Source organism: Triplophysa dalaica, chromosome 2, assembly GCF_015846415.1.
Source record: "Triplophysa dalaica isolate WHDGS20190420 chromosome 2, ASM1584641v1, whole genome shotgun sequence".
NCBI lineage: Eukaryota > Metazoa > Chordata > Actinopteri > Cypriniformes > Nemacheilidae > Triplophysa > Triplophysa dalaica.
Genome location: NC_079543.1, coordinates 10015261 through 10086739, shown reverse-complemented (window position 1 = coordinate 10086739; position 71479 = coordinate 10015261). Strand labels below are relative to the sequence as shown.

At 38.1% G+C, this 71479-nt stretch overlaps 9 protein-coding genes and 1 long non-coding RNA gene across 11 annotated transcripts; all 10 read right to left on the bottom strand.

Annotated features, from left to right (window-relative positions):
* Positions 1 to 3194: 3194 nt before the first annotated feature.
* On the bottom strand, positions 3195 to 6025 carry adra2c (adrenoceptor alpha 2C). The gene has a single exon (XM_056732429.1). The coding sequence runs from the start codon at positions 5661 to 5663 to the stop codon at positions 4365 to 4367; it is 1299 nt and encodes a 432-aa protein (XP_056588407.1). The 5' UTR covers positions 5664 to 6025; the 3' UTR covers positions 3195 to 4364.
* Positions 6026 to 10565: 4540 nt separating this feature from the next.
* Positions 10566 to 11106, bottom strand: LOC130412972 (uncharacterized). Its single transcript, XR_008905430.1, has 2 exons — positions 10817 to 11106; positions 10566 to 10645 (listed from the first exon to the last, which is right to left on the bottom strand). It is a non-coding gene; the product is annotated as an uncharacterized LOC130412972 (long non-coding RNA).
* Positions 11107 to 27098: 15992 nt separating this feature from the next.
* Positions 27099 to 28468, bottom strand: LOC130438504 (uncharacterized). Its single transcript, XM_056770443.1, has 2 exons — positions 27993 to 28468; positions 27099 to 27884 (listed from the first exon to the last, which is right to left on the bottom strand). Exons 1-2 carry the CDS (start codon positions 27996 to 27998, stop codon positions 27099 to 27101), a joined length of 792 nt encoding a protein of 263 aa, XP_056626421.1. The 5' UTR covers positions 27999 to 28468.
* A 1101-nt stretch (positions 28469 to 29569) lies between these two features.
* LOC130411317 (uncharacterized) lies at positions 29570 to 30979 on the bottom strand. The gene is made up of 2 exons (XM_056735843.1): positions 30524 to 30979; positions 29570 to 30415 (listed from the first exon to the last, which is right to left on the bottom strand). The coding sequence occupies exons 1-2, from the start codon at positions 30527 to 30529 to the stop codon at positions 29630 to 29632; spliced, it is 792 nt and encodes a 263-aa protein (XP_056591821.1). The 5' UTR covers positions 30530 to 30979; the 3' UTR covers positions 29570 to 29629.
* Positions 30980 to 34277: 3298 nt separating this feature from the next.
* Positions 34278 to 35542, bottom strand: LOC130410770 (uncharacterized). Its single transcript, XM_056735632.1, has 2 exons — positions 35230 to 35542; positions 34278 to 35121 (listed from the first exon to the last, which is right to left on the bottom strand). Exons 1-2 carry the CDS (start codon positions 35233 to 35235, stop codon positions 34336 to 34338), a joined length of 792 nt encoding a protein of 263 aa, XP_056591610.1. The 5' UTR covers positions 35236 to 35542; the 3' UTR covers positions 34278 to 34335.
* Positions 35543 to 39881: 4339 nt separating this feature from the next.
* On the bottom strand, positions 39882 to 41251 carry LOC130438498 (uncharacterized). The gene is made up of 2 exons (XM_056770436.1): positions 40776 to 41251; positions 39882 to 40667 (listed from the first exon to the last, which is right to left on the bottom strand). The coding sequence occupies exons 1-2, from the start codon at positions 40779 to 40781 to the stop codon at positions 39882 to 39884; spliced, it is 792 nt and encodes a 263-aa protein (XP_056626414.1). The 5' UTR covers positions 40782 to 41251.
* A 1101-nt stretch (positions 41252 to 42352) lies between these two features.
* LOC130410760 (uncharacterized) lies at positions 42353 to 44252 on the bottom strand. Its single transcript, XM_056735621.1, has 2 exons — positions 43305 to 44252; positions 42353 to 43196 (listed from the first exon to the last, which is right to left on the bottom strand). Exons 1-2 carry the CDS (start codon positions 43308 to 43310, stop codon positions 42411 to 42413), a joined length of 792 nt encoding a protein of 263 aa, XP_056591599.1. The 5' UTR covers positions 43311 to 44252; the 3' UTR covers positions 42353 to 42410.
* Positions 44253 to 47957: 3705 nt separating this feature from the next.
* LOC130438493 (uncharacterized) lies at positions 47958 to 49327 on the bottom strand. Its single transcript, XM_056770426.1, has 2 exons — positions 48852 to 49327; positions 47958 to 48743 (listed from the first exon to the last, which is right to left on the bottom strand). The coding sequence occupies exons 1-2, from the start codon at positions 48855 to 48857 to the stop codon at positions 47958 to 47960; spliced, it is 792 nt and encodes a 263-aa protein (XP_056626404.1). The 5' UTR covers positions 48858 to 49327.
* Positions 49328 to 50476: 1149 nt separating this feature from the next.
* LOC130409788 (uncharacterized) lies at positions 50477 to 54374 on the bottom strand. 2 transcript variants are annotated; one of them, XM_056734006.1, is made up of 2 exons: positions 54032 to 54374; positions 50477 to 51272 (listed from the first exon to the last, which is right to left on the bottom strand). In XM_056734006.1, the coding sequence occupies exons 1-2, from the start codon at positions 54035 to 54037 to the stop codon at positions 50487 to 50489; spliced, it is 792 nt and encodes a 263-aa protein (XP_056589984.1). In that variant the 5' UTR covers positions 54038 to 54374; the 3' UTR covers positions 50477 to 50486. The 2 variants fall into 2 exon arrangements, with proteins under 2 accessions (XP_056589984.1, XP_056589974.1); XM_056733996.1 differs by lacking the exon at positions 54032 to 54374 and adding an exon at positions 51381 to 51928.
* A 1261-nt stretch (positions 54375 to 55635) lies between these two features.
* On the bottom strand, positions 55636 to 57458 carry LOC130410804 (uncharacterized). Its single transcript, XM_056735689.1, has 2 exons — positions 56562 to 57458; positions 55636 to 56453 (listed from the first exon to the last, which is right to left on the bottom strand). The coding sequence occupies exons 1-2, from the start codon at positions 56565 to 56567 to the stop codon at positions 55668 to 55670; spliced, it is 792 nt and encodes a 263-aa protein (XP_056591667.1). The 5' UTR covers positions 56568 to 57458; the 3' UTR covers positions 55636 to 55667.
* Between the last annotated feature and the right edge of the window lie 14021 nt (positions 57459 to 71479).

The window sequence follows — 71479 nt, the reverse complement described above, 5'->3', positions numbered from 1 at the left end:
TCACCCCAGAATGAATGAATGAGTCTATTTAAAGTTAATCCTTTTAGACTCTGACATATGGCAGTTCTTATCAGCAAGCAGGAAGGCAGAAATGCTTTGGGGTTTGTGTACTCATTGCCAGCACAGGCACAGGTAGAAGCAGAGTCACATCAGTCACATCGGTCAAGGGCTTTTCCCTCTGTAGCTCCTTTTGACAAAAGTTCAGCAGCATTAGCAGAACACCAAAGGCAATGCAATTATTTATTACTTTCGTTTCCCCTCTCTATTGTTTTTCTTTCCTTTGCTTTCTGTCCGTTTCCTGCCCTGTCATTCCTTTATTTCAATAAAATAAAAGAATCATAGTGCAGTACAAACAATTATAATTCATTTACAATGCTTTGCCCACATGGTAAATTTGGTAAGATTTTCTGCACGAAAAGCCTTTAGATGTTATATTTGTTGTAATCTGTTTGTAGTGTAATATGAGGCATTCAACATGCAAAACTTTAACAAGCATGCACACAACTTCTTCTCATGACAGCTTGTAGAGGTGTCAAGGTAATTAAATCTGTTTGATACTGATGGTGAAACAAGTTATCAGACATTTCTTCTGGAATCACATTATCTCCTCGTCTTAAGGTATTAATGCATAAAATGCTCACAGAATATGGTGAGGGAATTTATGTCAATGCAAGCATGAAGAAATTAGATTAATTTTTCACATGGCTCTGGTTCAAGAGGGACCAGTAAGATCAAAACAAATTTGAGAGGTGACTGCTTCAAATACATTACTTATGATCTGAAGGACAGTGCTTTTTTGCATTTTCTGTATCACACAGATATGAATATAACGGTGTTAACTATCTTTGATTTAAGGTGAAAAGAAACCTTTCTGAACAAATGTATTTTACTGTGGGTATAACTTTTTATGAGTAAATTATAGACTAGAATTGAGATTTGAATATACATAAAGATTTGTGTGTCACTAAATGTATTCAATCCGCGACTATTACTATTATATACAAAAACATAAACATCATATTCGGAACTTTCAAAAATACACTTTTTAACTTCCGAAAATAATCATCATGTTGTTTAATAGCATAAAAAACACTATGCATTTTTATTTGTATGGTCTATGCAAGTAAATAGACATCTTCCCTCAGGGCTTACATAACCTAGTTTAAAACAATACAAGCCACACCCCCTTTCCTAAAACAAGGCAGCTGTTTCTGTCCGACTTTATTAGAAATGTACAGGCAGGGTCACTAAGAATTGAATGTCACAACTCTTTTAAATTCTATTTAACATCTTTGACCGAATGTTAAAGGTACAATGTGTAGGATTTTGAAGGATTTATTCACCTAAATGTAATATATAATACAAAACTATGTTGTGAGTGGAGAAGAAATACCTTACAAAATGAAACGAAATGTTTATATTACCTTACAATGAGCCATTTTATGTATATACACCGCGGGCACACCCTTACATGCAATTTATTAATGTGCACAGCCATGTTTCTATAGTAGCACTACACGGACAAACTGAGCGCGTTTCGTAAAACGAAGGATGCGCGAGAATATGTTCTTCTTCTTCGGCTGTTTTTTGGGGCAGCTTCAAAGCGACTACATAGAAGGATTAGCAGAAGAAGAGGAAGAACAATAACAGCATTTACTTGTCGTGTTTTTTTGTAGAAATATAAACGGTTCTTTGTTGCAGTAAGAAGCAAAATTTGCGCTAATGGCGGACCACACATACTCCGCACAAGAGCCGTTAGAGCGTCAATCTGTTCGTTCAAAAAAGAGAAAATACGACGCAGCAAGGCGAAGTCGAGACAAAAAACGGCAGAAAACCCGAATAAACATCGGCATGGCTTTTCCCAAATGGAGGGCACTGAAGCAGGAAAAGGGTTTGCTAAGCGACGCCGAAGTTGCAAGCTTTCTGCTGGACCGGTAAGTTTGTCTAATTTCCGCTATATAAGTGAAGTGTTTGTTTGATAGCTTTAGCTAATAGATGAGCATGAGCATCAAGTGAGTTTTTCTTGTTTTTAGCACTTTGTTATTGTACTATAATTCCTTTTTGCATGGCCGTGTGCAAATCAAGTTAGAAATCAGTTTTACAATCATAATTTGCATACATCGGGGTAAACTATATTATAATACTGCTTAGCTTCTGTGCATACAAATGTGTAATTTAATAATTGATAGGATAAAATCCAAACTTCCACGTTGCATAGTTTATCAGTAATACAGTGTCAACGAAGATTTGAGAAGATACAATTGATCAATTGGGGTGATGCCTTACTTTAGCATTAGCAAGCGGTTTAAATAGGCTGTATGTTACGAACCAAGTTACCGTGCCAAAAAATGCTATGCAAAATAAGAGAATACATCACTGACACAATGTTATACAAGTAACAATAATTTTCACTATAACGATTAGAGTAAATAATGAATTAAGTCAATTTAATTCATTTGTTTTTCTTTGTAAATAAACCTCGTCACTTGATTTGCAAAGGTTACTCTCTGCTGTCTCAGACGACGACATCTCTGTCCTGTGTCCGTAACTTCAGTGTGTTGTTCGCCTGTGAGATGTAGATTGCAATTATCAACACCACCGATAGTGGCCGCTATCATTTATTGAACCCTTTTGTCCTGTGACGGCAACCGTAGCTACTCTAATAGAAGGGAGAGGATGGTGGCGGAGCTTTAGGTTGCAATTTCAAACTACGCCAATAGTGGTCTCTGTTACTTACACAGTTCACCTTTAACTGCCACTCCAAGGAATGAGAAAATTGTATCTCTAGACTTATTTACAGCATCAAGTGTTCATTGTTGTTTAAATATCAAATATTATCAGATATAGATCGTATGTGAGATTAAGAGACAATGATTAATCAGACTCCTCAGCATATCAATATGAGCATTAAGAGTTTGGAAGAGAGTTATAACTTGTATGCATATTGTGTATTTGAATAGTTTATAACTACATTTAAAGAATAATTTTCCTCCATTATCAATTCATCATAGAAACCTTTTAACATATGCAGTGATTTAAATTCCTCCTTGAAATAAGTCAGGCTGAGGCGTATCAACTACTGTACGATTAGTTTATATTTTGTCTTTATTGTGTCGGGTCTGAGCTGTTGTCGCTGCAAAATGGCAAAACCTCAAACCTCGTTGTTTATGAATAAGCTGCCATGTCTAATTATGATAAGCCCACTAGAGACACAAGGGGTTGCCTGGTTGTCTTAGAATACTCCATTCACACTATAAAGTGAATAACAATCCATTTATTTGTTCAGTTTGTTTGATCATCAGCTGTGCTTATAGTGACCTGCCAGTCATTTTGGAGATATCACAAGTTTATGAAAAGGAGAGAAGCCCAATGTCCATCAAGGCAGATGTTTCTACAACAACAAACAAATAAAGTAAGAAAAACGCAAAAGTTTCGCCCTCATAAATTTACAACAGATATATATCATACTGAATTGTATAAGCTATGATCTTTTGAACAAATGGGAGACATTGTACAAGCATAGCCACAAAGCTTATTTAGTTTAGAATCTGATAAATAAATCATGTACTGTATATAAATAAATCATCATCATTTATCATCATTGAAAACAACAACAGTTTATTTTGATTCTTATCCAGTAAATAGCTCTTATTTGTATCTTTTTATGGCATTTCTAATACGTGAGAGAGCAGCGGTGCAGTGATTAATTTCACTGAAGGACAGTTAAGAACAGTTTGTAACAAAGCTCTGCTCAGTCAGGAAGCTGCACCCTCGAGAAGTACTATGCAATACCCAAGCACATTAGGGCAACAATCTTCTTTTTTCTGTCATTTGCTGACAACTTCTGAGGGGGTTAAGCTCTACCTAACCAAGAGTGTCCGTTGTGCCCTGCTCAGCTGGAAAGAACGAGTACATTTTCTGCTAATTCACTTTTCCCTTTTTCTCCTGTCTCACCCAAGAAAAGGAAGCAGATTTCATGTTACATAGCTCTCCAGTCACGATGAGACAACCCATATGTGCAAAGAAATCATAAAAATGTATCTTGATATCTTAGAGTGCCTGCAGCCATCATAAAGATAAGCTTGTTTCCTCTAATGCAGTGCAGTCTCACCAAGTTTAGGTGGGTCTTTTTGAAGGATCTTTAGCTTGAGGTACCACCCATCTTCTGTTGTCCTCAAAGCATTACACAACAAAACAGGAAAAATATCATTGTCATTGTTGTGTACAGATTGTCAATGCAACGATACAAATGCAGTGCTATTACTGAAAAATGTCTCTTGGGAATATCCAAAAGCTTTTCTGACACGTCAACCACCTGTACATGGCACTGAATGCTGAGTTTGGCACCTAGATGCCATTGTGCTCTAAAAAGACCGTTTCCACGACTTGCAAAGGATCTTCTGAAAAGCACGCCGGAAGTCCTGGTTGAAGATGGTGTAGATGACAGGGTTGAGCGAGCTGTTGCAGTAACCAATCCAGAAGAAAAACTTAAAAAGGGGATCGGGGATGGCGCATGCTTCCCGGCAGATCCCGTACAGACTGTAGCTGAAGAAGAATGGGAACCAGCACACCACAAACACGCCCATCACAACGGCCAGTACAAAGGTGAATCGTTTTTCTCGGGCCTGCGAGATCTTTTTTCGGGAAATGGTGTTCCTCCGCTTTCTACGAGAGGAGAACAAGTCCAGGGACTTGTTGCTGGCACGGGACTTTCGGCTGGAATGCTTGGAACACGAGCTGTTCTTGCGGCTAGAACGCCTGTCTTTTCGGGCGGGCACCATCTCGTTCTGCGACCGCTTTGCTTTTTCATCAGAAGAGCTGCTGTCTTCTAGGTCGCCGTCTGGGTAGTCGTCTCCTGGTTTGCATTCGCCGGGTGGCGGCGAGGCACAGTGCCCGTTTTCCCGCCTGGAATCCTCCCGACTCAGCCCGTTCTCCAGCCGTGGCGTTCCCGACTCCCCGTCTGTATCCCTGCGCTTTTCAGACATGTTTCGGGTTCTCGTCTTAGCCACCTGGTAGATTCGGATATAAACGAGGATCATGATGACACACGGGGCAAAGAATGATCCGATGCTGGAGTAGAGAATGTACCACGTGACGTTGTTCAGTTCGCACTTCGGTTCGCTGTTGTCCCCTTCATTATTCCTGTCCATGGAGATGAGCGGTGGGAAGGAGATGACAGCTGCGATCAACCAGACCACCACGATCATGCACTTCACCCTGCGAGGTGTCCGTTTTAGGTTATACTCAACAGCCTGTGTCACAGACCAGTACCTGTCCAGACTTATGGCACACAGGTGAACAATAGACGATGTGCAAAAAAGAACATCGAGCGCTAAATAGATATCACACCAAACTTTCCCAAAAAACCAGTAGCCCATTAATTCATTGGCCAGAGAAAAGGGCATTATCAGTGTGGCCACCAGAATGTCCGCACTGGCCAGAGACACCAGAAATAAATTTTGTGGCGGCTTGAGCGCTCTGCTTGTCAAAACGGCGATCACAACCAGCACATTCCCCACTATAATAAACAAAATGAGAAAGCTCACCAGCCCTGCGAGCCCTATAATGGTCGCCTGAGAATACGTACTTGTAGAATTCCCACTGGATATATTTCCAGTGTGATTGTAGCTGTCCATTTGGTATGAAAAGCTTAAGTTATCCATATTGATTTCAAAGGAAAATCTTCAATCGATCCTCCGAGCGCGTCTTCGCGGCGATGTCATATTAATTATTTTCACGTTGCTAATAGTAGCAGCAGTTTCTTCTCCGCTCCGTATTACCTTTTATAACCGTTTTAAACCCGTTCGTGTCTTTTCGTTTACTGCGAGATCCCACTTACGAATCATTTGACTGTGACATGACTTTGTAAAGACGGACCCATCCCGTTATGAGTTTGTAGTAACCATCACCTCCGATCGCTGTCTCTTACTGTCTCGTAAGAGCTGCTTGTTCTTTACGGGCGTCTCTCTCAGCATCCTCTTGCTTTCTCCGCCCGAGCGAAACACCGCGCGCCTTGCCCGCCCGGGACTCAACTATCCACGTGCTGACAACATTAAACTGATGGAGCGCCGCCCCGCCCATGAGAGAATCAGACGGAGAGGAAGGACCACTGAACTACCCAACACCGTCTTTTTGTATGTTTACCTTTTACATCAGATCGCTTTGCATTAAATGCACTTTGACATCTTGCGGTCGATGAAAATAGTTTTCAAACGATGCGCATAAGACTAAACATGGGGAAAAAATGTTTTCTTTGTATAAGAGTGATGATCTGAAAGGAAAAGGCTCTCTTTATGTGGAAATATGATTGGGAAGTATGAATAAACTATCGCTTGCGGCGTATTTGCTCGCTGGATGTCACTGTCGTAACACCCCTGGAAAATGTACCGTGGCTTTCTAATGGTGAAAGGAAACATGTTTTTGGCAGACTGATTGCCATTTGTGTTGCCATTGTTTTATACAAATACAACGTTGTGGTTATTGCGGTAAGACCATAGCAAATTCGTTGCTTTTTCTATAAATAACATTTAAAACCAGTGGTTACTATAGCATAACATTTACATTCATATTCTTGGCAGTCGCTTCTATCCATAGATATTTACATTGCATGATGCTATACGTTTGTATTTGAGTATGTGCAATCCCTACTAACGAACCCATGAACCTGGCGTTGGTGCGATGCTCAACCACTGAGCTACTCTGAAACTATGAATATTCTGCGTCAATATAAACATATACATTCCGTGTTATCTTTCAATGTCAACTACACAAATCCATAATCTTGAAAAAATTGGATCATGACAAATGTGGGACAGAAATTATTGATGTTCTCTGACCCTGACCCTTGACTGTTCCTCAGTTAAATGCTCATCTTGACATTCAGGTTTTAAACTTGGCATTCTTCGTGAGCAGACGGCACTCGGAAAGAGAAAGGGACATATTATTCCCAATATTAGAGTTAAGCAATATGGTAATGAGGTTTGCATTTATGTTTGTGCTCAGCTCAAAGCGAGAATTGATAGCAGACTTCCTGTTCCCCTAGCTCAATGCAATACGTGACCAACACAAAGGTCATGAGCTCAGTTTCCAACATAATTTATGCAATAAATGCATTGTTAGTTGCTTGGATAAAAGCATATGCCAATTGCACAAATGTAGTAAGAAAACAAGTTTTTACTCGTAAACATACTGGTGATTGGTCAGAAAGCAGTCTGCGTGAGTCTATAGTGGCTGTCAGGCCTGCGATTTTAAGCTCATCCACGTGCACTAGACAGTTTCCATTAATCATAAAATTTTATGCTGAATTATAAACAGCAATCAGGGGCAAAATAACAAACATGTTACACAACAATTATGCTAGCACAGAAATGTGAAAGACAGATTTCAAAAGCCGAGTTCATTATTAAAGTAAACGGATGCCTTTTGTAAACGGTTTTAATAACCGCAGAGTTAGTGGTGTCATCTAATTACGTTTTAAGTGCTGTGTGCTTTTATCTTTCGTTTTAGTACAGAAACTACATAAATAGAGAATAGAAAATGCAGTTTCAACACAATATCATGGCAGACACACTAATATTTTATGATGTGGCAAATTCTTATGAATTCGTACAATCAATTTTAGAAAGTTTTGCTATCGCTCCAGTGACGTTACACCGTGTCTACGACAGAGGTGGGGCGATGCGATGCGACAAAGGACAATAGAACGCTTTAGAACCTATTATAATTTTTTGCTTAGTCCACACCTCATGCGTCGTGGTGTGATGCGTCAGTCCCATCAGAACGGTCGCGTCCGGTGCGGCGTAACTGTGTGTTCAGACCAAAGAGTGATTTACATGTTAAATCAATGCAAATACGCGAAATACCTACTTGCGCGCGATTCGCGCGAGTTAAAAAATTGAACTTTGGCGAAAATTCGCGCCGCGTTAACCAATCAGGAGCTTGCTCTAGTAGTGAGGTGATTATGGTCTTGCGAGCGGAGGCAGAAATCCCAAACAACGATTGAGGACAAAATCATCTTTGCTATGTGGATACCTGGAGATGTACAAAACATCTTACTTTTATCGAAACAGAAATAAAAATCATCTTGCTTGGAACAAAGTGAGTGAGGAGGTCGGACAATCTCGGACAATTTACACAATTTGAGCAATATATATATATATATTTGCGAGACTGGAGCCGCCTGGAAGAAGCCCCTCCCATGACGCGAATTCGCGTCTGTAGTGAAGTGAATTTGATGCGCGAATGAAGCGAATTTGTCGCGCGAATGAAGCGAGTAAACTCAAAATATTCAAGCGTCCATCTACGCGCTAATAGCGCGATTCATTCGCGCAAGTCGCGTTTGGTCTGAACAGGGTCGGGTTTCAGAATTGCTTTTTTAGTAATCACATGTTTTTGTACGATTTGCAATGTACAAACTCATACGAATAAGTCACTTAAGTCAGTAAAATAGTCTCGAATTCTCGTGATATCAGGTTGGCAGTTTTGTTTTGCAGCCGCAGACTAAAAATCATTAATGATTGTCTGGGAAATGTTGAGCTCTTAGTTGTATAACATACTTAAATGTTCATAAATGTTTTTCTCTCTTCGCTCTATAGCCGCTCTTCGTTCATGTGTGTAGGTGGGATGGTGGGTGAGCCTACAATTCATGACAATACTGTTAAGAACAGCAGAAGTTGACCCCCAGGCTCTGCTCTTCTCAAAGCTGATTTGTATTGAGTCTTCCTTGGTTGTGATCATTAAAGGTCCCCCTTAGGCCGCACTTGTGTCTGTATAATTGAAGTGTGTATGTGAGTGATCCGCATCATTACCTTGAATCGAGCTCCGTTCTGTCCTTTCCACCCTCGTCCTGCGTTTATTTCGCACTCTCATCTCAAGCTAATTCAAATTCTCAATGATGTCAAGTAAACAAGCGCAACAAAAGCTTAACATCATACAGGTTTACTTCCCATTCAAAACAAGATCATACTGTATATGGTAATATACTGGAAAATATAATTCCTTATATTAAATAATACATTTCCATTTATTGGAATTAAGTGCTTATTTTTTCTATATATCTAGTCAGTCTAGAATCTGGGAAAGACATACAGAAAAAAACCTAATACTGCAGAAATCTGTACGAACTTTGGCAACCTCTTCAAGGTGCTTAGAACAAATCTTCCTTGCCATGGTCACCTTTAGACATTTGCTGGTGTTCTAAAGCTGCATTGTCACAATAAATCAAAACAGGCAGTGTCGACTGCCTGTTACTTCAGATTTGACAGTGAACAGTAATTCAAGAAGGGAATAGAAAAAGGAACAGTGAGCATGGTAAATTAAAAACATATCCTGGGGAAGACTGACATTGGATTGATTGAAGGGTTGTGGGCAACCATTCTAGCAACGCTATGATTGACTGTCACAATAAGTGATGACAGCTACAGATGCCATGTGTGTCTGTCCACACATGTGTACAAGGATTTGTATGCGTGTTTGTCTATCCCGACCAAAGGCTCGGACAGCTAGGTTTAATTTTAATTCCCAATAGTCATCGGCATCACGGTGTGACTTGTAATTGGCTCCAACAGCAGGATTTTTTTTAGCAAATGATGTTCATTTCAGAACGACAATCTTAGTCATTTATTTGCTTGTAATAGATATTTTTTTTGTAAAGCAGGCTGTGTGTGTAAGGGTGCTTTGTTTTATTATAGTGTTTTACGAAATAAAAAACACATAACTTAAAAAAATCCCAAAGATACACTTTTTAAATGCGTAAAAACGTAACTGAAGTACAGATTTAATATAAAACCTGCCCCTAATCCACACTTTAATAATAACAGTTATGGCTAATTCTGATTTGACCTTTGTGCATCTTTATCTACTGACCTAGAGGAACCATTACATTTATACAGATAGAAATAATGCACATTTGAATGTACAATTGCTATAAAATCAGGACCACATATGTAACCTGAAGGAGAGATAACTGTCTAAAAATAATTTACATGCCTTTTTTAAGTTGGGAAGAGTGGGTTATTATAACTTTTCACCAAAACACTATATGAAAATCTGTTATCCTGGTAGAGCTACTGTAGATATTTACATCTAAACTTGCTTTAGCGTATTTAAAGAAGTCAAACTTCCACCTGAAGTCATTTGTGACTCAATGGCAAAACGATAAACTGAACAATCATTTTAGAAAGTCTAGTTAGGATGTCATGTAACTTTGTCTGGGTCTGAAAATCTGTCTCCCGTGACAATGCGAAAGAGGGTAGATCTAATAACATAAGTTGTCCTCTGATCCACTGTTCCACAGATTTTAATACAGGTGAGACTGGTGGTAGTGAGGCAAGAGATCTTACCACAGATGGCTGTGGTGAGTAAGAGATGGAGAGAAGAAGAGAGAAAGAGAAGGGGAGGGAGGAAGTGTTGTTTATGTCTTGGAAGAGGACAGGAGGTCATGATGTCCTCTTGCTGCACAGTCACTGAAATGCCTTTTTGTGCACAAAGTGCCCTTAGAATCATAACTTAACTACAAGACTTGTAACTGCACTGATCCAATAAATCACGGCCACGAATCATACAGATGTCTTTTAGACTTTTATTTTGCTCTCTCTTTCCTGTGTCGATCCGAAGATGTCACGGTCTAAGAAAGACACCGTGAAAACTACAAATAAAAGACATATACAACTTAAACACACCTCTTTTACAACAGAATCCCATAACAAATAGTCCAATTTGCCTCATTGTTACAATACAGAACACGTTACATTACACACATTAAAGCACATAAACTCAAACATAAAAATTATAACATGCAACAAATATAAACAAATACCGTGTGCGCCTTTAGGACCATATGCAGAGATTATACGTTTTGAAGGAGCCGCACGTGTTACGACCTGTTCGCATCCATTGCTCTCTGACCCACAGTTCTTCACTCCCTCTCTTAGTCATGTGACGCATTACGCATTATTAAAGTAACATTACATACAGAAAAGCTTTTCATTTTTAAACACAATATAAACAATTTATAATCAACAATTTTCTCTAAACATTGTATTTTAACCATGTTTCAAAAAACCTCAATGAACTTTACAAATCATATCAATAAGCATTACAATATGTCATCGGACATTTACAAGACTACTTATGATATTTTCCAGACGTTGTACAGGAACACTGCAGGGCACTTTAAGATTTTCATCTCCATTTCTATCTGCAAAATAACGGACATCGTTTGTAGGGCTAGAATTCATTCTAGTTGTCGATTTTACATTTAGGTGTTTGGCACATATGCAAGGGTTGAATTTTTATTATGTCCATTCCCTCTGTGAAACATTCTGTAAAAAACCTGACATTTTTGGCAGCTGGGACACATAGACTTGCATTGATTTTTTGTCCGTATGAAAGAGACGTGAATGCCGCTGCTGTTTGGTTACCAACATTCCTCAAAATTCCTTCTTTTGTGTTCTGCAGAAGAAAGAAAGTCACACAGGTTTGAAATGACAAGAACATTTATAAATGATAACTAAAGCTAGTTCAGATGTAAAGAATTTTCCTTTTTTTGAACTATCACTTTAAGGGTACAGAGTTAAAAATAAAACACAACTCAATGAAACACAACCAATTATTACAAAGAGATGGTCAATGTCATTTGGCAATTTGAGGGGTCTTTAAAAGAGTTTCCAGCCCTAGAAGAGTCATAAAAATTAATATAATTTGAATCATGGAGTAGATTTGAAAAATCCGGGAAATTGTTGTCTCGAACAACAACCTTGTCATGCTTAGCTGTAGTATATTGTGAATATTGTGTAATGATCAAAAATAACCTATAATCTTTCATTGTATGAATATTGTTTAGTAAGGTGTGTGCAATATTGATACAGTATGTCTTCAAAGCATACTGACTTGGACCTTTGGGAAATAAAAACTGCATTTGCCTGTTTTCCCCCACAAACAAAAGGACACATTTGAGTTTTCAAATGCCTAAATTATGGATGTTTGTGCTCTCTTCAGGTCCTGGCTCCCATCACTTTACAGCTTTTTAGATGGCCACTCACAGATGAAGCTCAAGAGGATACACAACTTGAAGTTAATGAATATTTCCCCACTGAGACTTCTTCCTACTTTAATATATACTGCACACACATAAACTCCAACCTGGACACTCACTTAAAATGTTCTGCTGTTTTTCAATGTTATACGTATAATCTGACTATTCACTGCGTCAACAGGTCTAGTGCTTTATGAAATACAGTATATACTTTGAATGCACACAATTTTGCTTTGGATTAAAGCCTCTGTCAAATGTAAATGTAATATATGAATAGTGGCGTAGTTATCAGAGAGGTACAATAACAGAAATATTTTAAGCTGAGGTAGAGCAGTAGATATGAATTATGGTGCAGGAATTTCTGGAGGCGAAGCTTGCCGGGGTAAATTTTCATGCTCTGGAGGACCGGTGTGGAAGGACAGTGTGTGAATAAGAAATGTTTTTCTTCTTTTAATGAGGGAGAGTGCCAGTATAGAGAATAAGACTCATATGCCACTTTGCCATATCTTCTCTGTCTTACAGGTTAATGGTCGATGACAGTATTGAGGATAAAAGAATAGGACGGAGAGATAGGAATAGAAAAGGAATGTGCAAGGCTAGGGAAAAATACTAAATAGTGAATGAGATCAGGTGTTTCATTTAATATGCATTGTGATGGTATGTACTGCATTTAATTTTCCTAAAAGTTGCAGACGGTGGAAACTGTAATAACTTTTGCCTCAAGACATTTTCTAAAATGTTCGAGTGAATCTCTGTTTTTATTGGAGCGTTGCGCCACATTTAAAGGCTAAGGCAATATTATGTCGATATTTTACATTTATGAGACACAAAATTTGCCAATTGCTGTTGACTTTTAAGACAGTCTGTTTAATCTGTTCAATTGCTTATGACTGGAGTAAGTCACAGAGAGTATGAGAAGCTTTTACCGGTTATTAAATCTTCACCAGAGTCATTGTTTGCTTCCTTCTAAAACGACTTGTTTCTCAATGTTGACTTTATTGCAGCAACACTATTTAGTGGCATATTCATGAGCCTGGTGGGCAGAGTTATTCTGCCATGCTATACTTCGACAGTAAAGATTCAAATTCAATTAATCTAGACTGTTGTTTATAGTTTATGTTTGCACCCTGAAATGTTGATGGCATTGCATTGACAGTTGCCAAGGCACATTTTGTACAGGCCAGATAACAATAGCATGAGATCTAACCAGAGGTGTTAAGTACTTGAGTAATTTTACTTGATCTGTACTTTACTTGAGTACAATTAAAAATGAATACTTGTACTTTTACTTATTTTTTGAAGTCTTACCTTGCTCTAACTTCTCTTACTACTGTGACACTGTCCCAGCAAAGCCTCCAGGAGAGTAATTAATATGGGTAAAGTTGTGAAAGATTAATTATATATGATTGTCTCACAAGCTAAAATGTTTGTTAATTATTTTCATTAACAAGATATGTTGGCTGTTAAACATTCTTTTTGGCATTGTGGGCAAGATAAAATATGAAGACTTTTGTGGGCTGCCAAGGACTTTTATTATATCGGGCCTGCCCAAAAGAGGGGTAAGGCGGCCATTTTGGGGAGAAAGGGTCTTCTTGTTTGGTGAGGTGGCATGTTTTGGGGAGCATCAGCTCTGGATCAATTGGCGCACTTCTGAGGATCATGAGCTGGGGAATAACTTGGTTTTGAATGGCCGTAACCCAGTGGGTTCTACATTTTCACCTTTGGGGACATTGGAACTATTTTTGTCTTCATTTGGATTTTTGTTACCTGCTTTCCATATCTCATCAGAAAAGGACTGAGACGACCTACTGATGAGTACTTTGATTATTTTTTCCTTTCCTTTTACTTGCCTGTGGATTAATTTACTGGAAGCTACATCAAACGTTTCAATTGAAGAACTGTCATGCATGGGACTATGTTTGTTTGGGTATTTAAATGTCAATAACCTTGTTGATGTTTGATATTATTGTAAGACCAACAAGTAAAAGGCAACAATTTGGTCAAACGTTTCCCGTGATAGTAATTAAACCCTTCTGAAAAAAGTTGTGTTGGTTACAGATGGTGGCCCGTACGGGGAAGCAAACATTTTAAAAAACTGTTTGAAGTTCGATATTGTGCCTTTTATATTTAAAACTAGCTTTGTTGGTTTTTGACTGTGAAGCATGGATGACCCCTCTGGTAATGTTGTTGAGCAGGCTGTGGCTGAGCATGTCGAGTGTTCAGAGTCCCTTCCTTATCAACCTTCCCCTGACTTATCATACAGAGAACCAGTGCCAGTCATTGAATTAAGTTCCTTGATGAGTGACATGTATATTGACAGTCATAGTCAGGTGGGAGGAAGTGAAGAGGATGAACCTCCTGTGATAAATCCTAGTAGGGAAATGCTGGAATCGTTTGAAACTAAAATAACTATACTCTCTTCAACTCTTCAGACTCTGCAGACGGAGGTGCAAACAATTAGAAATGATTTCATAGCCTGCAACGATAGTATGGTTAACCGGGAAGCCTGTTTCAGGGATGCACTTGACAAAAGGATCGATGCATTGAAAGATGGAATGAACCGATCATTGGCCCATTTAGAGAATGAGATGGTGAATTGTTTCAAGCGCCGAGACGAGCAATGGAGGAAAGAAATGGCACGCATAAAGACAACTAGTACCCCAGTTTCGCTCCACCATTTCAGCCATAGTCTTTCAGAGGCAGGGCCCCTTTCCTCTGTAATTTCATCTCCAACAGCTCCTAAGCCACCTATCAATTTGGAATTTCCCTCCTTTGGAGAACATCGTGAAACTTGCGATGTCTTGGAGTTCATTGAGAAGTGTGAAAACTTCCTCTCCCTTAGACCCCTCACAGATGTGGAACTGCTAGCTACCATTAATGCAGTACTAACTGGCCCGGCGAGGAGTTGGTGGGTGGCTGAAAAGTTAAAGATACACAACTGGGATGAGTTCAAGGTCTCTTTTATGACTGCTTTCCTTTCTACTGATTACCAGGCTGAGTTGGAAGACAAGGTCAAGGCTATGGTTCAAGACCCAAACCAGAGTATCCGCGACTTTGCATACGATTATAGGGCCCTGTGCTTGAGATGGAAGGACGACTTGCCAGAAGAGGAGGTGGTGAGGCGAGTTCTCAATAGTTGTAACCCTTCCCTGGCAAGTAGTCTAAGAGGGGCTGTGCACACCGTGGAGCAGCTGGTAAAAGTGGGATCTTTAGTGGAGAGGGATTTGAATTCAAAGAAGGATTATTGGGCTCGAGTCAACCAGCTCAAGGGAACAAATGAAGGAAAGAAGAGTGCGGCATTCCGGCGTGATCAACTACCCAAGTCGCCAAGTACCTCCGTTCAACATGTTTCATTGATTCAAACAACTACACCACCTCTGCTAAAAGTTGTTATCGGTGTGGGGAATTACCACATCGAAGCCATTGTTGACACTGGTTCAACCTATTCCTTAATGAAAAAACAGCTATGGGAAGTGGTGAAAAAAACAGAAGATCGCCTGCTGCAGGGTTCAAGTAAGACTTTCATTGTGGCCGATGGAAAGGCTCATGTGTCAGAGGGTAGAACCCTTGTGGATTACGATTGGCATGGAATGGTCTGGTCCATCGACACCTATATAATGTCAAATGAGCAGCTGGCATTTCCCCTGATCCTTGGACTTGACTTCCTGAGACAAACCAGGGTACAATTGAATGTTGCCACTATGAGCTATGAGTTGATGGTTAAAGGGCAAGTTAGAATATACCCTTTTCTCCAGCAGCCTCAGTGGGAGCAGTCATGCGTTCTAAAGAGGGAACAGGTTACCTCTTTGTTCATGGCTGTACCAACCGCGAAGGACGGAGAGATTGAGATGGCATCAGCAACTAGCATAAAGGACGTCATGTCAAGACACCAACCAGAAATCCAACCCCTTTTAAATAAATGGGCTACGGTCTGTTCGGGTCTAGGGAGAACTAAACAAGCTACTCATCGGATTATAACAACGGATGACCTGCCAATACGGTCGAAAGCGTATAGAGCTTCTCCCTTAAAGAAAGAGGTGATGGAAGGCGAGATTGATAGGATGATGCGGGAAGGCATTATCGAGCCTTCTCAATCCCCTTGGGCATCTCCGGTAGTACTTGTTCCAAAGAAGGATGGAAGTCTAAGGTTCTGTGTTGATTATCGCCGTCTTAACTCCAAAACCCCCCAAGATGCTTACCCGATGCCGCTCATCCATGAAATACTAGAGTCATTACATGGTGCCAGTTATTTTAGTACGCTTGACTTAAAATCGGGATATTGGCAGGTCGAAATGGAAGAAAGCAGCAGGGAGAAGACAGCTTTCATAACCCCCTTTGGGTTGTTTAATTTCTTGACCATGCCCTTCGGGCTAAAAAATGCAGGGGCTACGTTCCAGAGGTTGATGGAGAGAGTGTTGGGTAAACTTAGAGGAAATGTATGCTTTGTCTACATAGATGACATAATTGTCTATTCCCCAAGTAAGCAGCAACACTTAAAGGATCTTGAAGCTATCTTCCAAAAACTGAAGGAGGCAAATCTTACCTTAAATCTTAAGAAATGCCACTTCATGAAAGCAGAGCTTAAGTTTTTGGGACATGTGGTGTCTGAGCAGGGAGTAAAAGTTGACTCTGACAAGGTCGCTGCCATCAGTGAGTACCCAATCCCGCAAAACCTGTTGGAACTTCAGAGATTCTTGGGGTTAGTTGGGTGGTACCACAAATTTATTCCCCACTTTGCTGAACTGGCTGTCCCATTGAATCAACTCAAGCGGAAAGGTGTGAAGTGGGCATGGACTGACGAAACCCAGTTAAGCTTTGAGAATCTCAAATATGCTTTGCAACACGCCCCTGTATTAGATCAACCTGACCTGTCGCAACCATTCCAGGTCCAGACAGATGCTAGTTCATTTGGCCTGGGGGCAGTTCTAACTCAGAACATCAAAGGAGAGGAAAACGTGATTGCATATGCCTCGAGGGGTCTGAGAGGAGCAGAGGTGAATTATTCAACCTCAGAAAAAGAATGTCTTGCAGTGATATGGGCTGTCGAAAAGTGGCATCACTACCTGGAAGGAGTTCCCTTTGTGGTGTGTACAGACCATGCTGCTTTGACCTGGGCTTTTAACTCTCCTAAAACTACGTCTCGGCTGACGAGATGGACCTTGAGGCTTCAGCGTTTTCATTTCCAGGTACAGTATCGCAAGGGAAGGATGAATGTAGTGCCTGATGCCTTGTCTAGAGCTCAGAGTTGCAATGTCTCCTTAGCAGTGTTTGTGGGCAACCAATCCTCACATTGGAATTTGGATATTCCATCAACTATTGCAGAAATACTAAAAGCTCAAGCTTTGGATGTTGGGGTGAGTGAATTGAAGGGGAAAATTGGAATCACAGATGAGGGTGACCGCATCAGATGGGAAGACCAGCATGGAGTGTTGTACAGAGTGTTACCCTGTGCTGCCGGCATAAAATACCAGCTTGTAGTGCCCGAGAGTCTAGTCGCAACCTTTTTGGATTATTTTCACAACAGCCCCCTGGGGGCACATCTTGGGCGAATGAAGACTCTTCGGAAAATCTTAGAAGTTGCCTGGTGGCCCGAGGTTCGCAAAGACGTATGGAAGCACGTGAAGGAATGCACGGTCTGCCAGAAATATAAACCTGGTAACACCAAGCCCTTTGGCTTCCTCCAATCCACAGAAGTAGAGGAGCCTGGCTACATGTTAGGAGTGGACCTTATGGGGCCCCTTCCTAAAAGCAAAAAAGGGAATGTGTATCTTCTGGTAGTGGTCGACTATTTTACCAAATGGGTAGAGCTCTTCCCTATCAGAGACAGCAAGACTCACCGAATCTGCAAGATTTTGCAAGAAGAGGTGCTAACAAGGTGGGGAGTTCCAAAGTTTTTACTGTCTGACCGTGGACCCCAGTTTCTAAGCCAACTGATGGAGGATCTATGTAAGAGATGGGGAATAACAAGGAAGCTCACCACCAGCTATCACCCTCAAACAAATCTCACAGAGCGATTCAACAGAACCGTTAAGACCATGATCGCATCCTTTGTAGGTGGAAGCCATCGCGACTGGGATAGGTGGCTCGCTGAGTTTCGTTTCGCTATTAACACTGCCTTCAGCGAAACCACAGGACACTCTCCTGCCGAACTAGCACTGGGCAGACAGTTGAAAGGTCCCCTCGAACGACTTGTTGCTCATCCGCCAAACCCAGAGCATTCAGGATATTCCCTTGTAGAACGACAACAGCAACTTAAGCAGGATGTTCTTACGGCTATGAGAAGTGCGCACTCCAAACAGGCCAGGTATTACAACGCCAGGCGGAAGTTTGTTCAGTTCCAAATGGGAGACCTGGTTTGGGTCCGTGCTCATCCTGTGTCAAAGGCCGATGCTTACTTTTCATCTAAACTAGCCCCTAAATGGGAGGGACCTGTGAAGATAAAGAAGAAATTAGGGCCAGTGAACTATCTTGTTGAATGGGGTTCGGGGGAAAAGGTGGACAATGTAAATGTTGTGAACCTTAAACAATACTTTGGGGAAGGATTAACCTCCGGCAAGGGGGGGGGACTCTGTGACACTGTCCCAGCAAAGCCTCCAGGAGAGTAATTAATATGGGTAAAGTTGTGAAAGATTAATTATATATGATTGTCTCACAAGCTAAAATGTTTGTTAATTATTTTCATTAACAAGATATGTTGGCTGTTAAACATTCTTTTTGGCATTGTGGGCAAGATAAAATATGAAGACTTTTGTGGGCTGCCAAGGACTTTTATTATATCGGGCCTGCCCATAAGAGGGGTAAGGCGGCCATTTTGGGGAGAAAGGGTCTTCTTGTTTGGTGAGGTGGCATGTTTTGGGGAGCATCAGCTCTGGATCAATTGGCGCACTTCTGAGGATCATGAGCTGGGGAATAACTTGGTTTTGAATGGCCGTAACCCAGTGGGTTCTACATTTTCACCTTTGGGGACATTGGAACTATTTTTGTCTTCATTTGGATTTTTGTTACCTGCTTTCCATATCTCATCAGAAAAGGACTGAGACGACCTACTGATGAGTACTTTGATTATTTTTTCCTTTCCTTTTACTTGCCTGTGGATTAATTTACTGGAAGCTACATCAAACGTTTCAATTGAAGAACTGTCATGCATGGGACTATGTTTGTTTGGGTATTTAAATGTCAATAACCTTGTTGATGTTTGATATTATTGTAAGACCAACAAGTAAAAGGCAACAATTTGGTCAAACGTTTCCCGTGATAGTAATTAAACCCTTCTGAAAAAAGTTGTGTTGGTTACACTACTAATGAACCAACTGAATCGCGCTGATAACCAGTTTAATTTAGATTCGTTTTAACATTCAATGAAATTGGTCAGACATGTTCATTGGTCCTTTTGAAGTGACGTCATGTCACATCAAGCACCACAATGCACAGCACCTTGCTTGACAAGGACCTGAGAGAAATAATCAGTGAAAGAAAATGTAGGCACACGATTCAGCTGCTAATACAGTTTTAAAATCTGCCACAGAATCAAGAGCACCCGTGGCCTACTTGTAGTGGAATGAATAAGGATTTGTATAAGATAAACTGTGTTCTTTGTCTCCCACTCATCAAGGAAATATCTGCCTATCTTGACTGTAACACCTTGAGTAGTATGTTGCATATTAGAATATAGGCATGTCTTGTAGTTTGATAAAACTGCAAGAGTTAAATACAATTAAATAAAATCAGTTCTAAAGCAAGTTAAAACATTGCAAGTGGTTCATTTACTTGATATTGTGAACGATTAAATGCTTGAACAAGAATCTTTATAGTTGTATAGTTACATTTACTTTTACTCGAGTATGTTTCTGGACAGATACTTGTAGTTTTACTTGAGTAACATTTTTGAGTACTTTTTACACCTCTGGATCTAACATGCAGCAATGTCCAATGTAATATTAAATGGTTATGTAATGTGGTTGCATTTTTTTATGTATAGTTCACCCATGAATTCTGAATGAAATTTGGTCACTATTTACTCACCCTTGTGTCATTTCAAACTTGTATGACATTACTCATTTACTTTCGCATCGGTTTTGTATCCATAAAATAGAAGTCAATGGTGACCAATATCTTCTTGTGTGTTCTGCTATAGAAAGAAATTCATACAGGTTTGAAATGACACAAGGGTGAGTAATTGATCAAAGAATTTTCAATTTTGCATGAACTATTCCTTTAAGAGATTTGTAAATAATCATGTCATATGCATGAGCTGTTCTGTGGTGAAGTTCATCATGTCACTCGCAGTTCTTCTCTACATTTTCCAAATCAATTTTCATCATTCTCCGTCACATTCAGCTAATCCTAACTCGATTCAAACTCGATTCAAGCTGATGCTTGTATCACATGTGCTTGTCTCTGAAATTGCAGAGCTTTTCCTGCAGGGCACAAGCACCTACTTGAATCAGCTTGATCTGAGATGAGTGTTTGTTACTGTTGCACGACAAACCTCTTATGCAGCCTGTTGTTTTTTCCCTGAAAGGTTAAAGCATATCATTGAAGTTTGTGGTATTTGTTTCTCCAAGAACGGCCCCATTATGCTTATGGGATACTTACAAAGCTGTCCAGCTGAATTTGTTGTGTTGCTAGCCTAAAAAAGATTTCAAATATGTTTTTTTTTTTAGAAAAAACCTGCCACAACATGGTACCACACACCTGCTCACATTCCTTCAGACACACACCCCAGGTGGTATGAGTTCAGAATGTAAAATATAGAAAATAGGGTCAAGGATATGTCATTTTACTCCTCCCCTTGCTGTCATTTTTGACAGAACCAGGCAACCAATCTGAACATATGCTGTCCTCTCTGTGTGTGTGTGTGTGTGTGTGTGTGTGTTTGTGTGGACTTGGTTTTTATATGTATGTGGGGACCTAAACCTAAATGCACATCAACTCATGGGGACCCGTGTCACTATGGGGACCAAAATTGAGGTCCCCACGGGCACAAAAGCGTATAAATTGTACAGAACGATAATTTTTGAAAATCTAACTATACAAAAGGTTTTGTACGATCTTTAGGTTTAGATGTTGGGTTAGGGGTAGGGAATGAAATATACAGTTTGTACAGTATACAACTGATTAGTCCTATGGACTGTCCACAGGGAGATAATAAAACATACATGTGTGTGTGTGTGTACGTGCATGCGAGCTTGAGATGTAGATCTTCCAACTTGAAGGTTTTTAATTGTTCTGATTACCTGAATTTGAGATGAAAACATTAGCATCATCGATTCCTAACATTGCGCTTAGACATCATTAGGTCTATTTTGATCTTACAATCTCTCATATGCTCTTATATTCTTGGTTTCTTAGCTCCCCTTGAATGGGGATAAACAGCTCAATGGCGCTGTCCTTGGTACTGACATTCATTTCACTTGGTACTTTCAGCTTAGTGTGAGAACGTCTTTCCATCAGCAGGGATCTGCTTTCCTAATTTAAAGTGATGTGATGTTCAGCATGTATTTTGGGAATACAAGTGTTAATTCTGAGGAGTTTAGAGATATGATTTCAAGGATGAAATATATACTTTTTAAAAATCCCCCATTCAGTGAGTTTCTTGCGACGTTTGGATGGCCTACTTTCTTGTTAATGAGTTCTCATATATAGGCCATTTTACTCTATAATGAATACATTTCCCTGCCTGTGTATGGGTGACATTATTGAATCATTATTTAAAATACACCAAAGAGAGGAATATACAGTAATATCATACTAGAAAAGCCGATCACTGATAAATCAGTAAATGGTAAACTATAGTATATTAGATGGCAATGTGACCTGTAATTCCGTAACTCTGCTATAAACATTATTAATGTTGAAAGAGAATATACAAATGCATTTTTATTGAATTGCATTAAATCTTCATCAACGCACTACTGAAAGAATCTGTAGAATTTCAAATATTGGTTCTTGATTCCATGTGTGAATTCACAATCGTCTGGTGAAGCTGTTTCGGGTCTCAAATGGAGAGTATTTTTCAGATTGCATGGTTTATCTGGCCTATACAGGGTTAAATGTCTTGTTTACAGTGAATTATTGGATTCGGCTGCTCTCCAGACCTCAGTTAGAATTTGTTCAAATTCCCTTGAAGACTTGATCCAATAAACCTCTGGTGTCCAAGGAAAATGGTTCTCAGGACTACAGACATGAAAGGACAAAAAAGGGAAAAATGTTTTGCTTTTTTTTGCAAATTGTTTCACAGAATCAGTTTGTCTATTAAACAAGCTATCTTTCATTATTTTGATCTGCTTCCTGAAAGACAAGTCTCTCAGGCTTTTAACTTACAGCAGATTGTTTGTGATAATATAATATATATTTTATGTTCACCCATTTTGTTTTAAAAATAGCTTATGTGGTTGATGTTTGGTTTTACTGTGGGTTGAAACATGTTAGAGAGCAGAGTTGGAAATCCGATAGCTACTTTTTTTTAGAAATAATCAATATTTTACTTTAGCATATATTTCAGTTTAGCAAGGTACAATTTACCCAAATCACATAGACATACATTTTGAAGTTAGCCAAACATAATTAAGTTTTCTAAAAATAAAGATGTTTAAGTGTCAGTGGTGTCCATGCACCCATTTGCTCTTGTTGGGTGTTTACAGCACACATCTACAATTGTTGGCAACAACTGTCTATCTGAAAAGATGTGACAGAGCCAAGTTTGAGTAATTAGGGAGGCTTTTATCTTTCAGTTTCAGCAAACTATGTTTTGCAAATGCAAATCTCTGCATTTTGGTCTGATGGATTGAATGAATTAATGTTTTGGCAGCCAGAATCAAATGATGAATAGATTAATTGACAGACGGGAACATTTGCATAAGCTTATCATGTTCCGAGCTAATTAGATTTTTTTTTCTAAAACTTTTTTACTCTTTATAAAATTTCTGTGTTATGGTTATGTTGTATAACCCCAGGGTAGCTGCTTTGCTTTGTTGTTTGTATTCCAGCAAATCTTTGGTCATAAAAAAACTAAAAAGGTGAGATGGCAATGTTTAATAATTAAAAGACACTTAAGTTAAGATGCTTGGTTTTATTTCAATTCAAAAAGCCGTGCACAAGGATTCCAAATGGTTCATCAAACCATCAATCTGAGAAGTAAAGCCTTTCAACAGTTGTAACATAATCCCCCAAATGACCATCAAAATGGTTAAAAAAATCAAATGCAACCTCTACAGATCATAAAGATTAATATTGATTTTGTGCCAGATAATATGAGTTCATTTAATGGTGCATTATCATTTTTAGTGTTCCTGGGAGTTCTGTCTGTTCAGCTGAGCAGGAAGCTGCACATCTCTCTATATTCGACATTAAGTAACTGTCTCTCCAAAAGGATTCACAGATCAGATAGTGATGGAAGTGAAAGTTCATACTGGCTCTTCACATCTATTGATCCTGCAGAGGACTCCAGATCTCCAGCTATCTAATCAATAATTATTAACACGCTTTTTGGATTGGCAATGTGAAACTCTGTGGCGGGTTTATCCAGTTCCCTCATTTATAGTTTGTAAGAATTCCCTCTGAATTCCTGCCTTTTGTAGTTTTTAATAATGTTATTATCATTATACAGCAGTTAGGTTTGATACTCAAATGTGATTATACCAGCATTTGAATGTTTTAATGGTTGTTTTACTCCACCGCAGTAACGGCAGAAACACACACACATCTTTTAAAGTGTAGACATAGTGATTTTTATACCGTACAAACTGTATATTCTTTCAATCCCTAAACCCTACCCCTAAACCTTCCCAACAAACAAACCTTTCTGCATTTTCAAATAAGTATAATTTACTTTGTTTGATAACCAATTTGAATGGCAGGGACCACTGACCTGGTCCATACAATGTATAGAAACCTGTACACACGGACATAATGACACTTAGACAATAGCTTATCAGTGTTTTCTTTCCTTATCAGGTTTGTTTAAGACCTAAAGTATAATGACCAGGACATGCAAATGGAAATCTGACAATGGTATGAAATCCTGCCCGGAATTCAAGCTCAAAGTTTCAGTCTCTGTGTAATACATACTAAATTGGATTGCAACACTTGCTCAGTAGATCTGAATGGCTCATAAGGACCATTCAGAACTCTAGGAAACTAAGCAGAAAATGATAGCAGTAGCTGGGGCCCAAAAAACAGATATATTAAATACTGCATATCAACGTCAAGTCTATAGTTAAGACTATTTGTGATTGTATGTCTACCAGCCATTCTCCAGCTTTCCTTTTTATTGCCAGACGTGTCAAGTAACGAAGTACAAATACTTCGTTACCTTACTTAAGTAGAAATCTTGGGTATCTATAATTTACTTTTTAGTTCCACTCCTTACATTTTCACGCAATTATCTGGACTTTCTACTTCCTTCATTTTAAAAATAGCCTCGTTACTCCTATTTCATTCCAGCTTGTTTTCATTCCGGCTTGTCACCTTCAAAAAAAATCTATCCAGACAAATTGTGCCATCTTGATAGAGTGAATTTGATTGTGGTTGGATGAGAAGTATAAACATATACCATTCCGACACCCTATTGGTTTGGACGCGATCCATCGCACCTGCACATGACATGACACAAATCACGTCACACTCCAGAATGGACACTGTTGGGGTCGAAACTCAAAAATTATTATTTCAAAAACGTATTATTTATCCACTACTGGCTCATTTATCAAACGCTCATTTCTCTTCGTCCTCCACAAGTTAAGCTACAATAGGTAGTTCGGTAGAGAATGTTTGAATAAATTAGCGTTTGCGATTGACAACGCAATTGACAATATTGTGATAAGCAGGCTATACTAACTTTGTAACTCGTTACCCCCAACACACTGGACATATGTAGCCAAGTACGAAGATGTCAGTGGCAGAGACTCAAGAAGAGAACTTGAGCGAAATGTCTCAACCAGGTACCAGCGAGGAGTTGTACTTAAATGCGTTCATTTTCAATGGGCATATATGCGGCTGAAACAGGTAACGTTGGCCTAGGCCATCGCAAAATTTTCAACATTAAGTCTTTCGAGTTATCTCATCATTTAAAATGTAAAAAAACTGGCTGGCAATTTTTTTTAAAGGCTGGCAGGGAAAGAGTTAACATTTAACATTATTGTCATTATGGCCTTTAGAATTTTTTTTGAGTAGGTGGGGTAATGCACGACAGGCACCTGTGCCCTGAATCTTGATTTTGTTGATACTTCAACTTCTCCAGAACTCTTTTCAAACCCTAGTATCTATTAGAGATGAGTGAGTACAGCATTATCTGTATCTGTATCTGTTAACCATATGAATTATCTGTATCCGTATCTGTACTCGGACTGGGCGGGACCTAACCCGGAAGTGGGCGGGGTTTTACCCGGAAATGGGGTCAGGTCGACTCGAGATGGGCGGGGCTTTAACTGGTATGTTATTTTAAGCATGCAATTGATATGGGTTGATCAGAAATTGTTATATTTATCGCTGATTATAAAACTATTTACATGACAGCATCAGCATTGAGCTTCAGATCAATGGTTTTGATCCCGATAACAAACGAACTATATACAGAACAAGCTTTGCAACCATGAATACAACACATGCGGTTGCAATTATGAAGTAAAATGTAATGAACAAGAGTTTTCCCCTCAACATAACTTTCTTTTTTTAACTTTAAATTAAAAACTGGTTAGAGCCAGCTGACGGTTTAAAGAAAAAAAACTCTGACAGGCAGAGACGCAACGCGAGTCGCATTCTACCATGCACCACGTCTGATCAAACCCCACGTTTATCAAAACTCTACTGATTAATAAGTAAGTACTACAAACCGAAGTAAAAAACAAACCTGAGGCTGAAGAAACCTAAACGTTAACGGAAAAGATGCGCGAACCTGAGTGACTGAGGGAGAGACAGAGAGCTGCGGACAAAGTCAGCAACACAATACATCTGTATGTGTGTAGGGGAGGTGCGCTGTGACATCCTATCACAGCACGCAGACACAGTCAGCTACCCAATGAGGATTTTTATTCAATCCGAGCACAGATATTGACTCGTATTACTCGTATGATACTCGTACTCGGCAAAAGTGCTTTATACGTACCGGATACTCGTTTCAGCCGAGTATCCGGCTCAACTCTAATATTTATGTTTATGTTATTTCGCAGGCGGTCGTCCGCGAGGGGCCGCCGGCTGTTATAATTTATATTAAAACTTTATTTGAACGTCTGCCGGTTCCCGTCTCCTTCCTTCCTTTTCTTGAATCTTATTACAGTCATAAAAATGACAATTATTAAGTTGTATAAAACATAACTTTTCTTCAACCAAACATAATTTTTTTTTAATCTAATAAAGCTTTTTTTTATCATTTTCAACCAACTTTTCAGCCCACAATATCCAGCTGAATTGACCAGTCTTTCTAAATTCACATCTTGCATTCTCTGTGGTTCACTTTGAATGATTCAATGATCCCTTTTATACGCTAGTGACTTTAAAGTTCAATATTTTAAATGAATCTGTTCAAATGAGTCATTCGTGTATGAGTCGTTCTGAATGCAATTTGCGTTCATACTGGCGAACTCGCTGTTTTTTGTGCAACTCTTTTTAGTGCCTCAGTTTGCTGATAACGAAACAGCGCCTCCATTGTGGCGTAATTTCACAACTTTGTCAGAGAGAGGCCGAGAAATATTTATGTGAAACTACAGAACGTGTTTGGTGCAAAAACATTGACTGGTTTTCTAAGTGGATTTAAGAGAAAATCAGAGCTTGGATTATTTTTCACGCTTATACATGGGTTACAAACCTGGGAAAGACGTCACGCATTTAAAGCTATTTTACCCAAATACACATATTTTATGGCAAGCAAAATCAAACTACAATATATTTGCAAAGTGATTTTATTGTTTTCAATAAATTTGACAACAAGTAGTAAGTTCATAGTCATGAAGTAATTATTAAATAAAGTAATACAAATAAGAAAGATTCATAGTAATAAGTAGCAAACATTTATTCTAGAACTATGTGCAGTATATACACTAAATATAATCTAGGCTCTGCATGGATGTCACAGGCAGGGCCTCTTCCTCTGTGGTGCGTATGGCAGGGGTTCACCGCTAATGTCGACATTTATACGTGGGGCAGATCTCTTTAGGCTTGGTCTGGAGAACATCTCTTTAACTTGGATGAGTCCATCAGGCTGCTCTTCTTCAATCATGGTGGGGCAGTTTAGAGTTTTCCAGAGGCGTTGCTTCACACGAAGCCCTAACTGCAGGCTGTAGTTGTGAGGCTCTCCAGAGGATTTCTTTAACATAGAATCCACCACAGCATGATACGTTCTTTGATGGTCTTCTGTGCTGTTCCCATGGATTAAAAGAGGTTCCTCAGTGCTGGTGTGCACCAGTTGGGTTTGGGTGTGAGACTTTGTAAATTTTGGGCAAAACTCAGGAATGACAGCTGCGTTTTTAAAGAAGTGGTTCTCTAGCTTTATTCCCTTTAGTTGTTTATGTGTTGTTGAGTGAGAGCTATCAGACTCGGAGATGTAGTTGTGGTCCAAGCGGACGGCATGTGTTACCAGATGTGCTGGGGTTTGAGTGTTTGTATCTACTGGAGATAACTCAGGAATTACAGCTGCATTTTTAAAGATGTGTTTCTCTAGCTTAATGCCCTTTAGTTGTTTATGTGTTGTTGAGTGACAGCTACCAGACTTGGAGCTGTACTTGTGGTCCAAGCTGACTGCATGTGCTATCAATGCAAGGTTGTCAGACACGTTGGGATCCTTCAGACGGCTTGAAGGTTTTCTGGTCTTTCTCAGGTTATAGCCTGGACCAGAGAAGGTACCATCTGCACTTCGCTTTAAAAGTGAAGCGACAGATTGAGTACAGATTGATCAAGGGGATTTAGCTCTTTTTTTAAAAATCCTAAATGTTTTCTATGTTACTACAAGGTTGGATTAACATACCTTCATGGTGCTGAAAGTAAATTGCTAAGAGAAAAGTAGTGATTGTTTGTCAAATCTCAAGGGATATCTCAGAGAAGATAGTGTATGCTCTGTCTTCAGTGTGCTTTAGGTTATGAGTGTGGTGGATACCAACAAAAAGACACAGTATTTTAGAACACTGTTCAGCCAATCACGTGGCTTCTTGGGAATTTTAAATATAAACAGAGTTATTGTATAACCTTAAGGTTCATTTAAATATAAACAACAAGTGATGTCACCTGAAAGTGAATTGATCAACACTGTTCAGCCAATCACGTGGCTTCTTGGGATTTCTCAATATAAACTGGGTTATTGTCTCTAATCTTGAGGTTCATTTAAATGTATATCTTGATATCACATGAAAGGTGAATTATAGATTCATGAGTTATAAAATAACTTCTGTGTTTAATTGTCTAAAAAGCCTACATTTAAAATACAGACGGACAACACCTTTATTACCGATTACACCGCATAAGAAAATAAATTAATCAATGACATTCAGGTTTTTTTATTATTTTGATCTTTAACTTAAGATCTTCACACATTTCTCTTTCTTTGAGCAAAACAAATGGGTTGAACGGTTGATTTAATGTTTTTTATGAAAAACATTAGATTAAAAATCTTTTATTAACAAAACGGTTTGTGAGGTTTTGTTTTAGATGTTTTGTTTATAAAAACACACACATAAAAACAAAGACATATTTATATCACAATTAATAAACAAATAAAAACGTATCTCATATATAACAAATGTCCTCTGCCATTGTACTGTCATGTGACCTCCGAGGCTCTGTGCTGTGAATGTGTCATGGAGCAGGTGCACACGTGATGAGCGTCATAAAAATGACAATTATTAAGTTGCATAAAACATAACTTTTCTTCAACCAAATACATTTTTTTTATCAAATAAAGCTTTTTTATCATTTTCAACTAACTTTTCAGCCCACAATATCCAGCTGAATTGACCAGTCTTTATAAATTCACATCTTGCGTTCTCTGTGGTTCACTTTGAATGATTCAATGATCCCTTTTATACGCTAGTGACTTTAAAGTTCAATAATTTAAATGAATCTGTTCAAATGAGTCATTCGTGTATGAGTCGTTCTGAACGCAATGTGCGTTCATACTGGCGAACTCGCTGTTTTTGGTGCAACTCTTTTTAGTGCCTCAGTTTGCTGATAACGAAACAGCGCCTCCATTGTGGCGTAATTTCACAACTTTGTCAGAGAGAGGCCGAGAAATATTTATGTGAAACTACAGAACGTGTTTGGTGCAAAAACATTGACTGGTTTTCTAAGTGGATTTAAGAGAAAATCAGAGCTTGGATTATTTTTCACGCTTATACATGGGTTACAAACCTGGGAAAGACGTCACGCATTTAAAGCTATTTTACCTAAATACACATATTTTATGGCAAGCAAAATCAAACTACAATATATTTGCAAAGTGATTTTATTGTTTTCAATAAATTTGACAACAAGTAGTAAATTCATAGTCATGAAGTAATTATTAAATAAAGTAATACAAATAAGAAAGATTCATAGTAATAAGTAGCAAACATTTATTCTAGAACTATGTACAGTATATACACTAAATATAATCTAGGCTCTGCATGGATGTCACAGGCAGGGCCTCTTCCTCTGTGGTGCGTATGGCAGGGGTTCACCGCTAATGTCGACATTTATACGTGGGGCAGATCTCTTTAGGCTTGGTCTGGAGAACATCTCTTTAACTTGGATGAGTCCATCAGGCTGCTCTTCTTCAATCATGGTGGGGCAGTTTAGAGTTTTCCAGAGGCGTTGCTTCACACGAAGCCCTAACTGCAGGCTGTAGTTGTGAGGCTCTCCAGAGGATTTCTTTAACATAGAATCCACCACAGCATGATACGTTCTTTGATGGTCTTCTGTGCTGTTCCCATGGATTAAAAGAGGTTCCTCAGTGCTGGTGTGCACCAGTTGGGCTTCGGTGTGAGACTTTGTAAATTTTGGGCAAAACTCAGGAATGACCGCTGCGTTTTTAAAGAAGTGGTTCTCTAGCTTTATTCCCTTTAGTTGTTTATGTGTTGTTGAGTGAGAGCTATCAGACTCGGAGATGTAGTTGTGGTCCAAGCGGACGGCATGTGTTACCAGATGTGCTGGGGTTTGAGTGTTTGTATCTACTGGAGATAACTCAGGAATTACAGCTGCATTTTTAAAGATGTGGTTCTCTAGCTTAATGCCCTTTAGTTGTTTATGTGTTGTTGAGTGACAGCTACCAGACTTGGAGCTGTACTTGTGGTCCAAGCTGACTGCATGTGCTATCAGTGCAAGGTTGTCAGACACGTTGGGATCCTTCAGACGGCTTGAAGGTTTTCTGGTCTTTCTCAGGTTATAGCCTGGACCAGAGAAGGTACCATCTGCACTTCGCTTTAAAATTGAAGCGACAGATTGAGTACAGATTGATAAAGGGGATTTAGCTCTTGTTTTAAAAATCCTTAATGTTTTTTATGTTACCACAAGGTTGGATTAACATACCTTCATGGTGCTGAAAGTAAATTGCTTAGAGAAAAGTAGTGATTGTTTGTCAAATCTCAAGGGATATCTCAGAGAAGATGCTTTATGCTCTGTCTTCAGTGTGCTTTAGGTTATGAGTGTGGTGGATACCAACAAAACGACACAGTATTTTAGAACACTGTTCAGCCAATCACGTGGCTTCTTGGGAATTTTAAATATAAACGGAGTTATTGTATAACCTTAAGGTTCATTTAAATGTAAACAACAAGTGATGTCACCTGAAAGTGAATTGATCAACACTGTTCAGCCAATCACGTGGCTTCTTGGGATTTCTCAATATAAACTGGGTTATTGTCTCTAATCTTGAGGTTCATTTAAATGTATAACTTGATATCACATGAAAGGTGAATTATAGATTCATGAGTTATAAAATAACTTCTGTGTTTAATGTCTAAAAAGCCTACATTTAAAATACAGACGGACAACACCTTTATTACCGATTACACCGCATAAGAAAATAAATTCATCAATGACATTCAGGTTTTTTTTATTATTTTGATCTTTAACTTCATATCTTCACACATTTCTCTTCCTTTGAACAAAACAAATGGGTTGAACGGTTGATTTAATGTTTTTTATGAAAAACATTAGATTAAAAATCTTTTATTAACAAAACGGTTTGTGAGGTTTTGTTTTAGATGTTTTGTTTATAAAAACACACAAATAAAAACAAAGACATATTTATATCACAATTAATAAACAAATAAAAACGTATCTCATATATAACAAATGTCCTCTGCCATTGTACTGTCATGTGACCTCCGAGGCTCTGTGCTGTGAATGTGTCATGGAGCAGGTGCACACGTGATGAGCGTCATAAAAATGACAATTATTAAGTTCCTTAAAACATAACTTTTCTTCAACCAAATAGATTTTTTTATCAAATAAAGCTTTTTTATCATTTTCAACTTTTCAGCCCACAATATCCAGCTGAATTGACCAGTCTTTATAAATTCACATCTTGCGTTCTCTGTGGTTCACTTTGAATGATTCAATGATCCCTTTTATACGCTAGTGACTTTAAAGTTCAATAATTTAAATGAATCTGTTCAAATGAGTCATTCGTGTATGAGTCGTTCTGAACGCAATGTGCGTTCATACTGGCGAACTCGCTGTTTTTTCTGCAACTCTTTTTAGTGCCTCAGTTTGCTGATAACGAAACAGCGCCTCCATTGTGGCGTAATTTCACAACTTTGTCAGAGAGAGGCCGAGAAATATTTATGTGAAACTACAGAACGTGTTTGGTGCAAAAACATTGACTGGTTTTCTAAGTGGATTTAAGAGAAAATCAGAGCTTGGATTATTTTTCACGCTTATACATGGGTTACAAACCTGGGAAAGACGTCACGCATTTAAAGCTATTTTACCTAAATACACATATTTTATGGCAAGCAAAATAAAACTACAATATATTTGTAAAGTGCTTCACACGAAGCCCTAACTGCAGGCTGTAGTTGTGAGGCTCTCAAGAGGATTTCTTTAACATAGAATCCACCACAGCATGATACGTTCTTTGATGGTCTTCTGTGCTGTTCCCATGGATTAAAAGAGGTTCCTCAGTGCTTGTGTGCACTAGTTGTGCTTCGGTGTGAGACTTTGTAAATTTTGGGCAAAACTTAGGAATGACAGCTGCGCTTTTAAAGAAGTGGTTCTCTAGCTTTATTCCCTTTAGTTGTTTATGTGTTGTTGAGTGAGAGCTATCAGACTCGGAGATGTAGTTGTGGTCCAAGCGGACGGCATGTGTTACCAGATGTGCTGGGGTTTGAGTGTTTGTATGTACTGGAGATAACTCAGGAATTACAGCTGCATTTTTTAGGATGTGGTTCTCTAGCTTAATGCCCTTTAGTTGTTTATGTGTTGTTGAGTGAGAGCTACCAAACTTGGAGCTGTACTTGTGGTCCAAGCTGACTGCATGTGCTATCAATGCAAGGTTGTCAGACACGTTGGGATCCTTCAGACGGCTCGAAGGTTTTCTGGTCTTTCTCAGGTTATAGCCTGGACCAGAGAAGGTACCATCTGCACTTCGCTTTAAAAGTGAAGCGACAGATTGAGTACAGATTGATCAAGGGGATTTAGCTCTTTTTTTAAAAATCCTTAATGTTTTCTATGTTACTACAAGGTTGGATTAACATACCTTCATGGTGCTGAAAGTAAATTGCTAAGAGAAAAGTAGTGATTGTTTGTCAAATCTCAAGGGATATCTCAGAGAAGATGCTGTATGCTCTGTCTTCAGTGTGCTTTAGGTTATGAGTGTGGTGGATACCAACAAAACGACACAGTATTTTAGAACACTGTTCAGCCAATCACGTGGCTTCTTGGGAATTTTAAATATAAACGGAGTTATTGTATAACCTTAAGGTTCATTTAAATGTAAACAACAAGTGATGTCACCTGAAAGTGAATTGATCAACACTGTTCAGCCAATCACGTGGCTTCTTGGGATTTCTCAATATAAACTGGGTTATTGTCTCTAATCTTGAGGTTCATTTAAATGTATAACTTGATATCACATGAAAGGTGAATTATAGATTCATGAGTTATAAAATAACTTCTGTGTTTAATTGTCTAAAAAGCCTAAATTTAAAATACAGACGGACAACACCTTTATTACCGATTACACCGCATAAGAAAATAAATTCATCAATGACATTCAGGTTTTTTTTATTATTTTGATCTTTAACTTCAGATCTTCACACATTTCTCTTTCTTTGAACAAAACAAATGGGTTGAACGGTTAATTTAATGTTTTTTATGAAAAACATTAGATTTTAAAAATCTTTTAATAACAAAACGGTTTGTGAGGTTTTGTTTTAGATGTTTTGTTTATAAAAACACACACATTAAAAAAAAGACATATTTATATCACAATTAATAAACAAATAAAAACGTATCTCATATATAACAAATGTCCTCTGCCATTGTACTGTCATGTGACCTCCGAGGCTCTGTGCTGTGAATGTGTCATGGAGCAGGTGCTCACGTGATGAGCGTCATAAAAATGACAATTATTAAGTTGCATAAAACATAACTTTTCTTCAACCAAATACATTTTTTTATCAAATAAAGCTTTTTTATCATTTTCAACTAACTTTTCAGCCCACAATATCCAGCTGAATTGACCAGTCTTTATAAATTCACATCTTGCATTCTCTGTGGTTCACTTTGAATGATTCAATGATCCCTTTCATACGCTAGTGACTTTAAAGTTCAATATTTTAAATGAATCTGTTCAAATGAGTCATTCGTGTATGAGTCGTTCTGAATGCAATGTGCGTTCATACTGGCGAACTCGCTGTTTTTTGTGCAACTCTTTTTAGTGCCTCAGTTTGCTGATAACGAAACAGCGCCTCCATTGTGGCGTAATTTCACAACTTTGTCAGAGAGAGGCCGAGAAGTATTTATGTGAAACTACAGAACGTGTTTGGTGCAAAAACATTGACTGGTTTTCTAAGTGGATTTAAGAGAAAATCAGAGCTTGGATTATTTTTCACGCTTATACATGGGTTACAAACCTGGGAAAGACGTCGCGCATTTAAAGCTATTTTACCCAAATACACATATTTTATGGCAAGCAAAATCAAACTACAATATATTTGTAAAGTGATTTTATTGTTTTCAATAAATTTGACAACAAGTAGTAAGTTCATAGTCATGAAATAATTATTAAATAAAGTAATACAAATAAGAAAGATTCATAGTAATAAGTAGCAAACATTTATTCTAGAACTATGTACAGTATATACACTAAATATAATCTAGGCTCTGCATGGATGTCACAGGCAGGGCCTCTTCCTCTGTGGTGCGTATGGCAGGGGTTCACCGCTAATGTCGACATTTATACGTGGGGCAGATCTCTTTAGGCTTGGTCTGGAGAACATCTCTTTAACTTGGATGAGTCCATCAGGCTGCTCTTCTTCAATCATGGTGGGGCAGTTTAGAGTTTTCCAGAGGCGTTGCTTCACACGAAGCCCTAACTGCAGGCTGTAGTTGTGAGGCTCTCCAGAGGATTTCATTAACATAGAATCCACCACAGCATGATACGTTCTTTGATGGTCTTCTGTGCTGTTCCCATGGATTAAAAGAGGTTCCTCAGTGCTGGTGTGCACCAGTTGGGCTTCGGTGTGAGACTTTGTAAATTTTGGGCAAAACTCAGGAATGACAGCTGCGTTTTTAAAGAAGTGGTTCTCTAGCTTTATTCCCTTTAGTTGTTTATGTGTTGTTGAGTGAGAGCTATCAGACTCGGAGATGTAGTTGTGGTCCAAGCGGACGGCATGTGTTACCAGAGGTGCTGGGGTTTGAGTGTTTGTATGTACTGGAGATAACTCAGGAATTACAGCTGCATTTTTAAGGATGTGGTTCTCTAGCTTAATGCCCTTTAGTTGTTTATGTGTTGTTGAGTGACAGCTACCAGACTTGGAGCTGTACTTGTGGTCCAAGCTGACTGCATGTGCTATCAATGCAACGTTGTCTGACAGGTTGGGATCCTTCAGACGGCTTGAAGGTTTTCTGGTCTTTCTCAGGTTATAGCCTGGACCAGAGAAGGTACCATCTGCACTTCGCTTTAAAAGTGAAGCGACAGATTGAGTACAGATTGATCAAGGGGATTTAGCTCTTGTTTTAAAAATCCTTAATGTTTCTTATGTTACCACAAGGTTGGATTAACATACCTTCATGGTGCTGAAAGTAAATTGCTTAGAGAAAAGTAGTGATTGTTTGTCAAATCTCAAGGGATATCTCAGAGAAGATGCTGTATGCTCTGTCTTCAGTGTGCTTTAGGTTATGAGTGTGGTGGATACCAACAAAACGACACAGTATTTTAGAACACTGTTCAGCCAATCACGTGGCTTCTTGGGAATTTTAAATATAAACGGAGTTATTGTATAACCTTAAGGTTCATTTAAATGTAAACAACAAGTGATGTCACCTGAAAGTGAATTGATCAACACTGTTCAGCCAATCACGTGGCTTCTTGGATTTCTCAATATAAACTGGGTTATTGTCTCTAATCTTGAGGTTCATTTAAATGTATAACTTGATATCACATGAAAGGTGAATTATAGATTCATGAGTTATAAAATAACTTCTGTGTTTAATGTCTAAAAAGCCTACATTTAAAAACAGACTGACAACACCAGTATTACCGATTACACTGCATAAGAAAATAAATTCATCAATGACATTCAGGAGGGGGCACGGTGGCTTAGTGGTTAGCACGTTTGCCTCACACCTCCAGGGTTGTGTGTGTGGAGTTTGCATGTTCTCCCCGTGCCTCGGGGGTTTCCTCCGGGTACTCCGGTTTCCTCCCCTGTTCCAAAGACATGCATGGTAGGTTGATTGGCATCTCTGGAAAAAATTGTCCGTAGGGTGTGAGTGCGTGAGTGAATGAGTGAGTGTGTGTGCCCTGCGATGGGTTGGCACTCCATCCAGGGTGTATCCTGCCTTGATGCCCGATGACTCCTGAGATAGGCGTAGGCTCCCCGTGACCCGAGGTAGTTCGGATAAGCGGTAGAAAATGGAATGGAATGGATATCACATGAAAGGTGAATTATAGATTCATGAGTTATAAAATAACTTCTGTGTTTAATTGTCTAAAAAGCCTACATTTAAAATACAGACGGACAACACCAGTATTACCGATTACACCGCATAAGAAAATAAATTCATCAATGACATTCAGGTTTTTTTATTATTTTGATCTTTAACTTCAGATCTTCAGACATTTCTCTTTCTTTGAGCAAAACAAATGGGTTGAACGGTTGATTTAATGTTTTTTATGAAAAACATTAGATTAAAAATCTTTTATTAACAAAACGGTTTGTGAGGTTTTGTTTTAGATGTTTTGTTTATAAAAACACACACATAAAAACAAAGACATATTTATATCACAATTAATAAACAAATAAAAACGTATCTCATATATAACAAATGTCCTCTGCCATTGTACTGTCATGTGACCTCCGAGGCTCTGTGCTGTGAATGTGTCATGGAGCAGGTGCTCACGTGATGAGCGTCATAAAAATGACAATTATTAAGTTGCATAAAACATAACTTTTCTTCAACCAAATAGATTTTTTTTATCAAATAAAGCTTTTTTATCATTTTCAACTAACTTTTCAGCCCACAATATCCAGCTGAATTGACCAGTCTTTCTAAATTCACAACTTGCATTCTCTGTGGTTCACTTTGAATGATTCAATGATCCCTTTTATACGCTAGTGACTTTAAAGTTCAATATTTTAAATGAGTCTGTTCAAATGAGTCATTTGTGTATGAGTCGTTCTGAACGCAATGTGCGTTCATACTGGCGAACTCGCTGTTTTTTGTGCAACTCTTTTTAGTGCCTCAGTTTGCTGATAACGAAACAGCGCCTCCATTGTGGCGTAATTTCACAACTTTGTCAGAGAGAGGCCGAGAAATATTTATGTGAAACTACAGAACGTGTTTGGTGCAAAAACATTGACTGGTTTTCTAAGTGGATTTAAGAGAAAATCAGAGCTTGGATTATTTTTCACGCTTATACATGGGTTACAAACCTGGGAAAGACGTCACGCATTTAAAGCTATTTTACCCAAATACACATATTTTATGGCAAGCAAAATCAAACTACAATATATTTGCAAAGTGATTTTATTGTTTTCAATAAATTTGACAACAAGTAGTAAGTTCATAGTCATGAAGTAATTATTAAATAAAGTAATACAAATAAGAAAGATTCATAGTAATAAGTAGCAAACATTTATTCTAGAACTATGTACAGTATATACACTAAATATAATCTAGGCTCTGCATGGATGTCACAGGCAGGGCCTCTTCCTCTGTGGTGCGTATGGCAGGGGTTCACCGCTAATGTCGACATTTATACGTGGGGCAGATCTCTTTAGGCTTGGTCTGGAGAACATCTCTTTAACTTGGATGAGTCCATCAGGCTGCTCTTCTTCAATCATGGTGGGGCAGTTTAGAGTTTTCCAGAGGCGTTGCTTCACACGAAGCCCTAACTGCAGGCTGTAGTTGTGAGGCTCTCCAGAGGATTTCTTTAACATAGAATCCACCACAGCATGATACGTTCTTTGATGGTCTTCTGTGCTGTTCCCATGGATTAAAAGAGGTTCCTCAGTGCTGGTGTGCCCCAGTTGGGCTTCGGTGTGAGACTTTGTAAATTTTGGGCAAAACTCAGGAATGACAGCTGCGTTTTTAAAGAAGTGGTTCTCTAGCTTTATTCCCTTTAGTTGTTTATGTGTTTTTGAGTGAGAGCTATCAGACTTGGAGATGTAGTTGTGGTCCAAGCGGATGGCATGTGTTACCAGATGTGCTGGGGTTTGAGTGTTTGTATGTACTGGAGATAACTCAGGAATTACAGCTGCATTTTTAAGGATGTGGTTCTCTAGCTTAATGCCCTTTAGTTGTTTATGTGTTGTTGAGTGACAGCTACCAGACTTGGAGCTGTACTTGTGGTCCAAGCTGACTGCATGTGCTATCAATGCAAGGTTGTCAGACACGTTGGGATCCTTCAGAGGGCTCGAAGGTTTTCTGGTCTTTCTCAGGTTATAGCCTGGACCAGAGAAGGTACCATCTGCACTTCGCTTTAAAAGTGAAGCGAAAGATTGAGTACAGATTGATCAAGGGGATTTAGCTCTTGTTTTAAAAATCCTTAATGTTTTTTATGTTACCACAAGGTTGGATTAACATACCTTCATGGTGCTGAAAGTAAATTGCTAAGCGAAAAGTAGTGATTGTTTGTCAAATCTCAAGGGATATCTCAGAGAAGATGCTGTATGCTCTGTCTTCAGTGTGCTTTAGGTTATGAGTGTGGTGGATACCAACAAAACGACACAGTATTTTAGAACACTGTTCAGCCAATCACGTGGCTTCTTGGGAATTTTAAATATAAACGGAGTTATTGTATAACCTTAAGTTTCATTTAAATGTAAACAACAAGTGATGTCACCTGAAAGTGAATTGATCAACACTGTTCAGCCAATCACGTTGCTTCTTGGGATTTCTCAATATAAACTGGGTTATTGTCTCTAATCTTGAGGTTCATTTAAATGTATAACTTGATGTCACATGAAAGGTGAATTATAGATTCATGAGTTATAAAATAACTTTTGTTTAATTGTCTAAAAAGCCTAAATTTAAAATACAGACGGACAACACCAGTATTACCGATTACACCGCATAAGAAAATAAATTCATCAATGACATTCAGTTTTTTTTTTATTATTTTGATCTTTAACTTCAGATCTTCACACATTTCTCTTTCTTTGAACAAAAAAAAATGGGTTGAACGGTTGATTTAATGTTTTTTATGAAAAACATTAGATTAAAAATCTTTTATTAACAAAACGGTTTGTGAGGTTTTGTTTTAGATGTTTTGTTTATAAAAACACACACATGAAAAAAAGACATATTTATATCACAATTAATAAACAAATAAAAACGTATCTCATATATAACAAATGTCCTCTGCCATTGTACTGTCATGTGACCTCCGAGGCTCTGTGCTGTGAATGTGTCATGGAGCAGGTGCTCACTTGATGAGCATCATAAAAATGACAATTATTAAGTTGCATAAAACATAACTTTTCTTCAACCAAATATATATCTATTTTTTTAATAAAGCTTTTTTTATCATTTTCAACTAACTTTCAGCCCACAATATCCAGCTGAATTGACCAGTCTTTATAAATTCACATCTTGCATTCTCTGTGGTTCACTTTGAATGATTCAATGATCACTTTTATGACTTTAAAGTTCAATATTTTAAATGAATCTGTTCAAATGAGTCATTCGTGTATGAGTCGTTCTGAACGCAATGTGCGTTCATACTGGCGAACTCGCTGTTTTTTGTGCAACTCTTTTTAGTGCCTCAGTTTGCTGATAACGAAACAGCGCCTCCATTGTGGCGTAATTTCACAACTTTGTCAGAGAGAGGCCGAGAAATATTTATGTGAAACTACAGAACGTGTTTGGTGAAAAAAACATTGACTGGTTTCCTAAGTGGATTTAAGAGAAAATCAGAGCTTGGATTATTTTTCACGCTTATACATGGGTTACAAACCTGGGAAAGACGTCACGCATTTAAAGCTATTTTACCCAAATACACATATTTTATGGCAAGCAAAATCAAACTACAATATATTTGTAAAGTGATTTTATTGTTTTCAATAAATTTGACAACAAGTAGTAAGTTCATAGTCATGAAATAATTATTAAATAAAGTAATACAAATAAGAAAGATTCATAGTAATAAGTAGCAAACATTTATTCTAGAACTATGTACAGTATATACACTAAATATAATCTAGGCACTGTTTGGATGTCACAGGCAGGGCCTCTTCCTCTGTGGTGCGTATGGCAGGGGTTCACCGCTAATGTCGACATTTATACGTGGGGCAGATCTCTTTAGGCTTGGTCTGGAGAACATCTCTTTAACTTGGATGAGTCCATCAGGCTGCTCTTCTTCAATCATGGTGGGGCAGTTTAGAGTTTTCCAGAGGCGTTGCTTCACACGAAGCCCTAACTGCAGGCTGTAGTTGTGAGGCTCTCCAGAGGATTTCATTAACATAGAATCCACCACAGCATGATACGTTCTTTGATGGTCTTCTGTGCTGTTCCCATGGATTAAAAGAGGTTCCTCAGTGCTGGTGTGCACCAGTTGGGCTTCGGTGTGAGACTTTGTAAATTTTGGGCAAAACTCAGGAATGACAGCTGCGTTTTTAAAGAAGTGGTTCTCTAGCTTTATTCCCTTTAGTTGTTTATGTGTTGTTGAGTGAGAGCTATCAGACTCGGAGATGTAGTTGTGGTCCAAGCGGACGGCATGTGTTACCAGATGTGCTGGGGTTTGAGTGTTTGTATGTACTGGAGACAACTCAGGAATTACAGCTGCATTTTTAAGGATGTGGTTCTCTAGCTTAATGCCCTTTAGTTGTTTATGTGTTGTTGAGTGACAGCTACCAGACTTGGAGCTGTACTTGTGGTCCAAGCTGACTGCATGTGCTATCAATGCAAGGTTGTCTGACAGGTTGGGATCCTTCAGACGGCTTGAAGGTTTTCTGGTCTTTCTCAGGTTATAGCCTGGACCAGAGAAGGTACCATCTGCACTTCGCTTTAAAAGTGAAGCGACAGATTGAGTACAGATTGATCAAGGGGATTTAGCTCTTGTTTTAAAAATCCTTAATGTTTTCTATGTTACTACAAGGTTGGATTAACATACCTTCATGGTGCTGAAAGTAAATTGCTAAGAGAAAAGTAGTGATTGTTTGTCAAATCTCAAGGGATATCTCAGAGAAGATGCTGTATGCTCTGTCTTCAGTGTGCTTTAGGTTATGAGTGTGGTGGATACCAACAAAACGACACAGTATTTTAGAACACTGTTCAGCCAATCACGTGGCTTCTTGGGAATTTTAAATATAAACGGAGTTATTGTATAACCTTAAGGTTCATTTAAATGTAAACAACAAGTGATGTCACCTGAAAGTGAATTGATCAACACTGTTCAGCCAATCACGTGGCTTCTTGGGATTTCTCAATATAAACTGGGTTATTGTCTCTAATCTTGAGGTTCATTTAAATGTATAACTTGATATCACATGAAAGGTGAATTATAGATTCATGAGTTATAAAATAACTTCTGTGTTTAATGTCTAAAAAGCCTACATTTAAAATACAGACGGACAACACCTTTATTACCGATTACACCGCATAAGAAAATAAATTCATCAATGACATTCAGGTTTTTTTATTATTTTGATCTTTAACTTCAGATCTTCACACATTTCTCTTTCTTTGAACAAAACAAATGGGTTGAACGGTTGATTTAATGTTTTTTATGAAAAACATTAGATTAAAAATCTTTTATAAACAAAACGGTTTGTGAGGTTTTGTTTTAGATGTTTTGTTTATAAAAACACACACATAAAAACAAAGACATATTTATATCCCAATTAATAAACAAATAAAAACGTATCTCATATATAACAAATGTCCTCTGCCATTGTACTGTCATGTGACCTCCGAGGCTCTGTGCTGTGAATGTGTCATGGAGCAGGTGCACACGTGATGAGCGTCATAAAAATGACAATTATTAAGTTGCATAAAACATAACTTTTCTTCAACCAAATACATTTTTTTATCAAATAAAGCTTTTTTATCATTTTCAACTAACTTTTCAGCCCACAATATCCAGCTGAATTGACCAGTCTTTATAAATTCACATCTTGCATTCTCTGTGGTTCACTTTGAATGATTCAATGATCCCTTTCATACGCTAGTGACTTTAAAGTTCAATATTTTAAATGAATCTGTTCAAATGAGTCATTCGTGTATGAGTCGTTCTGAATGCAATGTGCGTTCATACTGGCGAACTCGCTGTTTTTTGTGCAACTCTTTTTAGTGCCTCAGTTTGCTGATAACGAAACAGCGCCTCCATTGTGGCGTAATTTCACAACTTTGTCAGAGAGAGGCCGAGAAGTATTTATGTGAAACTACAGAACGTGTTTGGTGCAAAAACATTGACTGGTTTTCTAAGTGGATTTAAGAGAAAATCAGAGCTTGGATTATTTTTCACGCTTATACATGGGTTACAAACCTGGGAAAGACGTCGCGCATTTAAAGCTATTTTACCCAAATACACATATTTTATGGCAAGCAAAATCAAACTACAATATATTTGTAAAGTGATTTTATTGTTTTCAATAAATTTGACAACAAGTAGTAAGTTCATAGTCATGAAATAATTATTAAATAAAGTAATACAAATAAGAAAGATTCATAGTAATAAGTAGCAAACATTTATTCTAGAACTATGTACAGTATATACACTAAATATAATCTAGGCTCTGCATGGATGTCACAGGCAGGGCCTCTTCCTCTGTGGTGCGTATGGCAGGGGTTCACCGCTAATGTCGACATTTATACGTGGGGCAGATCTCTTTAGGCTTGGTCTGGAGAACATCTCTTTAACTTGGATGAGTCCATCAGGCTGCTCTTCTTCAATCATGGTGGGGCAGTTTAGAGTTTTCCAGAGGCGTTGCTTCACACGAAGCCCTAACTGCAGGCTGTAGTTGTGAGGCTCTCCAGAGGATTTCATTAACATAGAATCCACCACAGCATGATACGTTCTTTGATGGTCTTCTGTGCTGTTCCCATGGATTAAAAGAGGTTCCTCAGTGCTGGTGTGCACCAGTTGGGCTTCGGTGTGAGACTTTGTAAATTTTGGGCAAAACTCAGGAATGACAGCTGCGTTTTTAAAGAAGTGGTTCTCTAGCTTTATTCCCTTTAGTTGTTTATGTGTTGTTGAGTGAGAGCTATCAGACTCGGAGATGTAGTTGTGGTCCAAGCGGACGGCATGTGTTACCAGAGGTGCTGGGGTTTGAGTGTTTGTATGTACTGGAGATAACTCAGGAATTACAGCTGCATTTTTAAGGATGTGGTTCTCTAGCTTAATGCCCTTTAGTTGTTTATGTGTTGTTGAGTGACAGCTACCAGACTTGGAGCTGTACTTGTGGTCCAAGCTGACTGCATGTGCTATCAATGCAACGTTGTCTGACAGGTTGGGATCCTTCAGACGGCTTGAAGGTTTTCTGGTCTTTCTCAGGTTATAGCCTGGACCAGAGAAGGTACCATCTGCACTTCGCTTTAAAAGTGAAGCGACAGATTGAGTACAGATTGATCAAGGGGATTTAGCTCTTGTTTTAAAAATCCTTAATGTTTCTTATGTTACCACAAGGTTGGATTAACATACCTTCATGGTGCTGAAAGTAAATTGCTTAGAGAAAAGTAGTGATTGTTTGTCAAATCTCAAGGGATATCTCAGAGAAGATGCTGTATGCTCTGTCTTCAGTGTGCTTTAGGTTATGAGTGTGGTGGATACCAACAAAACGACACAGTATTTTAGAACACTGTTCAGCCAATCACGTGGCTTCTTGGGAATTTTAAATATAAACGGAGTTATTGTATAACCTTAAGGTTCATTTAAATGTAAACAACAAGTGATGTCACCTGAAAGTGAATTGATCAACACTGTTCAGCCAATCACGTGGCTTCTTGGGATTTCTCAATATAAACTGGGTTATTGTCTCTAATCTTGAGGTTCATTTAAATGTATAACTTGATATCACATGAAAGGTGAATTATAGATTCATGAGTTATAAAATAACTTCTGTGTTTAATGTCTAAAAAGCCTACATTTAAAAACAGACTGACAACACCAGTATTACCGATTACACTGCATAAGAAAATAAATTCATCAATGACATTCAGGAGGGGGCACGGTGGCTTAGTGGTTAGCACGTTTGCCTCACACCTCCAGGGTTGTGTGTGTGGAGTTTGCATGTTCTCCCCGTGCCTCGGGGGTTTCCTCCGGGTACTCCGGTTTCCTCCCCTGTTCCAAAGACATGCATGGTAGGTTGATTGGCATCTCTGGAAAAAATTGTCCGTAGGGTGTGAGTGCGTGAGTGAATGAGTGAGTGTGTGTGCCCTGCGATGGGTTGGCACTCCATCCAGGGTGTATCCTGCCTTGATGCCCGATGACTCCTGAGATAGGCGTAGGCTCCCCGTGACCCGAGGTTGTTCGGATAAGCGGTAGAAAATGGAATGGAATGGATATCACATGAAAGGTGAATTATAGATTCATGAGTTATAAAATAACTTCTGTGTTTAATTGTCTAAAAAGCCTACATTTAAAATACAGACGGACAACACCAGTATTACCGATTACACCGCATAAGAAAATAAATTCATCAATGACATTCAGGTTTTTTTATTATTTTGATCTTTAACTTCAGATCTTCAGACATTTCTCTTTCTTTGAGCAAAACAAATGGGTTGAACGGTTGATTTAATGTTTTTTATGAAAAACATTAGATTAAAAATCTTTTATTAACAAAACGGTTTGTGAGGTTTTGTTTTAGATGTTTTGTTTATAAAAACACACACATAAAAACAAAGACATATTTATATCACAATTAATAAACAAATAAAAACGTATCTCATATATAACAAATGTCCTCTGCCATTGTACTGTCATGTGACCTCCGAGGCTCTGTGCTGTGAATGTGTCATGGAGCAGGTGCTCACGTGATGAGCGTCATAAAAATGACAATTATTAAGTTGCATAAAACATAACTTTTCTTCAACCAAATAGATTTTTTTTATCAAATAAAGCTTTTTTATCATTTTCAACTAACTTTTCAGCCCACAATATCCAGCTGAATTGACCAGTCTTTCTAAATTCACAACTTGCATTCTCTGTGGTTCACTTTGAATGATTCAATGATCCCTTTTATACGCTAGTGACTTTAAAGTTCAATATTTTAAATGAGTCTGTTCAAATGAGTCATTTGTGTATGAGTCGTTCTGAACGCAATGTGCGTTCATACTGGCGAACTCGCTGTTTTTTGTGCAACTCTTTTTAGTGCCTCAGTTTGCTGATAACGAAACAGCGCCTCCATTGTGGCGTAATTTCACAACTTTGTCAGAGAGAGGCCGAGAAATATTTATGTGAAACTACAGAACGTGTTTGGTGCAAAAACATTGACTGGTTTTCTAAGTGGATTTAAGAGAAAATCAGAGCTTGGATTATTTTTCACGCTTATACATGGGTTACAAACCTGGGAAAGACGTCACGCATTTAAAGCTATTTTACCCAAATACACATATTTTATGGCAAGCAAAATCAAACTACAATATATTTGCAAAGTGATTTTATTGTTTTCAATAAATTTGACAACAAGTAGTAAGTTCATAGTCATGAAGTAATTATTAAATAAAGTAATACAAATAAGAAAGATTCATAGTAATAAGTAGCAAACATTTATTCTAGAACTATGTACAGTATATACACTAAATATAATCTAGGCTCTGCATGGATGTCACAGGCAGGGCCTCTTCCTCTGTGGTGCGTATGGCAGGGGTTCACCGCTAATGTCGACATTTATACGTGGGGCAGATCTCTTTAGGCTTGGTCTGGAGAACATCTCTTTAACTTGGATGAGTCCATCAGGCTGCTCTTCTTCAATCATGGTGGGGCAGTTTAGAGTTTTCCAGAGGCGTTGCTTCACACGAAGCCCTAACTGCAGGCTGTAGTTGTGAGGCTCTCCAGAGGATTTCTTTAACATAGAATCCACCACAGCATGATACGTTCTTTGATGGTCTTCTGTGCTGTTCCCATGGATTAAAAGAGGTTCCTCAGTGCTGGTGTGCCCCAGTTGGGCTTCGGTGTGAGACTTTGTAAATTTTGGGCAAAACTCAGGAATGACAGCTGCGTTTTTAAAGAAGTGGTTCTCTAGCTTTATTCCCTTTAGTTGTTTATGTGTTTTTGAGTGAGAGCTATCAGACTTGGAGATGTAGTTGTGGTCCAAGCGGATGGCATGTGTTACCAGATGTGCTGGGGTTTGAGTGTTTGTATGTACTGGAGATAACTCAGGAATTACAGCTGCATTTTTAAGGATGTGGTTCTCTAGCTTAATGCCCTTTAGTTGTTTATGTGTTGTTGAGTGACAGCTACCAGACTTGGAGCTGTACTTGTGGTCCAAGCTGACTGCATGTGCTATCAATGCAAGGTTGTCAGACACGTTGGGATCCTTCAGAGGGCTCGAAGGTTTTCTGGTCTTTCTCAGGTTATAGCCTGGACCAGAGAAGGTACCATCTGCACTTCGCTTTAAAAGTGAAGCGAAAGATTGAGTACAGATTGATCAAGGGGATTTAGCTCTTGTTTTAAAAATCCTTAATGTTTTTTATGTTACCACAAGGTTGGATTAACATACCTTCATGGTGCTGAAAGTAAATTGCTAAGCGAAAAGTAGTGATTGTTTGTCAAATCTCAAGGGATATCTCAGAGAAGATGCTGTATGCTCTGTCTTCAGTGTGCTTTAGGTTATGAGTGTGGTGGATACCAACAAAACGACACAGTATTTTAGAACACTGTTCAGCCAATCACGTGGCTTCTTGGGAATTTTAAATATAAACGGAGTTATTGTATAACCTTAAGTTTCATTTAAATGTAAACAACAAGTGATGTCACCTGAAAGTGAATTGATCAACACTGTTCAGCCAATCACGTTGCTTCTTGGGATTTCTCAATATAAACTGGGTTATTGTCTCTAATCTTGAGGTTCATTTAAATGTATAACTTGATGTCACATGAAAGGTGAATTATAGATTCATGAGTTATAAAATAACTTTTGTTTAATTGTCTAAAAAGCCTAAATTTAAAATACAGACGGACAACACCAGTATTACCGATTACACCGCATAAGAAAATAAATTCATCAATGACATTCAGTTTTTTTTTTATTATTTTGATCTTTAACTTCAGATCTTCACACATTTCTCTTTCTTTGAACAAAAAAAAATGGGTTGAACGGTTGATTTAATGTTTTTTATGAAAAACATTAGATTAAAAATCTTTTATTAACAAAACGGTTTGTGAGGTTTTGTTTTAGATGTTTTGTTTATAAAAACACACACATGAAAAAAAGACATATTTATATCACAATTAATAAACAAATAAAAACGTATCTCATATATAACAAATGTCCTCTGCCATTGTACTGTCATGTGACCTCCGAGGCTCTGTGCTGTGAATGTGTCATGGAGCAGGTGCTCACTTGATGAGCATCATAAAAATGACAATTATTAAGTTGCATAAAACATAACTTTTCTTCAACCAAATATATATCTATTTTTTTAATAAAGCTTTTTTTATCATTTTCAACTAACTTTCAGCCCACAATATCCAGCTGAATTGACCAGTCTTTATAAATTCACATCTTGCATTCTCTGTGGTTCACTTTGAATGATTCAATGATCACTTTTATGACTTTAAAGTTCAATATTTTAAATGAATCTGTTCAAATGAGTCATTCGTGTATGAGTCGTTCTGAACGCAATGTGCGTTCATACTGGCGAACTCGCTGTTTTTGGTGCAACTCTTTTTAGTGCCTCAGTTTGCTGATAACGAAACAACGCCTCCATTGTGGCGTAATTTCACAACTTTGTCAGAGAGAGGCCGAGAAATATTTATGTGAAACTACAGAACGTGTTTGGTGAAAAAAACATTGACTGGTTTCCTAAGTGGATTTAAGAGAAAATCAGAGCTTGGATTATTTTTCACGCTTATACATGGGTTACAAACCTGGGAAAGACGTCACGCATTTAAAGCTATTTTACCCAAATACACATATTTTATGGCAAGCAAAATCAAACTACAATATATTTGTAAAGTGATTTTATTGTTTTCAATAAATTTGACAACAAGTAGTAAGTTCATAGTCATGAAATAATTATTAAATAAAGTAATACAAATAAGAAAGATTCATAGTAATAAGTAGCAAACATTTATTCTAGAACTATGTACAGTATATACACTAAATATAATCTAGGCACTGTTTGGATGTCACAGGCAGGGCCTCTTCCTCTGTGGTGCGTATGGCAGGGGTTCACCGCTAATGTCGACATTTATACGTGGGGCAGATCTCTTTAGGCTTGGTCTGGAGAACATCTCTTTAACTTGGATGAGTCCATCAGGCTGCTCTTCTTCAATCATGGTGGGGCAGTTTAGAGTTTTCCAGAGGCGTTGCTTCACACGAAGCCCTAACTGCAGGCTGTAGTTGTGAGGCTCTCCAGAGGATTTCATTAACATAGAATCCACCACAGCATGATACGTTCTTTGATGGTCTTCTGTGCTGTTCCCATGGATTAAAAGAGGTTCCTCAGTGCTGGTGTGCACCAGTTGGGCTTCGGTGTGAGACTTTGTAAATTTTGGGCAAAACTCAGGAATGACAGCTGCGTTTTTAAAGAAGTGGTTCTCTAGCTTTATTCCCTTTAGTTGTTTATGTGTTGTTGAGTGAGAGCTATCAGACTCGGAGATGTAGTTGTGGTCCAAGCGGACGGCATGTGTTACCAGATGTGCTGGGGTTTGAGTGTTTGTATGTACTGGAGACAACTCAGGAATTACAGCTGCATTTTTAAGGATGTGGTTCTCTAGCTTAATGCCCTTTAGTTGTTTATGTGTTGTTGAGTGACAGCTACCAGACTTGGAGCTGTACTTGTGGTCCAAGCTGACTGCATGTGCTATCAATGCAAGGTTGTCTGACAGGTTGGGATCCTTCAGACGGCTTGAAGGTTTTCTGGTCTTTCTCAGGTTATAGCCTGGACCAGAGAAGGTACCATCTGCACTTCGCTTTAAAAGTGAAGCGACAGATTGAGTACAGATTGATCAAGGGGATTTAGCTCTTGTTTTAAAAATCCTTAATGTTTTCTATGTTACTACAAGGTTGGATTAACATACCTTCATGGTGCTGAAAGTAAATTGCTAAGAGAAAAGTAGTGATTGTTTGTCAAATCTCAAGGGATATCTCAGAGAAGATGCTGTATGCTCTGTCTTCAGTGTGCTTTAGGTTATGAGTGTGGTGGATACCAACAAAACGACACAGTATTTTAGAACACTGTTCAGCCAATCACGTGGCTTCTTGGGAATTTTAAATATAAACGGAGTTATTGTATAACCTTAAGGTTCATTTAAATGTAAACAACAAGTGATGTCACCTGAAAGTGAATTGATCAACACTGTTCAGCCAATCACGTGGCTTCTTGGGATTTCTCAATATAAACTGGGTTATTGTCTCTAATCTTGAGGTTCATTTAAATGTATAACTTGATATCACATGAAAGGTGAATTATAGATTCATGAGTTATAAAATAACTTCTGTGTTTAATGTCTAAAAAGCCTACATTTAAAATACAGACGGACAACACCTTTATTACCGATTACACCGCATAAGAAAATAAATTCATCAATGACATTCAGGTTTTTTTATTATTTTGATCTTTAACTTCAGATCTTCACACATTTCTCTTTCTTTGAACAAAACAAATGGGTTGAACGGTTGATTTAATGTTTTTTATGAAAAACATTAGATTAAAAATCTTTTATAAACAAAACGGTTTGTGAGGTTTTGTTTTAGATGTTTTGTTTATAAAAACACACACATAAAAACAAAGACATATTTATATCCCAATTAATAAACAAATAAAAACGTATCTCATATATAACAAATGTCCTCTGCCATTGTACTGTCATGTGACCTCCGAGGCTCTGTGCTGTGAATGTGTCATGGAGCAGGTGCACACGTGATGAGCGTCATAAAAATGACAATTATTAAGTTGCATAAAACATAACTTTTCTTCAACCAAATACATTTTTTTATCAAATAAAGCTTTTTTATCATTTTCAACTAACTTTTCAGCCCACAATATCCAGCTGAATTGACCAGTCTTTATAAATTCACATCTTGCATTCTCTGTGATTCACTTTGAATGATTCAATGATCCCTTTTATACGCTAGTGACTTTAAAGTTCAATAATTTAAATGAATCTGTTCAAATGAGTCATTCGTGTATGAGTCGTTCTGAACGCAATGTGCGTTCATACTGGCGAACTCGCTGTTTTTGGTGCAACTCTTTTTAGTGCCTCAGTTTGCTGATAACGAAACAACGCCTCCATTGTGGCTTAATTTCACAACTTTGTCAGAGAGAGGCCGAGAAATATTTATGTGAAACTACAGAACGTGTTTGGTGCAAAAACATTGACTGGTTTTCTAAGTGGATTTAAGAGAAAATCAGAGCTTGGATTATTTTTCACACTTATACATGGGTTACAAACCTGGGAAAGACGTCACGCATTTAAAGCTATTTTACCTAAATACACATATTTTATGGCAAGCAAAATCAAACTACAATATATTTGCAAAGTGATTTTATTGTTTTCAATAAATTTGACAACAAGTTGTAAATTCATAGTCATGAAGTAATTATTAAATAAAGTAATACAAATAAGAAAGATTCATAGTAATAAGTAGCAAACATTTATTCTAGAACTATGTACAGTATATACACTAAATATAATCTAGGCTCTGCATGGATGTCACAGGCAGGGCCTCTTCCTCTGTGGTGCGTATGGCAGGGGTTCACCGCTAATGTCGACATTTATACGTGGGGCAGATCTCTTTTGGCTTGGTCTGGAGAACATCTCTTTAACTTGGATGAGTCCATCAGGCTGCTCTTCTTCAATCATGGTGGGGCAGTTTAGAGTTTTCCAGAGGCGTTGCTTCACACGAAGCCCTAACTGCAGGCTGTAGTTGTGAGGCTCTCCAGAGGATTTCATTAACATAGAATCCACCACAGCATGATACGTTCTTTGATGGTCTTCTGTGCTGTTCCCATGGATTAAAAGAGGTTCCTCAGTGCTGGTGTGCACCAGTTGGGCTTCGGTGTGAGACTTTGTAAATTTTGGGCAAAACTCAGGAATGACAGCTGCGTTTTTAAAGAAGTGGTTCTCTAGCTTCATTCCCTTTAGTTGTTTATGTGTTGTTGAGTGAGAGCTATCAGACTCGGAGATGTAGTTGTGGTCCAAGCGGACGGCATGTGTTACCAGATGTGCTGGGATTTGAGTGTTTGTATCTACTGGAGATAACTCAGGAATTACAGCTGCATTTTTAAGGATGTGGTTCTCTAGCTTAATGCCCTTTAGTTGTTTATGTGTTGTTGAGTGACAGCTACCAGACTTGGAGCTGTACTTGTGGTCCAAGCTGACTGCATGTGCTATTAATGCAAGGTTGTCTGACAGGTTGGGATCCTTCAGACGGCTTGAAGGTTTTCTGGTCTTTCTCAGGTTATAGCCTGGACCAGAGAAGGTACCATCTGCACTTCGCTTTAAAAGTGAAGCGACAGATTGAGTACAGATTGATAAAGGGGATTTAGCTCTTTTTTTAAAAATCCTTAATGTTTTCTATGTTACTACAAGGTTGGATTAACATACCTTCATGGTGCTGAAAGTAAATTGCTAAGAGAAAAGTAGTGACTGTTTGTCAAATCTCAAGGGATATCTCAGAGAAGATGCTGTATGCTCTGTCTTCAGTGTGCTTTAGGTTATGAGTGTGGTGGATACCAACAAAAAGACACAGTATTTTAGAACACTGTTCAGCCAATCACGTGGCTTCTTGGGAATTTTAAATATAAACGGAGTTATTGTATAACCTTAAGGTTCATTTAAATGTAAACAACAAGTGATGTCACCTGAAAGTGAATTGATCAACACTGTTCAGCCAATCACGTGGCTTCTTGGGAATTTTAAATATAAACGGAGTTATTGTATAACCTTAAGGTTCATTTAAATGTAAACAACAAGTGATGTCACCTGAAAGTGAATTGATCAACACTGTTCAGCCAATCACGTGGCTTCTTGGGATTTCTCAATATAAACTGGGTTATTGTCTCTAATCTTGAGGTTCATTTAAATGTATAACTTGATATCACATGAAAGGTGAATTATAGATTCATGAGTTATAAAATAACTTTTGTTTAATTGTTTAAAAAGCCTACATTTAAAATACAGACGGACAACACTTTTATTACCGATTACACCGCATAAGAAAATAAATTCATCAATGACATTCAGGTTTTTTTTATTATTTTGATCTTTAACTTCAGATCTTCACACATTTCTCTTTCTTTGAACAACAAAAATGGGTTGAACGGTTGATTTAATGTTTTTTATGAAAAACATTAGATTAAAAATCTTTTATTAACAAAACGGTTTGTGAGGTTTTGTTTTAGATGTTTTGTTTATAAAAACACACACATAAAAACAAAGACATATTTATATCACAATTAATAAACAAATAAAAACGTATCTCATATATAACAAATGTCCTCTGCCATTGTACTGTCATGTGACCTCCGAGGCTCTGTGCTGTGAATGTGTCATGGAGCAGGTGCACACGTGATGAGCGTCATAAAAATGACAATTATTAAGTTGCATAAAACATAACTTTTCTTCAACCAAATAGATTTTTTTTATCAAATAAAGCTTTTTTATCATTTTCAACTAACTTTTCAGCCCACAATATCCAGCTGAATTGACCAGTCTTTATAAATTCACATCTTGCATTCTCTGTGGTTCACTTTGAATGATTCAATGATCCCTTTTATACGCTAGTGATTTTAAAGTTCAATACTTTAAATGAATCTGTTCAAATGAGTCATTCGTGTATGAGTCGTTCTGAACGCAATGTGCGTTCATACTGGCGAACTCGCTGTTTTTTGTGCAACTCTTTTTAGTGCCTCAGTTTGCTGATAACGAAACAGCGCCTCCATTGTGGCGTAATTTCACAACTTTGTCAGAGAGAGGCCGAGAAATATTTATGTGAAACTACAGAACGTGTTTGGTGCAAAAACATTGACTGGTTTTCTAAGTGGATTTAAGAGAAAATCAGAGCTTGGATTATTTTTCACGCTTATACATGGGTTACAAACCTGGGAAAGACGTCACGCATTTAAAGCTATTTTACCTAAATACACATATTTTATGGTAAGCAAAATCAAACTACAATATATTTGCAAAGTGATTTTATTGTTTTCAATAAATTTGACAACAAGTAGTAAGTTCCTAGTCATGAAATAATTATTAAATAAAGTAATACAAATAAGAAAGATTCATAGTAATAAGTAGCAAACATTTATTCTAGAACTATGTACAGTATATACACTAAATATAATCTAGGCTCTGCATAGATGTCACAGGCAGGGCCTCTTCCTCTGTGGTGCGTATGGCAGGGGTTCACCGCTAATGTCGACATTTATACGTGGGGCAGATCTCTTTAGGCTTGGTCTGGAGAACATCTCTTTAACTTGGATGAGTCCATCAGGCTGCTCTTCTTCAATCATGGTGGGGCAGTTTAGAGTTTTCCAGAGGCGTTGCTTCACACGAAGCCCTAACTGCAGGCTGTAGTTGTGAGGCTCTCCAGAGGATTTCTTTAACATAGAATCCACCACAGCATGATACGTTCTTTGATGGTCTTCTGTGCTGTTCCCATGGATTAAAAGAGGTTCCTCAGTGCTTGTGTGCACTAGTTGTGCTTCGGTGTGAGACTTTGTAAATTTTGGGCAAAACTCAGGAATGACCGCTGCGTTTTTAAAGAAGTGGTTCTCTAGCTTTATTCCCTTTAGTTGTTTATGTGTTGTTGAGTGAGAGCTATCAGACTCGGAGATGTAGTTGTGGTCCAAGCGGATGGCATGTGTTACCAGATGTGCTGGGGTTTGAGTGTTTGTATGTACTGGAGATAACTCAGGAATTACAGCTGCATTTTTAAGGATGTGGTTCTCTAGCTTAATGCCCTTTAGTTGTTTATGTGTTGTTGAGTGAGAACTACCAGACTTGGAGCTGTACTTGTGGTCCAAGCTGACTGCATGTGCTATCACTGCAAGGTTGTCTGACAGGTTGGGATCCTTCAGACGGCTCGAAGGTTTTCTGGTCTTTCTCAGGTTATAGCCTGGACCAGAGAAGGTTCCATCTGCACTTCGCTTTAAAAGTGAAGCGACAGATTGAGTACAGATTGATCAAGGGGATTTAGCTCTTTTTTTAAAAATCCTTAATGTTTTTTATTTTACCACAAGGTTGGATTAACATACCTTCATAGTGCTGAAAGTAAATTGCTAAGAGAAAAGTAGTGATTGTTTGTCAAATCTCAAGGGATATCTCAGAGAAGATGCTGTATGCTCTGTCTTCAGTGTGCTTTAGGTTATGAGTGTGGTGGATACCAACAAAACGACACAGTATTTTAGAACACTGTTCAGCCAATCACGTGGCTTCTTGGGAATTTTAAATATAAACGGAGTTATTGTATAACCTTAAGGTTCATTTAAATGTAAACAACAAGTGATGTCACCTGAAAGTGAATTGATCAACACTGTTCAGCCAATCACGTGGCTTCTTGGGATTTCTCAATATAAACTGGGTTATTGTCTCTAATCTTGAGGTTCATTTAAATGTATAACTTGATATCACATGAAAGGTGAATTATAGATTCATGAGTTATAAAATAACTTTTGTTTAATTGTCTAAAAAGCCTACATTTAAATACAGATGGACAACACCTTTATTACCGATTACACCGCATAAGAAAATAAATTCATCAATGACATTCAGGTTTTTTTTATTATTTTGATCTTTAACTTCAGATCTTCAGACATTTCTCTTTCTTTGAACAAAAAAAATGGGTTGAACGGTTGATTTAATGTTTTTTATGAAAAACATTAGATTAAAAATCTTTTATTAACAAAACGGTTTGTGAGGTTTTGTTTTAGATGTTTTGTTTATAAAAACACACACATAAAAACAAAGACATATTTATATCACAATTAATAAACAAATAAAAACGTATCTCATATATAACAAATGTCCTCTGCCATTGTACTGTCATGTGACCTCCGAGGCTCTGTGCTGTGAATGTGTCATGGAGCAGGTGCTCACGTAATGAGCGTCATAAAAATGACAATTATTAAATTGCATAAAACATAACTTTTCTTCAACCAAATAGATTTTTTTTATCAAATAAAGCTTTTTTATCATTTTCAACTAACTTTTCAGCCCACAATATCCAGCTGAATTGACCAGTCTTTATAAATTCACATCTTGCATTCTCTGTGGTTCACTTTGAATGATTCAATGATCCCTTTTATACGCTAGTGACTTTAAAGTTCAATATTTTAAATGAATCTGTTCAAATGAGTCATTCGTGTATGAGTCGTTCTGAACGCAATGTGCGTTCATACTGGCGAACTCGCTGTTTTTTCTGCAACTCTTTTTAGTGCCTCAGTTTGCTGATAACGAAACAGCGCCTCCATTGTGGCGTAATTTCACAACTTTATCAGAGAGAGGCCGAGAAATATTTATGTGAAACTACAGAACGTGTTTGGTGAAAAAAACATTGACTGGTTTCCTAAGTGGATTTAAGAGAAAATCAGAGCTTGGATTATTTTTCACGCTTATACATGGGTTACAAACCTGGGAAAGACGTCACGCATTTAAAGCTATTTTACCTAAATACACATATTTTATGGCAAGCAAAATCAAACTACAATATATTTGCAAAGTGATTTTATTGTTTTCAATAAATTTGACAACAAGTAGTAAGTTCATAGTCATGAAGTAATTATTAAATAAAGTAATACAAATAAGAAAGATTCATAGTAATAAGTACCAAACATTTATTCTAGAACTATGTACAGTATATACACTAAATATAATCTAGGCTCTGCATGGATGTCACAGGCAGGGCCTCTTCCTCTGTGGTGCGTATGGCAGGGGTTCACCGCTAATGTCGACATTTATACGTGGGGCAGATCTCTTTAGGCTTGGTCTGGAGAACATCTCTTTAACTTGGATGAGTCCATCAGGCTGCTCTTCTTCAATCATGGTGGGGCAGTTTAGAGTTTTCCAGAGGCGTTGCTTCACACGAAGCCCTAACTGCAGGCTGTAGTTGTGAGGCTCTCCAGAGGATTTCTTTAACATAGAATCCACCACAGCATGATACGTTCTTTGATGGTCTTCTGTGCTGTTCCCATGGATTAAAAGAGGTTCCTCAGTGCTGGTGTGCACCAGTTGGGCTTCGGTGTGAGACTTTGTAAATTTTGGGCAAAACTCAGGAATGACAGCTGCGTTTTTAAAGAAGTGGTTCTCTAGCTTTATTCCCTTTAGTTGTTTATGTGTTGTTGAGTGAGAGCTATCAGACTCGGAGATGTAGTTGTGGTCCAAGCGGACGGCATGTGTTACCAGATGTGCTGGGGTTTGAGTGTTTGTATGTACTGGAGATAACTCAGGAATTACAGCTGCATTTTTAAGGATGTGGTTCTCTAGCTTAATGCCCTTTAGTTGTTTATGTGTTGTTGAGTGACAGCTACCAGACTTGGAGCTGTACTTGTGGTCCAAGCTGACTGCATGTGCTATCAATGCAAGGTTGTCAGACACGTTGGGATCCTTCAGAGGGCTCGAAGGTTTTCTGGTCTTTCTCAGGTTATAGCCTGGACCAGAGAAGGTACCATCTGCACTTCGCTTTAAAATTGAAGCGACAGATTGAGTAAAGATTGATCAAGGGGATTTAGCTCTTGTTTTAAAAATCCTTAATGTTTTCTATGTTACTACAAGGTTGGATTAACATACCTTCATGGTGCTGAAAGTAAATTGCTAAGAGAAAAGTAGTGATTGTTTGTCAAATCTCAAGGGATATCTCAGAGAAGATGCTTTATGCTCTGTCTTCAGTGTGCTTTAGGTTATGAGTGTGGTGGATACCAACAAAAAGACACAGTATTTTAGAACACTGTTCAGCCAATCACGTGGCTTCTTGGGAATTTTAAATATAAACGGAGTTATTGTATAACCTTAAGGTTCATTTAAATGTAAACAACAAGTGATGTCACCTGAAAGTGAATTGATCAACACTGTTTAGCCAATCACGTGGCTTCTTGGGATTTCTCAATATAAACTGGGTTATTGTCTCTAATCGTGAGTGTAGAGAACGTTCGTGAGTGTAAGGAAGGAAGGAGGCGGGGTCGGCGTAGACTGAGAGACAGAGTCACTTTATTTTAGACTCTAACAAAAACGAAGCGCCACTGCGCACTTTCTATCATCAAAATAACAAAGGGTTCTGGTCAGCATTCCCCCGGGTTTCACTTCCGGGTTTCAGAGATTCCGCTCGTTCCCGTCTCTTTCAGTCCGTGTCTCTCTCTTCCTCTCCTCTTGAGTCTGCCAGCCTTTAAGCAGTCTCCTCGCCATTCACTAAAACAAGACGCAGGTGAACTTAGTCTGCAATCGACCCATTTGTTCACCGGTTTTCCCGTGTCTTTCCCAGGTCCGGTGCATACGTCACTAAACCACGCCCCCATTGCCACAGTGAGATTCATTTAAATGTATAACTTGATGTCACATGAAAGGTGAATTATAGATTCATGAGTTATAAAATAACTTTTGTTTAATGTCTAAAAAGCCTACATTTAAAATACAGACGGACAACACCAGTATTACCGATTACACCGCATAAGAAAATAAATTCATCAATGACATTCAGGTTTTTTTATTATTTTGATCTTTAACTTCATATCTTTACACATTTCTCTTTCTTTGAACAAAACAAATGGGTTGAACGGTTGATTTAATGTTTTTTATGAAAAACATTAGATTAAAAATCTTTTATTAACAAAACGGTTTGTGAGGTTTTGTTTTAGATGTTTTGTTTATAAAAACACACACATAAAAACAAAGACATATTAATATCACAATTAATAAACAAATAAAAACATATCTCATGGTGCACACGAGATGAGCGTCATTGTAGTAGAGTAGGCGGGGCGAGACCGTGGTTCGAGTCCGGTGAGTAATTGTGAATGAGCGCCAGCTGTGCGCACACCGGGCTCGAATCACGTAGGAGATAGGGAGCATATAAAAGGAACGAGCGACCGGACCGTCGAAGAGAGAGGACCGGGCCCGAACATGTTTTACGTTTGTATTTATATTTATGATTATGTTATTTCGCCGGCGGTCGTCCGCGAGGGGCTGCCGGCAGTTATTATTTATATTAAATTTTTATTTGAATGTCTGCCGGTTCCTGTCTCCTTCCTTCCTTTTTTTGAATCTTGTTACATTGGTGCCGAAACCCGGAAGGAAGGAGAGACATGCTGTCGGAGAGTCCTCGCCACCGAGTGACCTCGTGGTGCCGGAGAGTTCGGGCAGCACGGACGAAGGGCGTCCACCAGTGGCTGCCCGAAGCGGTGGCTCTGGGGAAACGGAAGTGTAACGTGCGGCCACCGTCAAAGCTTCGGTGGAACGGCGACCTTTGCTGCCACGCCCCTGGGTCGAGGTGGGGTGGCTTTCGTCCAAGCGGGAGCGGGGGAGTTGCTGCCGTCCGCCATAGGCCGGAGCCTGCGTCCGTCCGCCCAAGGGGGAGGAGCAGGGGACGGGGAACCCGCCCCGACTCCCAGATAAAGGAGGAGCCACCGCCGGCCGCCAGGGGGCGGACGGTCGAGCCGTCCACCGAAGCCCCAGGGCCACCGCAAGGCACCGCAAAAGAGTACTCCGGCTGGTTAAGGAACGAACGGCAGCATGTCAGGGAACCGGACTATAATTTTTTTTTTTTCCTCTCTCCCCTCTCTCTTTCCGGTCGCTCCGAGGGGTCCCGTCTCCGTTGTCTCGTCTTGTCGCTGCGCTCGTATTACTCGTATGATACTCATACTCGGCAAAAGTGCTTTATCTGTACCGGATACTTGTTTCAGCCGAGTATCCGGCTCAACTCTAGTATCTATACTTCAACCTGAGTAATGAATTTGACTTTTGACACCAGTGTTATTGCCTGTTGTTTTATGAAGACACTGAACTTAATGCATTTAGAATCTGTTTTATGGTACTTGAATTTACAATAAGATAAGATACTACTAGATATGTGTAAAGCATAACACCATCTCAGACATAAAAACATATTAGATTCATGGCTTTTGAACAAAACCTTGCAAGAACCTAATTTTAAACATTAAGATCTTGCAGAAGATGTTTACGGTGTGTATATTTGCCTTTCCTTAATATATATATTTTGCTCCCCTTCTTTAAATAAATTATATCATTCTCTCTCTCTCTCCAATAATCAGTCCTCTCATTTTCTCTCTGCAGGGATCTGGTTCCCCTGCTGGAAATGAAATAAATGCAGACATCTGGGCCACAGTCATGATGTTTTTTCTATTTTTTCTCTCTCTCACTCTGTCATTACCCATGGGTCCTCTTCCCACCTTCCCACCATCCCATCACTTTACTCATACACAATCAGCAGCACTCTCAGCATTTTCAATTTACCCATATTTCTCTTTTACTTACCTTTCTCTGTGTGGTCCTCTCCACTTCTCCCCTTACGTTCTATGGTCTTTATCAAACTGATTATGTGGAGAGGGATGGGGGAAATGGAGAGTGGCAGCATTTGGTGCAGCAGTGGCCCTGTGGTTTGTCCACTTATCACTTCTGTCTGGTAAAGGTTTTTGATAATAGCCTTACCAGAACCTGAACCTGCTTGTATAGTGGACATGTGAACTGCAAAACAAACAGAACAGGAACACCTAAAACCAATGTACATACAGCTGGGTTTTGCAAAGGTTGCTGTCCCCATTCTTCTGTACTGAAGTCAAATAATGGCTTTCGTTGCACTTTACAAGGAGGTTGTATTTGTAACAATTCGTTAATCCATTACCTTATATTAACTAACAATGAAAAATACAACATTTATTAATCTTAGTTCATGTTATTTTCATCGTTTGCTAATACATGCTAATGCTAATTCATTTACATTATGCTGGCCTTGCACATCTGTGTAAACTTGCGGTATATTTGTAGGCTTCTATGCTATGTGAAAAAGGCAGATTTAACCGTAATACAAATTCCTAAAAATGCCTTGAGGTACTTGCAGGGGTGTTTAATACGGCAGTTTATAAAACGGTTAGTTCTAGTCCTTGATTCTGATTGGCTGAGCCGAGTTCTAGCCGTTATCAAATGCCCCGATTTATAACGGCTGACCGCATTTCACAGCCTTAATATCATTTTGTTTACTTTATTTTATGAAACCTCGCTACGCATATGGATTAACTCTTTTATAAAAGCAATAAGAGCCGCGAAGCAGTGGGTAACTGTCACAGGGAGTGGACAGAACCCAAGCGCAGGCAGAAATAAAAAAAAAAAAACAGAAACAAAAAGACTTTTATTAATAAAACAAAAACCGACAATGGGGACAAAACAAACTAGGTGAATAATCCAAATAATAATCAAAGACACACAGGAATACAGTCTCTTGCAAACACGAGCAAGAATGGAATCGGGTAAACACACAATGAACCGACACGGGACAGAGGGGAACACTAACATAGGTAATTACACTGGGCTAGGCACAGTCAGGTGACGGGACTCAAACACTAATGGGCACAGGTTGGACAGGTGAGATGGATGAACACTTATGGGAGCTGACGAAGATAAGAGGGGACGGGGCTAAAAGACGCGTTAACGGAGAGAGAGCATGGTATTACAACCAAAATCCTCTTTCTCCACATAAAACACATGGGTATGTCATGATCCGGCCACAAGACTCGAATCATGACAAGAAGAGGCAGGACCATGACGGTTACAGTGCATTTACAGCTAAGGGGGTTTTAAAGCTCTTAGCTGTTATAAACTGCACTGTGACCCACTGCTTCTTGGGGCTTATTGCTTTAGTGAACAATGCACACACAGACCTCACGAATTGCTGATCTGCTGTAAAAATTGTTCAGTCTATAAACCTTTAGCAGATGTAGCCTTAAAATACGGCTTTTAAACCATATAAAGACAGCACACACACTCACACCCAGTCAGGCTTGTAGCATTACATAGTCCAGTGGGCCAGAGATACCTTTTGCAAAATTAAATTGGCACAGTATGACCAGAAAAAAATTCCGGAGGTCTTAGCATACGACCGCAGATCAGGGCATGTCCTTCAATCTTGCACACAACGGTTTGATTGACGGCCTTTGTGCAGCACACCTGAATGTCTGTGAAGTGGGAATAAGCCTGCATTTCATCGGCTCCTGCTGCTTTCACAGAGATGGATGGGAGGAGAAAGACAGATGGCAAGAGAATGGTGAAATTGAGAGGGGGAGAAATAAAATGGAGCGTGATGGGCTGAACTGGAGAGGGAAAATATTGGTGAATGTGTGTTTAGAAAATGAATGGAGAGTTTTATTGGGGAAAAGGACAGGGAATGGAATGAATTTACCGGGATTGAATGAGAAGGAGAAGATAATGGAAGTAGAAGGAAAAGAGGATGGAGATATTTTGCATTTCCAAAGTGACTGTTGGCCGTCCTTTCAAAAATGTAGAAGAACATTTTTATTGTCTTTTTTGGGAGTAGTATACTAATATACTACTCTACTACTGCCACAGTGTGCATATGTGCAGTGTATGCTCATTTTTGATATGACCAAGAAATATTATATCCCACAATGCATTGCGCATGACTTGACTTCCTTTTCCAAGCCTTTTCACGTGATTCTAGTGAATTTTAAACAAGCAAAAAATTTTTACTTAAAAAAAAGAACCACAATTTATTTCCTTTAATCAGACAGTCAAGTTAAGTGATGAGGAAAATAAGTTTGATGAATTAAGCTTGATGAGGTCATGTGACAAACGTAGTCATGTAACACGCTGCGGTTTGAAATGTTTATTGTATAGATGGTTTCAAAGCAATAACATAAATAATCAATATTTTGCATGCACATGGTCGTGGACTGCCCATAACTTTCGGTACACATTCACAAATAGAGTGTCTGTAGATTATTTCAGAAAATTTACCTGGCTGAACTTGCTTCTCCAATATTTTGAATTAAGACTTCGATGCCAGCTAAGATGTCAATGTAACATTTGGTTTCTTTAAATGCGGCAAACTACAGGACCCATTTAACACATAGTTTATTTAGGAAATAAACACACAGCAAAATTAAACAAATTGTTTATTTAATACAACTAAGATACAATAAAATAATAATATAAATTCAATTTAACATAAATTAAATTAGTAACATTATTAGACACTTTCCAGACCAATAAACAAATAGTTAAAGTCCAGGCGCACAGGTCCAATGAAAGGGTTTATACAATGTATGCTATTTTGCATACTACTTTTTAAAGGAGGCATGAATTAAAATCACAATTTTAACCAGAGCTTTTATTATTTAAGAGGGAATCGTAATCACACGAACATCATGTGGCAGAACTGAAAACGCCCTGGTTACTGAGATAACATTTGTTATTGACACCAGGCCCAGTGAACGCCAGGTTCTGGAATGCACCCATTTGTGACGTCATTGATAGGTTGAACACCACCTCCACATTAAATATCAACAACTTCTTCTCTAGCCCCCCCCCCCCCACTGGTTTGCGCATGAGAGAACCAGTGGCGTGGAACTAGATAGAGCAGCAGGCAATAAACAAACATGCCGTTAAACATAGCTAAATATTGTGCCACCCCTGGTTGTGGAAGAATAAAGTTGCTGCATAACCTTCTTTCGGATTCTGACATTAGTAATGCGGAGATAAAGTTTATTTCTAAAGACGTTCCAGCTCATGTTGGAAAAACATGAAACGTTTGTCCATTTCATTTCTTTCGTGAACAAGGCACAGCTCGACACTGAATTTGTGGAGAGTTTAAAATTAAAGAGCAGTGCTGGGGCATCAATATTGGATCATATAGGAATGGTGCAACAATCTTATGTGTTAAAACATTTTGTACTATGCGTCACTATTGCTCTGTTAGAGATCGCTTCATGTGCCCTGAGCACTATAGCAGGAGATGAGTATAACCTGGGGACCTCTAATCATTTGTATTAATTCCAGAGGTTGTCTGTGATCTTAAGCCCGTCCGAATCGCCATCTCTGTTATTTGGCGCGCTTATATATAATTTTTCTAAATTAGAATTTTACAGGGAGTTAGTTGTTTGTTCAGTTATCATAGAAACTCGTAACATTTGAGACCCGCGATTGCGGTGATCTTTTGTCCGGTTCGGGATCACTGGTCTCAAATGCTGACAGGTTCATATATCATTAAATGAAATACTGATGTGGGGAGGTCATTAATAAATCACATGAGGTGTCCAGATAATACTAATGCTGTGCGAAAACTGTGAATGGTGCTAATATGTAACCTAACATTAGGTCTCTAAACCAAATTCACCGGAAGCTCCAACTACGCAAACTGCTATCCAATCAAAGAGGAGGATGTTTACTTCCAAGTGTCTTCAATGCCCATTTAAACCGAGCGTTTGCAGAGCTGGCCTCAAAACCTGGGTAGAAAATCGCCTATTACTTATTGATTTTGATGTTTTTGGATGTAAAAACCACACAAACTCATAAGTAGACCTCATATACCAATATAATACAGTAAACAAGCACAGTTCATCAGACCTTTAAAAAGTAAGCAGTATATATTGTATATATTACACCAATTCTCATGGGAATTCGTAACTCTTTCATGAAGTGGCTAATTCGTATAAATTTGTACGCTTTACTGTAAGTTGCGTTTGTGACAGGGATGTTAGGTTTAGAGGTGGGGTTATGGGATGGGCTTCAGTATTACTTTGTTCTTAGAGTCGCATGTTTTTATACATTTCATAACATACAGATTCATATGAATTAGCCAAAAAACTGCTACAAAACTCCTGTGAGATCAGGTTGACTATACAGCACAATTTCTGTAAGCCAGTGTTCAGTCGTAAGCACCCAATTTCCTGTAAAATATTAGATGCATTTTATAAAATACATTTACGCATATTGAAAGCAAGCCTTGTATATTATTCAATAAATTGTATATATGATATTATATTAACAATGTGTTATTCTATATATTTTCATATAAATTAAATATTTGAATGTATTGACAGTTAACAACATAGGAAAAAATCTCTTTCTCAAAGAAAATGTTGGTTCTGAACCCAGCTGAATATTTCTCAGTTGAACCGCTTAGTTATTGTGTGTGTGTGTGTGTGTGTGTTTCTTTCAGCTCTCCAAGGCTGCATTTGAATAACTGATAATACCAACACTGTTTTTGACCCTTCTTTAACAACTCTCTGTGGGCCGCCCACGAGTGTGAACGCTCTTCACGATTTTCTAAATGGAGTTATTCACAGCGTTTCAGAGCAGTTTCAACACACTCGCTGATGCATAGCTAATAAACACCTTTTCTCTGTTTTTTTACTTTGTGCGACCGCATGCAGCATATGTATTGTATTCTCAGTGCTACACACTTAAGTGAAGCCACTGAAGATTGTTAAACAATAACATTTGCAGTAATGAGCTGAATGTCACGATGTCAGGTCCATGTCAGTAACCTCGAAAGAGACAAGTAGGTGATAATTGTGTTAATTTGGCGAGCGGGGATTCTCATTAGAGTCGTTTCGAAACAAGTCAAAGAAATCAGACACTAGCCATGCGACTCTGTAACTCTGTATGGCTCATGTGTGACTCTCTCAATTAAATTGGTTTTAATCATTTTCCTTGGATATTTAAGGAGAACTACTATGCCTCTCCTACCCTGCTTTTAATCTGTCAGTCTGTCCATTCAAACCACAGAAAGTCACATTTTCTTTTTTTTTCAGGGGTCAAGGTCTTCTATAAAGTAATTATAATAACTGTATAAAATAGCGCATAGATTATCCAGCATGGACTACTACCTGTCAAACCTTTAGATTTTTAAGACCTTAAAGATACTGTATTGATGCTGTCTTGTGCTGTCAACTTGTAACATCCTGGGTTTCTCGGACCAAAATTATTAAAGAAATGTGCTGCACAAATAAAGGGTCAAACTAAAACGATCGTAGGCGATAAAGAGAGCTACCCGACAACCAGGAACAAAAACATTTTGAATTACATTTACATTCAGTGTTGGGGACACATACTATTATAGAAAAGTGTGGGTAAAAATAATTTTGTTTCATTCTGTGTACAACTAAAAACGATTGTATATGCAAAGAACAGTATTATACTGTAGTTATTTAACTATTTACATTTATTACACATTTATTTTTTAGACCTTAAAGATGTATGATGCTTTCTTCTGCTGTCAGCTTGTAACATCCTGGGTTTATTGGACCAAAATTATTTAGTTTTAAATTTAAGATTTAAATTTAAGACTCCCTCATATGACATTGAGCATTTGTTTGTATTATTGAATGGTTTATTGAATTTTGTAACTGTACCTTTAAGCCTTCTTTGTAAACCTCTTGTGTAAAATTACAGTCTTATAGACTACAGCTTTGCTGTTGGGTCAAGTAGTTTTGTGCCAGCGGCAATCCTTCAATAACAGCAAATTTGTGTAAATTAGCCCCCTATTTCTTGTTATGATTTTAAATCTCTATTTAATCTTAGAACGTTTCCATAAGTAACCTTCCCAACACTGCTTACATTAAATCTTCAGCTAAAGAAAATTGAATTTCCCTACCTAAAATACATCAACCACCTTCATTAATGAATTTATTTGTTTGTTACTTCAGACTTATAATGAATGGTTAATAGTACTAGTCAAGGGCAGGTTGGGTTAAGTGGAACTAAATTATAAATGATCATCTAAATCATAAATGAAAACGTAAATATTCAAGTAGACTTATTCACATGCATGCAGCCCTCCATGTCATAGCACCTGCTGACTGAACTTGATATCAGGTCTAAGTGAACGAGAGAGAGGATAAAGAATGGTGAGAGAAAAAAAAAATGAGCATTGGGCTGAATGACAAAATTGCTCTGCCTATACATCCCACACCTATGTTTTCCCTTTAATGTCTTTCTTTCTAAAGCTTTACCTCTGTTCACGGTGGCAGCTACCTCAGAATTTGTTCTCCAGCTCCAATGCTCAGTCGATCAGTCACACGTATCAACACACACATGCACACACACGCACAATTGGCCATCTCATTCTCTGCACCTAATGGACTATCATGAACATGGTCTCTAGGTAACCTATCAACACCTTGACCGCTCGTCCATATACTTAAACATACTTACCCCCCTACACCCATACATATAATGCCATTTCTGTTTACCAATATAATTTGAGAGACATCACCAAGGGCACCGTTTAAAATGTATTAACAAATCAACTGATGGCTGTAATGGATTTTGAGTAAAAAAATTAGCTACAGCTAAAACACTTCATCTGATTCATGCTCAGCCTCACTGCTTAAGTGATTTGTTTATATTATAAACATCAGTAATTTTGTCTAAAATTCATAATAAACCACAATGTATCATTGATATTTCGCAATGATTTACCAACACGGTGATGATTTCTTTTCAGATTGAGCTAACACTATTCAGTGTTAGTGAATATTTGAACAGACATATAAGCGTTTGGGGCAGAACAATAACACACTAACAATATATATATATTTTTTTAATATTTCATTCAATTTATATTAGGAACTAAAACAACCCAAATATAAATTATTTAATTTATGATTGGCATGTTTGTGTGTTTGTGGTCCTGCATACTAAACCCTACAGCCCTGGTTCCCAAATTATTTGGCCGAGCCCCCCTTTCATGGAGAAACATGTTTTCAAGACCCACTGGATCCCCACCACCTATGTACACCTACATAAAGACATTCTTATGAAATTATATTTGTTTGATTTCAATATAAAACGATTTCACTTTTTCCGGTCCCCATTCGGAAAGCTTATAGATCGAACTGCAATGTAAATGAAATTAAAATGTAAAAATGCAGAAAGGTTTGTGTGAGGGTTAGGTTTGGAGTTAAGGTGAGGGTCAGGGGTTAGAACATACTGTTTTTTCATAAAAATCATTATGTCGATAGAAAGTCCTCATAAAACATGGAAACTCAGCATGTCTTTGTGAGAATGTGTGAAAGAAAGAAAGAGAGAGAGCGTTTAGAACTAAAGGACGGTGTGTGGAGAATCTAATAGGGAGTCCGAGTTTGGTAGTAATTGGTCCCAGGGGAGACGGACACCTTTTCTCTTTGTGTCTGTCCTTCACCCTTTTTTTGGTCCTCTGACTGCAGTGATTTAATGTTGTCTCTTCAAACTGGTGCACATCCTAGTTTGTGATGTTTTTTTATTTGTAGGTATACTATCTATGTATCTGTGATCTTGACTCTTATAAGACAGACTCTGACTGTTATTTTATCTATCAGCATTTATACCTTGAAATAAATGAATGAATCTTGTTCACAAACTGTGTGTGTGCGTGTTTGTGTGTGTGTGTCTGTTTGTTTACTTTCCCTTATGTCCTTTAAAAAAAATCAACTTACACAGTTTACTGGTTGCTCCTTTCCATGCAAATGATATAAGCTTTTCATTCTTTAAAAAGCGTGGAAAAGCACCTTTTCAAGAAATTCCATGTATCTAGGAAAGACACCTGCACTAGCTCGCCTTCATAAATTAATAAATGACATTTTTTAAATTCATGAACGAATTCATGAACAAACAACTATTCCATGAGAAGTATGTGGATGACAATGGGTTTGTAACATCCTCTCTGGTATTTCAGCCATGCCCCCCCCCCCCAACTTCTGTGCTTTCTCCCATCTTCACCTGCTCCCTTTCACTGGACCTTTAATTTCACGGACCACACTCCACATGATCCTTTGCAACCTTTCACGCCATGATTGCACCCCCACCTAATCCACATTTCCCCAGACACTATTTATACCCTATGTTTTGTCTTATGTTTGGTCAGGTTTAGTTGTAAAGTTGTTCTTTGTTATTGCTAGTTCCAACCCCTGTTAAAGTTTACCCGTGGATGTTATTTAACTGTGGATGTACCTGTGGATGGGTTACTTACCTGTGGATGTTATTTGTCATTACTCACCTGTGGATGTTACCTGTTTACACTTACCTGTGGATCTATAACTGGCATTTGTTCTCATGTGCACCTCCATTAAATTACCAGTTCAGTGTACTCCATGTGTGGCATTGTCGTTCTGCCTGAACGTGCTTCAGGGTTAGGTTTTGAGCTGTCTATTCTGTCTGTTGCTAGATGTGGAAATAAAAACAGTGTTTACATTTGCTTAGAGCAGCTGTCCTTTTTTAAATGCTTTTGTTTCCTGATGCATGAAAGATTCCCTGTTCTATTCAGTGACTACAGGCTATTTGAAGACATGCTATCATAAAAAGTTTAATTTGTTTGTTTATTATTTGTTTGTTTATATTTAGTTATGTATTTGCTAAGCTGTCACGTTAATTCAATTCAAGTTTATTTCTATAGCACTTTCCACAATTTTCATTGTTGCAAAGCAGCTTTACATACATCCCAATAAAAACATTGAATAAAAGTAAAACTAGAGGGAAAATTTGAGAGAATATGAGGTATTAAAGGCCCCGTTTTCCCCTGTTTTCGAAGTTTTGATCGTGTTTGGATGTTTAACAATGGATGTTCATGTTCCTAATTTCAAAAAACCTTTATATTTCACATATTTCAGGTCTATCGTCCACCGCTGTCTCTCTTCTCACGAAACGACTGGATTCAACTGTAAGTATTCAATTTAATTATATTAAACTAAGGAATATAATTATTTTTAATATTGTTATCAGGACTGGGAGCCCAAAATTACAATATACCAGAACAATTTGAAATAATACCAAAACGTGCAGAAGGAATATGTTAACGTGCAAGTGTGTTGTTAAATGCAGGTTGTTTATATTTATGGATTAAACTAAATCTAAATAATTAGTCTCCCAGTGAGTAAACAAGTGGCAAAGGAACCGAAACTCCACTATAGATGTATATGTGTATAAGAGTGGTTAAGAAACACTTGGGAGAGGCCAGACTCAAAAGGGAGAGCCAGTTTTAGCTCTGCCTAAATATTTCACGATTACAACGATCCTCTAAATGTCAAGGGGCTTAGGTCATGGCTTAGTTCATGGACTTATTGGGAATGTTGACAGCTCTTTGATGCTGTCAAGTAGGGATCACCCCAAATTTTTTAAATTGTTTCATAATTTTCTTATTCTCATGTCCTTACAAACCTAAATTACTTTCTTTCATCTGCAGAACGCAAAAATATATTTTGAGGAACGTCAACAATGGCCCCCACTGACTTGCAATGTGTGTTGACACAAAACCACTGAGACATTTCTCAAAATATCTTCTTTTACATTTCAAAGAGGAAAGAATCATATACAGATGAACTGTCCCTTGAACATACAGTTCTTTCACAGATTCATTTACGTTACCCAAAGTGTCAATAGCTGTCAGCTTAAAAGCATTTATGCAGTATATTATTTATGATATTATTTCGTTATACACCCAGTCACTGCGTTTAATAGTTAAATACCTTTGTTATTCTTCTTCAAATTTAGTATGAACTCTTTAACAAGGAATCAAGTGTGTTTGTGCTGTGTTTGCTTTTATACCAGGTTTAAAAATCGCTGCTTTCTTTCCCCTTTCTCTCACTCGCTGGGAGCTGTTTGTACTTTCTCAGGGTTAATAACAGATAAATGTCTGCTTTATATAAACTTGTCAAGAGATTGGGAGCTGGACCATACCCTATAAGTTCCTCAATAAACCTTGATCAAATTCATTCTTGCTTTTTGGCCATCAAATCGCTAGCTGGGCTTTTGTTAATCGTATTGACCTTTGGATAATGTCATTGCTATTGAACACTATGAAAAGGTCCCCAAATCAAATCTCGCAAGAGTTGAGCAAATGGGAAAAAAGATCCAAAAGGGCTTTTCACTCCGCCATGCTTTAACTGGCGTTGTAATTATGCAGTATATTTCAGAGTGTTCTTATTTAAGCACTGAGCCACAGGAGGACGTGTTTTATAGTTATTTCACAGTTAAGGTTATCTTGTTTTACAACAGCTTGAAATGTATCTCACATTTACAATTGAGAAAGAAATTGAATAACTCCCCATTTAAAATATAATATGTAAGAAGTTGCATTTAGGAATGCATTTCAATATTTTTCTCTTACAGAATATACTTTAAGCTATTGGTGGACACCATGTCTACTGAGAGCAGATATATGAAACAACACAAGAAAACTGGAACACTCATGTTATAATGAACACCGCTGACTACATGTGGCAAGCTTGAAGTGAAGACAGCTTTGTGGTTTAATGAGGACATTTTGTTTCATTGCATCACTTCTTGCTATGTGGGCATGTCGTCCTATTCCGAGCAAATATTCAATGCAAACATGACTTATTATATCAAACTATAGTAAGGTATTTAAACTATTTATTTATTTTTATTGAAAAAACAAATAAGAGAACATTTTCAAAAATGTTTTTAAATCAAATCTTGTATCGTTAAGCATTAGTTTTGCTAACACAAAAGTTGTGTAAAGCTAACAAAATGAAACAAAACTTGATTTTTTTACTTGAATAAATAATTGTTGTTACATTCATATTTCATCTATTTAGTACCCAGGCAGGTGTATATTCACAAAATACATAAATAGTCAGATATATACTGTATTTATTGTATTTTTCACCTGTTTTTCACACTGATATTGGATAAGAAATCGCTAACAATAGACAAAACATTTCCACGATTATCTTAGTTCATGTTACTTTTAGCATTAATTAAAACATTTTAAAATCAAACTTTGTTTCTGTTAACTATAGTTAATGCACCATAAACTAACATGATTAACTGTATTGACATTACGTTAAAAAGGATTAAAAAATGCTTAAAGCTGATATTAGCCAATGCGTTTACTTCTGTTAACAAATAGCACCTTGTTGCCAAGAATAGTTATTATAAGCGGATCCATAAATCGCATATATATTGATTAAAATACAGCATACTAAATTGAAATAACTTTGCAAAATCGTTTCAACTATGAGAGTTAAACATTTTGAAAGAAGGTTGCAGTGATAGTAGACGTACAGCAGACCAGCTTAGATGTGCTTTTGTTTTAATAGCGGTAGAGAGAAGTAGATTAGTGTTATATCTGTGCTGTTGTAATTAATTCTTATTTGTGATTAAGCTGCCCAGAGGAAGATTAATGAAGGATCATCGCTCGTCCTCAGATGACACAGAAGCTATCAGTGTTCCTGTACAGACAACAGTGTGTACGAAGACTAAACATGCTGCAAACTTAGATAACTCAATAAGTTAATTAACCTGTTACTTCATCCACTAAAAGGGGTCAATGAGAGCATACAGTGTTTATTTATATTTCTCTCTATCTCGCTCTCTTGTCCGTTCTCTCTCTCTCTTTTGCTCCCCGTGTATCTTCTACCTGTTATGAAGTCCATACACATTCTTATTCTTTTGTGTTCTTCTTTTGTTCTGTTTTGTCCAAACATTTTGCCTCTTTCTTTTCTTCGCTTTCATTTAATCTTCTTTTTTTTTGTTACTTACCTTCTCATTTTAGTTTTGAGAGCCTACAGTGAAGTCAATTATAACTCTTCGCCATGTGGCGGTCAGAATTAAATGAGTAGTTAATTATGATTAATTGTGTGCAATACAAAGCAGAATGTAGGCAGCATTAAAAAGCCGGAAGAGTCTAAAAGAAAAGAGAAGGACTGACTGTGAAAAGACGTATGCCCTTTCTTTGACGTTGA

Bases quoted from the DNA above. Each gene is read 5' to 3' on its own strand.
- adra2c (XM_056732429.1), bottom strand. From the start codon at position 5,663: ATGGATAACTTAAGCTTTTCATACCAAATGGACAGCTACAATCACACT.